The following is a 72,089-nucleotide window of genomic DNA, read 5'->3' on the forward strand; positions in this document are numbered from 1 at the left end:
AGCGCTCAGCTGGTCGCCGCAACATCCGGCTGCATAGCCGAAACTACAGTGCGCCTAGAGGCAGTTCCTAGTTGCATCATTTCCGCGCTAACGCTACGAGGGCGAGCTGGAAGACTTTAGTCTTGCAAAGAATGACTGTTTTTTGCAGCCCATAATCATCACATTAAATGACAACGAATAAGCGCGGATTTACAAAGCATCAAGCCCGCATCTCGTTGTCGTGCGCTAGCGTTCTCGCTTCCCACGCCCGGGTTCCCGGGTTCGATTCCCGGCGGGGTCAGGCATTTTCTCTGCCTCGTGATGGCTGGGTGTTGTGTGCTGTCCTTAGGTTAGTTAGGTTTAAGTAGTTCTAAGTTCTAGGGGACTGATGACCATAGATGTTTAGTCCCATAGTGCTCAGAGCCATTTGAATATTTTACAAAGCATCACTCGTGCGAAATTCAGCTTGCCCCTCCCTCACATGTTGTACTACGAACTGTGGATGAAGGGCAACAAGCTGATACCACATTACCACATTACCGGCAAGCACTGGATTCGGCGCCCCTTTGCGGGCTGTTAACGAAGGTACGAACATTTGGAGTAAGTTCACTGATATCTGAGTGTAGCGAAGACTTCTTAAGAAATAGAATCTAGTTTGTTGTTCTCTACGGCGAGTGTTCATCAGAGACAAGGGTATCGTCAGGAGCGCCCCAGAGAAGTGTGACAGGACCGCTGCTGTTTTCTATATACACTACAGGCCATTAAAATAGCTACACCACGAAGATGACGTGCTACAGACGCGAAATTTAACCGGCAGGAAGAAGATGTTGTGATATGCAAATGATTAGCTTTTCAGAGCACTCACACAAGGTTGCCACCGGTGGCGACACCTACAACGTGCTGACATGAGGAAAGTTTCCAACCGATTTCTCATACACAAACAGCACTTGACTGGCGTTGCCTGCTGAAACGTTGTTGACATGCCTCGCGTAAGGAGGAGAAATGCGGACCATCACGTTTCCGACTTTGGTTTTAGCCTATCGCGATTTCAGTTTATCGTATCGCGACATTGCTCCTCGCGTTGGTCGAGATCCAATGACTGTTAGCAGAATATGGAATCGGTGGGATCAGTAGCGTAATACGGAACGCCGTGCTGGATCCCAACGGCCTCGTATCACTAGCAGTCGAGATGACAGGCATCTTATCCGCATGGCTGTAACGGATCGTGCAGCCACGTCTCAATCCCTGAGTCAACAGATGGCGACGTTTGGAAGACAACAACCATCTGCACGAACAGTTCGACGACGTTTTCAGCAGCGTGGACTATCAGCTCGGAGACCATGGCTGCGGTTACCCTTGACGCTGCATCACAGACAGGAGCGCCTGCGATGGTGTACTCAACGACGAACCTGGGTGCACCAATGGCAAAACGTCATTTTTTCGGATGAATCCAGGTTCTGTTTACAGCATCATTGGAAGCGTGTATTCGTCATCGCCATACTGGCGTATCACCCGGCGTGATGGTATGGGGTGCCACTGGTTACACGTCTCGGTCACCTCTTGTTCGCATTGACGGCACTTTGAACAGTGGACGTTACATTTCAGATGTGTTACGACCCGCGGCTCTAACCTTCATTCGATCCCTGCGAAACCCTACATTTCACCAATATAATGCACGACCGCATGTTGTAGGTCTTGTGCGGGCCTTTCTGGATACAGAAAATGTTCCACTGCTGCCCTGGCCAGCACATTCTCCCGATCTCTCACCAATTGGAAACGTCTGGTCAATGGTGGCCGGGCAACTGGCTCGTCACAATACGCCAATCACTACTCTTGATGAACTGTGGTATCGTGTTCAGCTGCATGGGCAGCTGTACATGTATACGTCATCCAAGCTCTGTTTGACTCAATGCCCAGGTGTATCAAGGCCGTTATTACGGCAAGAGGTGGTTGTTCTGGGTACTGATTTCTTAGGATCTATGCACCCAAATAGCGTGAAAATGTAATCACATGTCAGTTCTAGTATAATATATTTGTCCCATGAATACCCATTTATCATCTGCAATTCTTCTTGTTGTAGCAATTTTAATGGTCATTAGTGTACTAGCGTTGCCCAAATAGTAATGCACAGCATTTCTTATCTCAGCCAGGAACAATGCTACGAATGCGAAACGTAGTGTATGCATTATTTGAAGTCTCCTGAGCGAACGCACCAAGTTTCCGCCATTTCCAATAGATTGCGTAGCTGTACGATAGTTTTAAAATGGTGTATGTAGGTGATGTATGTTAAAAGCAATGTGCTGTCATTGAATTTCTCAGTGCAGAGAAAAAACCTGTGGCGAATATTCACAAACGCTTGTGCAGAGTCTACGGAGCATCTGCTGTCGACAGAGGTAAAGTTAGTCGCTCGGCACGGAGGGTGAGGTCATTGGAAGGCGGTTCGGCATAGCTCTAAGGTTTTCAGACACCGGGAGACCATTCACTGCTGTCACACCTGACACCCCTGACCTAGGCCCCTCGGAATTCGACTTGTTTTGGCTATTAAAGGATGCCACTCGTGGAAGAAGGATGCCACTCGTGGAGGTGATTCACACAGTGAAGCACTGGCTCCGCCACCAGGACAAGGATTGGTACCGACAGGCATACACGCCATTTTTCGCGCTGGAGAAGGCCACAGAATGGGATGGAGATTACGTGGAAAAATAGGTTGTGTAGATAAAACACCATTTCTTTTGTGTGTAATGCCCATTATGTTCAATTAAGAATTGTTGAAGAAAAAAATGCGGTGCCTTACTTTCTGGGCAACCCTCGTACAGCCGGCCGCGGTGACGGAGCGCTTCTAGGCGCTTCAGTCCGGAACCACGCGGCTGCTACGGTCGCAGGTTCGAATCCTGCCTCGGGCATGGATGTGTGAGATGTAGTTAGGTTAGTTAGGTTTAAAGTAGTTCTAAGTTTAGGGACTGGTGACCTCAGATGTTAAGTCCCATAGTACTTAGAGACATTTGAACCCTCGTACATAAATGATTTGGTGGACAAGCTGGCCAGCAATCTGCGGTTGTTTGCTGATGATGCTGCGGTGTACGGTAAGGTGTCGAAGTTGATTGACTGTAGAAAGATACAAGACGACTTTGACAAAATTTCTAGTTGATATGATGATTCAAATGGTTCAAATGTCTCTGAGCACTATGCGACTTAACTTCTGAGGTCATCAGTCCCCTAGACGTAGAACTACTTAAACCTAACTAACATATGGACATCACACACATCCATGCCCGAGGCAGGATTCGAACCTGCGACCGTAGCGGTCGCTCGGCTCCAGACTGTAGCGCCTAGAACCGCAAGGCCACTCCGGCCGGCTGATATGATGAATGGCAGCTAGCTCTAAACGTGGAAAAATGTAAATTAATGCGTATGGTTTGGAAGAACAAACCTACTTGACACAGGCGCGTCGTTTAAATATCTGGGAGTAACGTTGCAAACCGGTATGAAATGGAACGAACGTGTGAGAACTGTGGTAGGGAAAGCGAATAGTCGTCTTGGGTTTATTCGGTTAATTTTAGGAAAGTGAACTTCACATGTAGTGGAGACCGCATATAGGACGCTGGTGAGAAAAATGGTTCAAATGGCTCTGAGCACTATGGGATTTAACACCTATGGTCATCAGTCCCCTAGAACTTAGAACTACTTAAACGTAACTAACCTAAGGACATCACACAACACCCAGTCATCACGAGGCAGAGAAAATCCCTGACCCCGCCGGGAATCGAAGCCGGGAACCCGGGCGCGGGAAGCGAGAACGCTACTGCAAGACCACGAGCTGCGGACGCGCTGGTGAGACCTATTCTTGAGTACTGCTGGAGTGTTTGGGACCTGTACCAGGTCGGATTGAAGCAAGACATCGAAGCAATTCAGAGAAGGGCTGCTTGCTTTGTTACCGGTAGGTCCAGGCAACATATAAGTGTTGCGGATATGTTTCGGTAACTCAAGTGGGAATCCCTCGAGGGAAACCGACGTTCTTTTCTAGGAACACCACTGAGAAAATTTTGAGAGCCATCATTTGAAGTTGAGTGCCGAGCGAGCCTACTGCCACCACACACATTGCGCATAACGACCCCGAAGGTAAGATAAGAGAAATTAGGGCTCCTACGGAGGCATGTAGGCAGTCGTTTTTCCCTCTCTCTATTTGCGAGTGGAATGGTAAAGGAAATGACTAGTAGTGGTACATGGTAACCTCCGCTACGCACCGTACGGTGGCTTGCTGAGTATCTATGTAGATGTAGATGTAATAATAGAGAAAATGAAACTTCATGTAGTGATACAGAAACAAAAGATGAAGCGGACAGGCACTAAGACAAGGCAACCTGCTACATAACGTAGCTAAAAAATTAAAAAAGCGTATAGTAACATTAACAATAAAAGTGCATGCATAGAAACTTAAGAATGGAGAAAATGCTGGTCAGAAATGCTTAGTTCGATGACGCCATTCAGATATCTGCCTTCCTGAGAGGTGCCGTAAAGAACTGGCAGTAAAGACTACCATAGTCCTTGCTTTTAAAATGTATTTCATAACAATCTGTTAACAGTTGCAGGCTACCGTTGCCCAAAGGTCATTTTAAGATTCCAGCTAATTACCAGAATCCACCACACGTTGTGTAACACCAATAGAAAGTGACTGACTTTCTTTGCCTAAGTTCACTTAAAAAGTGCAACTAAATTACGAAACAAGTAATATTAACAATCAACACATCTCTGTACTATGACAGTAAGTAATTACCTTTAATCTACAGCCAAATATAAAACTTGTATTGTCAAACAGAGAGTGTAATGCATATCCGATGCTTTGGCTTTCGATCTTTGACGATAGTAAGCAATCAACTTAGCCATCCTTCCACCGCTACGGTCGCAGGTTCGAATCCTGCCTCGGCATGGATGTTTGTGATGTCCTTAGGTTAGTTAGGTTTAAGTAGTGCTAAGTTTTAGGGGACTGATGACCCCGGATGTTAAGTCTCATAGTGCTCAGAGACATTTGAACCATATCCATCCTTCCCATCTTTCTTTCATTCTCATCTAAATTACTAACTCTTTTACTTAACACACTCTGTTTTTAAATAGTTTGTAGCTTATATTTCACTTATCTTTCTTCTTAATTCATTATTCTTTCTTTGACGTTTCTTAGCTAAAAACAATATTTGCGTGTAATGTTGAACAGTTTATATCATTATATGACAAAAACTGTAAAATATACGACTCGTTTTAAAATACCTGGTAATATCTCTTTAACTATGGAATACATGAAACGCAAAAGGTCCATAGAGCATTTATTTTTTTTACTAAGTTTCTGAAATTAGTATTCAACGTATTTTCAGATTCTGGACGGGCTGACAAATAGACACCTGCAACGGTCAATAAGATCTCATTGGTTACTGCTGTTGTACAGTGTAACTAGTGTCTCTCTGTGTGTGTGTGTGTGTGTGTGTGTCACACTCCAATTGTCATTCAGTGCAATAGCGCGGGATCAGTATACGAGGTAAAAAGGAAAATGTTTACCGTTTTCCGTAACTATATGCTTACAGTTGGGCACAAAATTATTATTTCAGTGAAAATCGGTTTCTCTACACCAAAAGCTACATTTTCAGATCCAGTAAGTACGAATTTGAGATACATTCTGATAAAATATGTTTATATCAATGAGAATAATATGTAATGCGGCTTCTTATATTCCAGAATCATACGAGCTGTCAAAATGCCATGTCAAATACATAACGTTAGCATTGACTTGGTACCGCCCTTAAATAATACTATGAACTTTCACTTATACGTTTTATTACATCTCTATAATAATTAATCGCAACCCAATGACTGTCATCGAGTCACATTCATATATGTATGTAACTTTAATCTTTTTTAGTACGCTAAAAATCCCCGAACGCACTTTAGCTGAATTGGCGTATGTGAGGCAAGGGCATACTAGTGCCATTGTAAATAATTTATTGTTTCAAGTAATAAACACGCTACCACGATAGCGGAAATCATTAAATGTTACGGTATTTCTTACTTAAAAATTCAACATTTCTGTCTGCACTAATCCTAAGAATTATTCTTTTCTTATAAGGAGCCGTTACGAAGTTTTATATGTATTGTTTCGTTTTTTAATTGATGAGCCGAACGATCGAGCAATTAGCCACTCTGTCGTCAGAGTTATCTTCTTATTGAAATTGAACCTGTTTCTTTTGGCAATGTTGTCTTTGAGTTTGTGGTTTTGACTTATTGTTCGAATATTTTTTTATCGTCCATGTCATCAGATATTTCAGTAAAGAAGATCAGTATGGGAATATTTTCCGGATCATTTAAAATTTTATTAGAAGATTTAGAGCCTCTTCAGGGACTGCCAATTGCCTGTTGCTGAGGAGGTTTGTGCGTCTCAGCGATCCACTGAGCTATCCTGGTAGACGATATGTTTCTGGTAGAGTCACCCAAGCCAGACTGATCAGTTGGTGAAATTCCAGATAAAGTGTAGTCCTCCATAGGCGACTCCCTTCTTAGGAGTATGCGGATGACAACCATATGGATCCTTAGCTGACATTACTTCTCCTTACTTGTGTCAAGTTTCTCCTGTATTTTCTCCTGTCGGCCTCCCGTGACTAACTCCAGGTTTTCTCGACCCCGATGGAATTAGGTTTCCAGGCCTGAGAGTGTCTTTCATTTTCTATTTTCTACTCTTATTAGGTTTTGCAAGGATGCCTAAATGTGGCAGTACCACCGCCTAGTTACCCTGATTGCAGGTCGGTTACCTGAAACAGAGGAAATAAATCGTTTACTCTTCACAGCTGAGCAAATAAAAGGTGGACTGATGCTTAGATGACGACTAGGACTACGAAAAGGATTAAGAGTATCCGAAGCAATAAATTGCTGAAGATAGCGGCATGGAACGCAAGAGACCTACAGAGAATAGAACAAGGACTAACTATAGAACTGATGAAGGCAAAAACTGATGTAACAGTAATAACTAAAACAATAAAGAAACCAAACTGAATGAACAGATTATGTTTTGATGTACAGCGAAGCGGCTATGAGTAAAAGAGCAAGAACTGGTCTTGATGTAAAGGTAAAGACGGATTTTAAAATAGCATTCATCCATACAAGTTGGTTAATGAAACAATTATACATCGAAAACTCAAATTAAAAGATAATATTAACATCACAGATATATGTGCACCGGAGAAAGGCGGAAAAGAAGACACACGCGAGTTTTATCGTCCGCTGCCGTCTGTGGTGAATAAGCTAGATCTAGTTACAAGCACATCACACTAGCTGAGGATTTTAACGCAAGGGTAGGAAATACGCCGTCAAAAGAGATACTTGGAACTAATCGAAAAGATATGAGAGTTGGAATGGCGAACAGTTAAGAGACTTCGAAACCATCGGAGGATAATAAATGGCAAATATCTATAAATTCACCTGGTGTGCAAGAGGAAGCAGGTCAGGCATTAATTATATCCTCACAAGTTACAAAACCACACCTTTAGTACAAGATACTAGAGTATAACGAGGGTACGATATACATTAGTACCACTTCCTGGTAGCATGTAAAATAAAAATGCCAAGGTAAAAGTGTTGACTTTAATACTTATATACCAAAAGAGGAAGTCCTAGAATACATCTTCTGCACGATTTCAGCGTGAAGCATCTATATTATCGGAGAATGGATGAAAAGTTAAGAGATTCAACAGTAAACAAAACATAAATGAATAATGGAAAGAACTTAGCGATATAGAAATAAAATCAACTGAAGATGCAATAGGAAAGAGGAAGACATATACGAACACAAGGAGGATCCATCTCTGGAATGAGGGCCTAACAAAGATGATTAGGAGATATTTAAAATATCTCAATACAAAAGATAAACGAGAAGAGTGAAAAGGCATAGTTAGAAGGCATTCCTTGGAGATTTAGAATACGATATCCATGGAAAACAAATAGGAGCTTATTGTGGTGTCACCGCCAGACACCACACTTGCTAGGTGGTAGCATTTAAATCGGCAGCGGTCCGTTAGTATACGTCGGACCCGCGTGTCGCCACTATCGGTGATTGCAGACCGAGCGCCGCCACACGCCAGGTCTAGTCTAGAGAGACTCCCTAGCACTCGCCCAGGTGTACAGCCAACTTTGCTAGCGATGGTTCACTGTCTATATACGCTCTCATTTGCAGAGAGGACAGTTTAGCATAGCCTTCAGCTACGTCATTTGCTACGACCTAGCAAGGCGCCATATTCAGTTACTATATTTACTATCTTCAAGAATGTATTATGAACAGATAATATTGTCAAGAGCGACGTTCATCATTAATGGATTAAAGTTAAGTATCAAACTAATTACGTCCGCTTTCTGAATTCTCAATCCTTGTCATGTTCCAGACCTCACGTCAGTATAGTTCTTCCCTCCTCACGCCAGCCTGCGTGAGCAAAAACGCGTGCTTTTCGGCCTCCGCTTGTAATACGGTGTTGGCTCTTCTGCTAACACAAAACTTATAAAATAATAAAAGTTATAAATAAAGAGGAAAAAGGTAACATACAATCGAATAAAATCTCCAATGGAACACGGCTAGCCTACTTCCAAAACCTAAGGAAAGGGAAAGCAGAAAATATTGTAGCAGCCCGACCATATATGAATGTAGATCCAGTCTCCTTGGAAGAACAGGAAGATGCAATAGGGTCCCTGAGAAATAGAAAGTGTCCAGCAGAAGACAAAATAAATTAGGAGCTTATGAGATAGGCTCATGAAAATCATAAGGATATGCTTCTGAGTTTTATAAATCTACAGTGGAAGAATGGCCATGTTCAGAAGGTTGGCAGAGTTCAATAAATTTATCAGTATTTCAAAACAGCTAAGTTTGTAAACTGTTTGCGTGCCGCCGTGGTTAAAGTATACCGTGAATGGCAAAATGGCGCTATCCAAAACCAGCGACGAGGCAACTGGGGTGCCCCACGGACGTTAGATTACAGGGGTGAAGTACAGGGTGATCAAAAAGTCAGTATAAATTTGAAAACTTAATAAACCATCGAATAATGTAGATAGAGAGGTAAAAATTGACACTCATGCTTGGAATGACATGGGATTTTATTAGAACCAAAAACAAAAAAAAAAACAGTTCACAAAATGTCCGACAGATGCCAAAGATCTCTTGCGCGCGTCGTTTGGTGATGATCGTGTGCTCAGCCGCCACTTTTGTCATGCTTGGCCTCCCAGGTCGCCAGACCTCAGTCCGTGCGATTATTGGCTTTGGGGTTACCTGAAGTCGCAAGTGTATCGTGATCGACCGACATCTCTAGGGATGCTGAAAGACAACATCCGACGCCAATGCCTCACCATAACTCCGGACATGCTTTACAGTGCTGTTCTCAACATTATTCCTCAGCTACAGCTATTGTTGAGGAATGATGGTGGACATATTGAGCATTTCCTGTGAAGAACATCACCTTTACTTTGTCTTACTTCGTTATGCTAATTATTGCTATTCTGATCAGATGAAGCGCCATCTGTCGGACATTTTTTTAACTTACGTATTTTATTGGTTCTAATAAAACCCCATGTCATTCCAAGCATGTGTGTCAATTTGTACGTCTCTATCTACATTATTCCGTGATTTATTCAGTTTTCAAATTTATACTGACTTTTTGATCACCCGGTACATCTGTAGAGGTATGTAGTGAAACTTCTTTATTTAAATGAGTATGGCTGTACGTAAATTGCTGAATGACTGAGACCCACAATATCCTAGCGCAACGCAATCTAACTACTCAAAAAAAGGATAACCTGACTTCAGATAATTAATTCAAAAGAATGGCCCTGACTGAAAAGAAATCTTAACAATAACCTGTACATTTCATTAAGCACTTACCTCAGAAGACTCTTCATTACGAGAAATACTGCAATACAGTGAGCGTCAATACTGCCAGCTAAATAAATATTCTTACTACTAAAGCCACTAACTACTAATTGGCATGTGGTTAGCAAAGGACAGATTTTGTTGCAAACCAAATAATACATTTTTTTTACCTTAATAATGTGACAACCAGCTCAGACACGAATATAAATCGTCATTAACATCTAGTACAAAGGTATACAGGACGAAAAGTATTTAAACCGACACACTCTGGGAGGTTGTAGGGAACATGAAAACAGATATTTTCCCCTAATGTCCTTTTTCCCTATGAGGATTATTGAAACCGGTGGAGGCCGTATTACGCTCTTCAGTTGTCAGATGCCGTATTACGTTCTTCTGTTGTTAGAAGGCGTATTAAGCTCTTCAGTTGCAGGCAACTGCTGTTCATTGCAGTGTAGTAGTGCATTGTGTCTGTTTACTAATGGAGCGATACACCTTGAGTGAGTACACAACCCCGCATCATACGACCTTTGCTGCTGTGTACCAACGTCTGCGTGAGACCGGGTCATTTAGCAGATTACCTGGACAGGGACGCCGTCGCACGGTAAGAACGCTGCAATTTGAGGAAGCTGTCTTGCAGCATGTGGAGCGGAATCTTTCAATCAGCACTCGTGCAATTGCACGTAACATGGGGACGAATCAGACAAATGTAAGAACAGTCCTTCGAGAGCAATTGTTACGTCCATTTCACTTACACCGTGTTCACAACCTGGAACCAGTTGATTATCCACCCAGAGCACAGTTTTCGCACTGGTTCCTGGAACAGTGAGAAATGCATCCTACATTTCCATCCTCTGTGTTGTTTACCGATGAAGCAACATTCGGGCGTGATGGAGTCTTCAACATACACAATTCACATGTTTGGAGTGAGGATAACCCACATGCCACAGTTACTACCGCTCATCAAGTGCGGTTCTTCGTTAATGTGTGGGTCGGTGTTTTTGGGGACTGTTTAACTGGGCCGTATCTGCTACCTAGGCCATTAAATGGCAGGCACTATTACAATTTTCTCGACAGAGCATTGCCAGAATTGCTGGAAGACGTCCCGCTCCCTACAAGACAACGCATGTGGGTCCAACATGACAGGGCGCCGGCACATTTCAGTCGTCCTGTGAGGCGTTTCCTGAACCGCCGGTTCCCAGAAACGTGGATTGGCAGAACTGGTCCTGTACCATGGCCCGCTCGATCCCCATATATGTCCCCTCTGGGCTTTTTTGTGTGGGGAGAGGTGCGCAACCTTGTTTACGCAACGCCTGTTGCATCAGAAGAGGATCTGGTTACGCGGATAGTTGCAGCAGCAGGAACAATTCAGGATACTCCTGGGGCTTTTGCCCGTGTCAGACAGAACATGATCCGACGGTGTAACCTTTGTTTACGCGTCAATGGAGGCATTTTTGAAAATCTACTGTAACCGAAATTGGGTTGTATTAATGTGTTGTCTCTTGGTCATAAAAAAATGGAAAAGTGTTGGTTGGTTTAATTAATTTGCCGCCAGAGAAATCTTCCTCTACCGGTTTAAATACTCCTCATAGGAAAAAATGACATTAGGGAAAAGTAATTCTTTTGATGTCCCCTACAACCTCCCAGAGTTTGTCGGTTTAAATACTTTTCACTCTGTATAATCACGAATGATGTTCATTCTCCAAATCGATCATGTACAGATCGTTAGCCTACGTTAACACTTCGGACCTCTACCCTCCATCAATGCTAACTTCTCACATCTAACATCCATCACTGTTGGCTGTTCACCACCAGCTGCCCAACAATACTTCCATCACTGCTGGCGACTCACTTCCAACTGCCCAACACTACTGGCGATTAACTTCCAACAACGAGTCCAACCAGCCACAGAGCCCCTTACAAAGAAAGCGCAGTCAGAGATCCAATGCAAAGCGCTACACAGCTCTGCCAACACAGAAACAGCCCACTTACAGCAGTGGCGAATAGACGTGCAGCTGTTGAGCAACTTAGAGCGCGGATGAACCAAGGGGCTACGCATGGGCTGTCGGCGCCTGGTTCATGCATCCACGCTGCCTGTTGTTCACCGGCGACGAAGGCTGGAATTTGCGCGCCAATACCGTAATTGGACAACCGCTGAGTGGCGACGGGTGACCATTCCAGATGAATCATGTTTTATGCTGCGTCGGGCAGATGGCCGTTGGCGTGTATGGCCCTGCAACAACCGTGGGAAGGGTCCAGGCATCTCCATCCCGTGCGTCGTTAACATAATTGTGTCTTCCCTGCTATTAAGGAAAGGCAAACTTACGTTTCTAGCATTTGTAGACTTAGAGAAAACATTTGATAATGTTGACTGGAATACTCTCTTTCAAATTCTTAAGGTGGCAGGGGTAAAATACAGGGAGCGAAAGGCTATTTCAATTTGTACAGAAACCAGATGGCAGTTATAAGAGTCGAGAGACATGAAAGGGAAGCAGTGGCTGGGAAGGGAGGGAGACAGGGTTGTAGCCTATCCCTGATGTTATTCAGTCTGTATACTGAGCAAGAAGTTAAGGAAACAAAAGAAAAATTTGGAGTAGGAATTAAAATCCAAGAAGAAGAAATAAAAACTTTGAGGTTCGCCGATGATATTGTAACTCTGTCAGAGACAGCAAAGGACCTGGAAGAGCAGTTGAACGGAATGGACAGTGTCTTGAAAGAAGGATATAAGATGAATATCAACAAAAGCAAAACGAGGATAATGGAACGTAGTCGAATTAAATCGGGTGATGCTGAGGTAATTAGATTAGGATATGAGACACTTAAAGAAGTAAATGAGTTTTGCTATTTAGGGAGAAAAATAACTGATAATGGTCGAAGTAGAGAGGATATAAAATGTAGACTGGCAATGGCAAGAAAATAGTTTCTGATGCAGAGAAGTTTGTTAACATCGAGTATAGATTTAAGTGTCAGGAAGTCGTTTCTGAAAGTATTTGTATGGAGTGTAGCCATGTATTGAAGTGAAACGTGGACGATAAATAGTTTAGACAAGAAGAGAATACAAGCTTTAGAAATGTGGTGCTACAGAAGAATGCTGAAGGTTAGATGGGTAGATCACATAACTAATGAGGAGGTACTTAATAGGATTGGGGAGAAGAGAAGTTTGTGGCACAACTTGACTAGAAGAAGGGATCGGTTGGTAGGACATGTTCTGAGGCATGAAGGGATCACCCATTTAGTATTGGAGGGCAGCGTGGAGGGTAAAAACCGTAGAGGGAGACCAAGAGATGAATACACTAAGCAGATTCAAAAGCATGTAGGTTGCAGTAGGTACCGGGAGATGAAGAAGCTTGAACAGGATAGAGTTGCATGGAGAGCTGCGTCAAACCAGTCTCTGGACTGAAGACCACAACAACAACAACAATGCATTCCACTAGAGGTTCGTGACGTTGCGGCTCAATCCTGTCCCCACTCTTTGACGGTGATCCTCCTAAGGTGTCTCACGGGGTGAGAAGGTTTCCTTCGACGACACAATACAAGTTACAATTCGTCCCTCCAAAGTTACACGTCGCTTATAAGCAACGTTTTGGTTATACATCGTTTACGAAGAACCATAGGCAACTCATTCTACGCAATGTGCACTACCTCTCATTTGCATATCCACGTTGCCTAAGAGAAGTGTATAAGCAACGACCTTATTCTATCAACGAATGGTCCGGTATTTTCAAGAATTGCGTTTTTGGCATTTTTGTTTTCTCTGTTTTATTGGCGCCACTCTAAACAGCCTCAGGTGCACGTACTTCTGAGCAGAAACGCCGCCGCGATGCTGGAGGACATCCCAGTGAACATATCGCAGTTGATGTGGTAACAGTATGATGGGTGTCTCCGATTTCCGCACAGATAATCACTTTTTCTATGGAACATTTGATGATCGGTGGATCTACGGGGTGATCAAAAAGTCAGTATAAATTTGAAAACTGAATAAATCACGGAATAATGTAGACAGAGAGGTACAAATTGACACACGTGCTTGGAATGACATGGGGTTTTATTAGAACCAAAAAATACAAAAGTTAAAAAAATGTCCGACAGATGGCGCTTCATCTGATCAGAGTAGCAATAATTAGCATAACGAAGTAAGACAAAGCAAAGATGATGTTCTTTACAGGAAATGCCCAATATGTCCATCATCATTCCTCAACAATAGCTGTAGTCGAGGAATAATGTTGTGAACAACACTGTAAAGCATGTCTGGTGTTATGGTGAGGCATTGGCGTCGAATGTTGTCGTTCAGCATCCCTAGAGATGTCGGTCGATTACGATACACTTGCAACTTCAGGTAACCCCAAAGCCAATAATCGCACGAACTGAGGTCTCGGGACCTGGGAGGCCAAGCATGACAAAAGTGGCAGCTGAGCACACCATCATCACCAAACGACTCGCGCAAGAGATCTTTCACGCGTCTAGCAATATGGTGTGGAGCGCCAACCTGCATAAACATCGTACGTTCCAGCAGGTGTTTATCAGCCAGGCTGGGGAAGATGCGATTCTGTAACATATCGGCGTACCTCTCACCCTTCACGGTAGCAGTTACAAAACCAGAATCACGCATTTCCTCGAAGAAAAAAAGGTCCGATAACGGTAGATCTGGTAAATCCAACCCATACCGTGACTTTCTCGTCGTGCAATTGAGTTCTAGGATTTCCGGTAGCCCAAATTCTGCAGTTGTGGTCGTTGACAGACCCTCGGAGCGTGAAATGAGTTTCGTCGGTCCACAACACGTTACTCAACCAATCGCCATCTTCCGCCATCTTTTGAAACGCCCACACCGCAAATGCCCTCCGCTTCACTAAATCTCCAGGTAACAGTTCATGATGCCGATGGGTTTTGTACGGATAGCATCGGAGGTATGCCTAAGCGCCAACCAAACAGTAGTGTATGGAATGCCGGTGCGACGTGCGACTGCACGAGCGTTGACTTCCCTGCGCATAGACGAACCCGCTACAGTCTCCATTTCTTCCTGAACTGTCTTAGCAGCATTACGCCTTGTGCTCGGTAGGCCAATACGGGGTCTATCGTCTAAACAACCCGTGGCTTCGAACTTCGAAATCATTCTCGCCACAGCTGCATTTTCCAACGGACCTTAACCCGTTCGAATCCCCTTCCTATGGCGATAGGATCGTTTAACGCTGTTCTAGAACATTCCCCATTCTGATAATACAGCTTCACTAAAAGCGCCTTTTCAGGTAAAGTCAACATGCTGCGACTGCTGGCACATCTGATTCTCTCTCTCATTACAGCTCCTTTTATACACGATTTTCATGCGCAGTCAATGAGGTTTTGCTGTCCAGCGCCATCTGTCGATCATTTTGTGAACTTTGTTTTTTTTTTCTAATAAAACCCCTTATCATTCCAAGCATGTGTGTCAATTTTTACCTCTCTATCTACATTATTCCGTGGCTTATTAGGTTTTCAAATTTATACTGACTTTTTGATCACCCGATATGTTATGGGAAACACGAAACGGCCTGCACCCTCTCTAGGCTTTACAGGTCTGCACTTAACTGTGGAGAAAACTAAAACAAGACGTTGTAATGATACAGTTATATAGGTTTCTTTGTTCCCTAGTGAAATATAAACGTCTAACATAAAGCTAGTAATAATATAAATTTAAAGCTGTTGCTGAGTGATGGGAGAAGGGGTACGAATGGGAGAAAACATTTATTAATAAGTTTGGAAAAAAATTGTTTCAAGTAATCGCCAGAGTAGCTATCACCAGCTTTGCGTTCGAGATCATGCAGAACGTGTGAAACATTTTAATCCGATGCAGGCGCGGAGCAGCAGTCTACAGCGCACAGCTTACGCAACCCGCCTTTGTCTCGGAAGAAAGGAGAAAATTTTTAAATTGTAACATATTGTGATTACATTGTATTCGTTCAAGATCGACGTGTTTGTAGTTGCGCCAGGCTAGGGCCGATGTGGTTATCCTTCATTATTTTTTAGTAAATTTTTATTACGAGGTGCAGAACCTACATCTACATACATACCGCGCAATCCACCATACGGTGCGTGGCGGAGGGTACCTGAACTCCCAAACAGAATGAGGGAAAAATGACTGCCTATATGCCTCTGTACGAGCCCTAATCTCTCTTATCTTATCTTTGTGGTCTTTCCGCGAAATATAAGTTGGCGGCAGTAAAATTGTACTGCAGTCAGTCTCAAATGCTGGTTCTCTAAATTTCCTCAGTAGCGAATCACGCGAAGAACGCCTCCTTTCCTCCCGAGACTCCCGCCCGAGTTCCTCAAGCATTTCCGTAACACTCGCGTGATGATCAAACCTACCAGTAACAAATCTAGCAGCCCGCCTGTGAATTGCTTCCATGTCCTCCCTCAATCCGACCTAACAGGGATCCCAAACGCTCGAGCAGTACTCAAGAATAGGTCGTATTAGTGTTTTATAAGCGGTCTCCTTTACAGATGAACCACATCTTCCCAAAATTCTACCAATGAACCGAAAACGACTATCCGCCTTCCCCACAACTACCATTATATGCTTGTCCCACTTCATATCGCTCTGCAGCGTTACGCCCAAATATTTAATCGACGTGACTGTGTCAAGCGCTACACTACTAATGGAGTATTCAAACATTACGAGATTCTTTTTCCTATTCATCTGCATTAATTTACATTTATCTATATTGAGAGTTAGCTGCCATTCTTTACACCAATCACAAATCCTGTCCAAGTCATCTTTTATCCTCCTACAGTCACTCAACGACGACACCTTCCCGTACGCCACAGCATCATCAGCAAACAGCCGCACATTGCTATCCACCCTATCCAAAGCATCATTTATGTAGATAGAAAACAACAGCGGAACTTTCACACTTCCCTGGGGCACTCCAGATGATACCCTCATCTCCGATGAACACTCACCATCGAGGACAACGTACTGGGTTCTATTACTTAAGAAGTCTTCGAGCCACTCGCGTATTTGGGAACCAATCCCATATGCTCGTACCTTAGTTAGGAGTCTGCAGTGGGACACCGAGTCAAACGCTTTCCGGAAGTCACGGAATATGGCATACGTCTGATACCCTTCATCCATGATTCGCAAGATATCATGTGAAAAAAGGGCGAGTTGCGTTTCGCAGGAGCGATGTTTCCTAAAGCCGTGGCGATCCATGGACAGTAACTTCTCTGTCTCAAGGAAATTCATTATATTCGAAGACATCAATCAAAGTTTTGCGTCACCCTGATATGTCATCGGGGTGTGTTGCTATTTCGAGTCTTCCTGCAGCGATCGAAAGGTCACACGCACAATTACCATGAGCACAAATTATTGGTAGATTGGTAGAGCGCTGCACTCAAATGAATTGCATCTGCTTCCGATATGACCAAAGCAGTAAAAGCCCCCCCCCCCCCGAGTATTTAATCCCAATTTGATTCATGTGACGTGCTATGCCCATGGAGCTCGATGGGATACGTGGATCGAAACTGTGTTATTTTACAACGAACATTTCCAGGCAATTAGAGGGGTAGTTAACGGCTTCGATAGTGCGTAGGCTTTGGCAGTTTGCCAGGGCAAGGAAGTTTTAAATGAAGACATTGCTGTGCTGAGCACTCATTTTTTCCATATACCTGCAAGTATTAAAAAGCTTGAAACTCAAGGTTCAGATGATTCAAAATGGTTCAAATGGCTCTGAGCATTATGGCACTTAACATCTGAGGTCATCAGTCCCCTAGAACTTAAAACTACTTAAACCTAACTAACCTATGGACATCACACACATCCATGCCCGAGGCAGGATTCGAACCTGCGACTGTAGTGGTCGTGCGGTTCCAGGCTGAAGCGCCTAGTACCGCTCGGCCACAACGGCCGGCTTGAACACTTCAAAATCGATTCTGGAAATCCGTTTCTAGTTGCCGGCTTGAAACTCAAGGTTTGGCGTTGAATTCATCTATTCAGTTAATGAATAAAATTATTCTAGTGAACTCCTCATTGCCGGAGGTATTCCCAAGAAAACATAAAGAAAAGTTGAAAACTTTTTTAAACAATAACCAGGCTCTAAAACCCTTGTGCGAAATTGATAGTTTTATTAATGGGGTGGTTAAACGTTTACCAGAAACAATAAGTGTCAACATAGCACCCAAATTCAGATACTGCCTAGTTACCTCAGTTGATGTAGAACGGCCCTTTTCTGCTTATAAAAATGTTTTGAGTGATCGAAGACACAATCTTACTACCGAACATTTGGAACAGTATTTGGTAGTTTATGTTTACAATAGTAGAAAAATGTAAAATAAATTGTAAATGATGCTTTGGAAACATAGTATTAATTAAAAGTTAATGCTGTTCAAAAAATTCTTTATTGTATATTGTTTTTAAATAAAATATTACGGAGTTTTTGAGCATGCCCCTCTGCTTGCGATATATCTCAATTGTTTAGCTGCGACTCACTCACATCGCATCCGCTTGTTACCGACAACAATAGCAAAGAAGGAACAATTCTTGAAACACGGTATGCGTCCCCATTTTGCAAATTTTTAGAAAATAATCCCAGAAAGGCTCCCTTCCTAATTGAGAAAATATCAGCGTTCTAAATGTACCGATTTTTCGCGTGTCCAGCGCTGTTCCTCATAACTGATATGTACAGGTTCGACTTTGAGATATAATGCACTCAGTGACTACCATGTTTCTTTCTTTTTGATCTTGCATATTCCAACACTTTTCATGCATTTTAAGCATTTTTATGCATATTTTAAGGTTTTTGTGAGGCATATATCTGGTCTCTAGTGAGTGCTACGGCAGACTGGCAGATTTGAGCCTGGTATAGGCAGACCACTGTCGCTAGGAGTACTCCCCCTCCCCCCACCCCCACCCCACCACCACCGCGTTCCACTCCAGAACCAGCTGCAGGCGGCGCCATTAGTGAAAACAGGCGGTGCGTCAAAGAGAACAGCCCCTAACGCGATTCCTTTGCCAGTCGCCGACGCTTGTTCAAGCCCAGTTTCCCCTTAACGCCGGCTTCTGCGACGGCTAACTTGAATTCTGCTCCGATAACAAACAATCTCTGCTGTTCCCGAGGTAGCAAATTCTCGAAATACCATCAGGAAACGGTTACACAGGTCATTAGTAGGAAATAAATCTCAGCCAAGCTTTCTTCCTGTTCCACTGACTCCTCCTAACTGAGAACTGTTCAGCGGGACGAACAGTAAAATCCATCCAGCAGATTTTCTACAAACTTGATGACGCTGTGTGAGACACAGTCAGTGTCAGACATCAGCATACACGAGGCGTGTTTTTTAAGTAAGTACCGTTTTGAAATTAAAAAAAGACGTGCTAAGATGTCTCAATAATTTTATTTTTACATGAAAGCCTGTACCTTAATCTACTTTTCTACATAATTTCCGTCAATACTGAGGCACTTGTCATAACGTTGTACCAGTTTTTAATACCCTCCTCACAGAAGTCTGCCGCCCGACTTGTTAACTACTGCATCACCATTGTTTTGACTTCATTATCGTCTTGAAAACGCTGACCGCCCATGTGTTTCTTCAAGTGCAAGAACAGATGGTAGTCACTGGGCGCAAGATCGGGGCTGTACGGAGAATCATCTAGAGTTTCCCATCGAAAAGATGCGATGAGATCTTTGGTCTGAATCGCCACATGCGGACGGGCATTGTCTTGCAGCAAAACGATGCCCTTGCTCAACTTCCATGGACTGTTGCTTTGATTCTGGTGTGACGTAGGCCATCCATGTTTCATCGTCCTTAACAATTTGGCTTAAGAAATCATCACCGTCGTTGTGGTACCGCTCAAGGAAAGTCAATGCACTGTCTAAACGTTTGGTTTTGTGCACATCCGTCAACATTTTCGGTACCCAGCGTGCGAACAATTTTCGGTAATTCAAGTGCTCGGTCACAATGCCATACAAAACACTACGAGAAATATTAGGAAAGTCGACCCGCGAGGAGGAAATCGGAAAGCGTCTGTTTTCTCTCACCTTATTGTTCACTTCCTGCACCAAACTTTCATTAACGACCGAAAAACGCCCACTCCGTTGTTCATCATGCACATTTGTGCGGCCATCTTTAAATGTTCTCACCCACTTTCTTACCATTCCATCACTCATAATGTTTTCTCCGTAAACTGCACAGATCTCACGATGAATATCGATCGCTTTTAGGCCTTTAGCACTAAGAAATCTTATAACAGCCCGGCGGGACTCACGATTATCGGAGGCATCTTAAACACTCAGTACACAACGTAAACAAGGAAGAATCAGACTGTAATAAGGTCAGTGCGCAGATTAAGGTACAGGCTTTCATGTAAAAATAAAATTATTGTGATATCTTAGCACGTCTTTTTTAAATTTCAGATCGGTACTTACTTAAAAAACACGCCTCGTATTAAACTGCCTTCAGACAACACCTCTTTTCCGAGGCGAGTCTGTGGAGATAGATCACCGGACACTATTGCGCAGATCAAGCGCATCTGAGTAGGAAGTTCCTGGTTCAGTATTGGAACTCTGCATGTCTTAAAGTTCCCTAATAAAGGGCCTAGCTACAGTTCGAGTGACGTCAGTCTTGGGGAATTATTTTTTGCAAAGTGTCAGTGGAACGGCAATTGGAGCCACCCACAGACCCCGAGGAGATGATCTCATTAATTTATCACCAGGTGTGGGAATTTGGAGGGGAGGAAACTGCAGACACTCTTTGTAAATTATTAACTTAATTTCTCAAGTACTGCTTACGAGTGTTTTTCTTATGCTACTTGCATGACCAGTTAAATTGTCATTATGTAATAATTATAAGAGTGAGATTGTTCTATTTCCTTTATGTATGTGTACACCCAAGGTATTGTGTTCCATTTATTCACATGTATTTGTGGTTTGCAATTGTCTAGTTGTTGGACTTTCCAAGATGGAAACGGAGGAGATAATGATAATGAACGTATGGCATTGGTGGCCGGGAGACACCTCGCGCCACTACGGCGACTTGCGAGTGAATGAGGATGAAATAATGATGAAAGACACACAACACCCAGTCATCTCGAGGCAGAGAAAATCCCTGACCCCGCCTGGAATCGAACCCGAGACCCCGTGCGCGGGAAGCGAGAACGCTACCGCAAGACCACGAGCCGCGGACAACGGAGGAGATAGCTTCCAAAACTGTCGAGGAGATATGGGAAAGTATTGGCTACATATCCCGACGCGTATCTAGTGGATGACGAAGGCGGCAGCAGCATTTGGGCTGTTCTCCTAGAGGCAAGAGACACCTGAGAGGTGACTGCCATGCACAACAGGCTGTTGCTGGCGCATTACTAAGCCTCCCCCACCCCCACATACACACAAAAACACAAATACTTGCCGGAGGGGTCCGAAGATCGATCCACCACACTGAAGTCCTCCAACAGAGAAGGTGTCCTGCAAAAGAGTAGGCTAGCTTCATCGGGTAACACTGTTAAGAAGCAGTATACACACACGCACACAAACACACACACACACGAATATTAACACTCTCTGAGGCCAACCACTTAGATTAAAACAATATTCATGATAGAATAAAGCTAACACAATCCAACATTGAAACTGTTAGTTCTTAATAACGTAAAAGGGCCCTGGAGGGAACACAACAATACTGTCGCTCTCGAATCCAAGTTCGTCCAGTGACTCTAGGAAATTGCGAGAAAGGGAACAGTTACTGGACAGGGAGACGACACTTGTGATCAGAAGGCGTTTGACCGGCAGCATTAGTTCGATGAAAATAATCGAAGATGAAGGAAAACAAAACAAGTTGACAAAAACAAAGAGAACAATGTAAAACACTCATTGGAAACTAAAAAAGGAAAGGAAAATATGTAGTTTGTAGTTGAACACTGGTATCGAGGGAAAATCGAGTGAGAGATGTATTTTTTGCATCAATGAAACTGTCAATCGTGATGTAACTGCAAGAGTGGAATTGAGGCATGCCACTGTGGGAAGAAAGGCGATTACAAGCAAACGTCGTTTTAAGGAAATTCAAGTCCTTTCTTTATGTGTACTGTTGTGTTTTATTTTTGTAACGTCAGTGTGTGAAGTATGTAAGTAAATGTGTGGCAGCCCGTGCTTTGTACTTTGAGCCCGAGAAGGGTCAACTCGCAGCTGAGCCGCCATAGTTCCTGTGTCGCCAGCACCTCCTTCAGAGACTGCTGAGCAAGGAAGTTTCCTGCGGTGAATAAGGCAGTTGACGAGGACCGACCAGTTTAAAGCTCTGTGAGAGCTCATTTTGTTTCTCTCATGAACAGCTGTTCTCCAGTTCGGAGCCCTTGGAGGGAGATGTTATAATTCGGGGACATTGTGAAGGCATATAATGTGCACAGCATAGCAACGACTGTCCATGCCTTCCTTACCGCAAAGAAAGAGGGCAAAATAAAATTAATTTCATAATTCCAACGGCTCTTGTCCCATCTTCGATGAGTATACATCGCGGATATTAGCGGTGCGACACTTACCGCCATTTTCGTATGCACGCTTTGCTTCCCACCAGCCTGAGAGCAGTCGTCGTTAAGACCATCTGGTTTGGTCAGCACGTTTCACATTAGGAAAAAAGCAGCAACTGTGGTGGTTGCTTTCATGCAATCACGTTGTTTTTCACCGAGAGAATACGGCATCACCCTCTACTGATTGCAATGTGGTAATCATATCCACCGAATCTCGATTTCTTTTCATTCATTTCCATTAACCATTCCATGTACTCTCTAGAAAATGTTCCTATACTCCTTTACATTTCTCGTTGTTTTTGATTAGATTTCTCATTGTTTCTGATTAGATTTCTCATTGTCTTTCATGAGTTTTTTTAGTTAATTCCTTGTCCCATTGCAAGGCTGCCACTGTAAAGTCTTCAAAATCGTATATGCTTCTTACCAGGTGGTTAGAATTAAATGATTAAAGTACGAAAGACCAGACAACACGCATTCATACGAGGGCTCTTCGGAAAGTAAGGAACGATAGGTCGCGAAATGGAAACCACAGTGAAAATCAAATCTGTTTTATTTGCAACAGTTAGCTACAACTTCCAGCTGCTTATCTCCATAGTCGCCGATCCGACTTAGACGTTTATCGTAGCGTTGTATCAACTTTCCAATACCCTCGTTATAGAAGGCAGCCGCCAGTGCCTTCCGCCAATTCTCTAAGCTGCCTGCAGCTCGTTGTCTTTGCTAAAATGTTGTCTTCATAACTAGAGGTTCATGTGAGCAGAGATGAAACTCAGAGAAAGGCAATTACGGGCTGTATTGTGGGTAATCAAACATTTACAACTGAAAACGATGCAGGACCATGTTCATTGGCCCTGCTGAATGCCGCTGAGAATTGTCTTGAAGAAGGACCAGCATGACAGTAATGTGGCTGCATAGCTTCAGGCGAAATTTCTCACCAGGCCCTCATACACAACTGGCCATTAAAACGGCTACACCACGAAGATGACGTGCAACAGACGTGAAATTTAACCGACAGGAAGAAGATGCTGTGATATGCAAATGATTAGCTTTTCAGAGCACTCAGACAAGGTTGGCGTCGGTGGCGACACCTACAACGTGCTGACACGAGGAAAGTTTCCAACCGATTTCTCATACACAAACAACAGTTGACCGGTGTTGCCTGGTGAAACGTTGTTGTGATGCCTCGTGTAAGGAGGAGAAATGCGTACCATCACGTTTCCGACTTCGATAATGGTCGGATTGTAGCCTATCGCGATTGCGGTTTATCGTATCGCGACATTGCTGCTCGCGTTGGTCGAGATCCAATGACTGTTAGCAGAATATGGAATCGGTGGCTTCAGGAGGGTAATACGGAACGCCATGCTGGATCACAGTGGCCTCGTATCACTATCAGTCAAGATGACAGGCATCTTATCCATATGGCTGTAACGGATCGTGCAGCCACGTCTCGATCCCTGAGTCAACAGATGGGGACGTTTGCAAGACAACAACCATCTGCACGAACCGTTCGACGAAGTTTGCAGCAGCATGGACTATCAGCTCGGAGACGATGGCTGCGGTTACCCTTGTCACTGCATCACGTATAGGAGCGTCTGCGATGGTGTACTCAACGACGAACCTGGGTACGAATGGCAAAACGTCATATTTTCGGATGAATCCAGGTTCTGTTTACAGCATAATGATTGTCGCGGTGAACGCACATTGGAAGCGTGTATTCGTCGTCGCCATACTGGCGTATCACACGGCGTGATGGTGTGAGGTCTCGGTCACCTCTTGTTCGCATTGACGGTACTCTGAACAGTGGACGTTACATTTCAGATGTGTTACGACCCGTGGCTCTACCCTTCATTCGATCCCTGTGAAACCCTACATTTCAACAGGATAATGCACAACCGCGTGTTGCAGGTTTTGTACGGGCCATTCTGGATACAGAAAATGCCATGGCCAGCACATTCTCCAGATCTCTCACCAATTGAAAATGTCTGGTTAATGGTGGTCGAGCAACTGGCTCACCACAGTACGCGAGTCACTACTCTTGATGAACTGTGGTATCGTGTTGAAGCTGCATGGGCAGCTATACCTGTACACGCCATCCAAGCGCTGTTTGACTCAATGACCAGGCGTATCATGGCCGTTATTGCGGCCAGAGGTGGTTGTCTGGGTACTCATTTCTCAGGATCTATGCACCCAAATTGCGTGAAAATGTAATCACATGTCGGTTCTAGTATTATATATTTGTCCAATGAACACCTGTTTATCATCTCGACTGCTAGTGATACGAGACCGTTGGGATCCAGCACGGCGTTCCGTATTACCCTCCTGAACCCACCGATTCCATATTCTGCTAACAGTCATTGGATCTCGAGCAACGCGATCAACAATGTCGCGATAGGATAAACCCCAATCGCGATAGGCTACAATCCGACCATTATCGAAGTCGGAAACGTGATGGTACGCATTTCTCTTCCTTACACGAGGCATCACAACAACGTTTCGCCAGGCAACGCTGGTTAACTGCTGTTTGTGTATGAGAAATCGGTTGGAAATTTTCCTCATGGAAGCACGTTGTAGGTGTCGCCACTGGCGCCACCCTTGTGTGAGAGCTCTGAAAAGCTAATCATTTGCATATCACATCATCTGCCTGTCGGTTAAATTTCGCGTCTGTAGCACGTCATCTTCATAGTGTAGCAATTTTAATGGCCAGTAGTGTACATAAATTAATATGTTATGATTCCCAATAGATCAGTTATACTGTGACAGGTTTTCCGCTGCCAGCAAGTTCTAAGCTTTAAAAGTCGACACCATTCGGAATGCTTCTTGCTAACTGGTCTCTTTTTTAGCCTCCCTCACCGACCCAAAAATTGCTGAACCATAATTGCCTGGCGAAGTGCTGTCACTGACATGTTGTTGTTGTGGTCTTCAGTCCAGAGACTGGTTTGATGCAGCTCTCCATGCTACTCTATTCTGTGCAAGCTTCTTCATCTCCCAGTACCTACTGCAACCTACATCCTTCTGAATCTGTTGTTACTGACAATATTAATAGTAAAATCAGGCTTTTTGCAGACGATGCAGTTGTTTATAATGAAGTACTATCTGAGAGAAGCTGCTTAAATATTCAGTCAAATCTTGACAAGATTTCAACGTGGTGCACAGATTGGCAACTTGCTCTAAATGTTCACACTTGTAAAATTTTGCACTAAAAAACCAAAAAAAATTTAGTATCCTATGACTAAATATCAGTGAGTCACTGCTGGAATCGGCCAACTCATACAAATACTCAGGTGTAACATTCTGTAGGGATATGAAATGGAATCGTCACATAGGTTCGGTCTTGGGTAAAGCAGGTGGTAGACTTCAGTTTATTGATAGAATACTGGGAAAGTGCAATCAGCCTACTAAAGAGATCACTTTCAAATCACTTGTGTGACCCATCCTAGAATATTGCTTAAGTCTGTGGGACCCGTTCCAGATAGGACTAACAGAAGATATTGAACGTATACAGAGAAGAGTAGCAGGAATGGTCACAGGTTTGTTTAATCCGTGGGAGATGTCATAGAAATACTGAAGGAACTGAATTGGCAGACTCTTGAATATAGCCGGCCGGGGTGGTTCTAGGCGCTACAGTCTGGAGCCGCGCGCCGTTACGGTCGCAGGTTCGAATCCTGCCTCGGGCATGGATGTGTGTGGTGTCCTTAGATTAGTTAGGTGTAAGTAGTTCTAAGTCTAGGGGACCTCAGATGTTAAGTCCCCTAGTGCTCAGAGCCATTTTTGAACTCTTGAAGATAGACCTAAACTATCCCGAGACATTCTATTAACGAAGTTTCAAGAACTGCCTTTAAATGATTACTCTAGGGATATAATACAACCGCACTATGTATTGCTCATTTAGGCATCGTGAGGATAAGATTAGAATAAATACTGCATGGACAGAGGCATTCAAACAATCATTCTTCCTGCGCTCCATACGTGAATGGAACAGGAAGAAACCATAGTAACTGGCACAATCGGACGTACCCCCGGCCACCATGCACCTCACGTTGCTTTGCAGAGTATATACGCAGATCAAGATGTACAGTAACACTATTTGTACTTCTATTTAAATACATTATGCAACATGATACACAAATGTTTACTAAACATTTTGAATGTAATTTTTCTTTTAGTCATTGCACTTTACTAAAACAGCCTTAATTTTATTTCATACTCCTTGCAATAAATATGTAGCGCATTTGAAGCTGATCGTCTTTATAATCCGCATTCACTAATTCATGTTACTTCCGTTTGAAATATATGCCACATCAGGTGACTGGTACGAGGCACAAACAAGCCCGTTTCAGCACCGAAAGACAAATAAGAAAACGTTCTTCCTGTCATATCCCCTCACCCTGCAGTGACAAATTTATCTGCTCCTGTACCAAGCTTCGCCCCTGAAGTGATACGTCAACTCATCGTGCGGGTGCAGCAGTTCCTCCACTACATTTTTATTCGACGACGGAGCCAGATATAGCCAACAGTTGTAAATGGTAAGTATTATTCTTCTCCGGATTCGGAAATAAATCAGTTATCCTTCTTCGGAAAACATTAAACATTAATACGTGTAACAAATGGAAATGTATTTTCGAAACCGGTAAAGAATGAATACTTACCATTCGCGAATCCTGACTGTGCCTGACTTCTTCGTCGAATGACATTATTGTGCAGTTGCCTTGTTTATGACATTAAAAGCTCACAGTACAGGTAATAAGAATTTTAAAATGCTGCGAGCGAGTTTGACAACAGTTAGACTTTGAGGGATATAATCATGGAAGTCTATAGTTGGCATGTGGCATTTTGACGCTTACATTTTCATTGAATATTCATGGGAGTCGTTGGCACCGAACTGCTGACTGTAATAATCGTTTTGGTAACATGACAATGACGGGATTTGCCATTGACAGAATTTCACAAAATGATTGCCACCATATTTTAGGGTGTAGAAAATAAAATAAAGTGCCGCTGATCAGTTTTCAATAAACTAAAATCTCTGTGAAAATAAAGTTAATCTGACTTGTGTAATCTTATAATGTTCATGTCGCTTAACAGGTGCATCTGAAAGCTGCAGAAAAGGAAGGGACACATTAGTAATTTTATCATTTTGAGTCACTATCAAAAAGGATTCTGTGATTAGTGTATTTGTTTCTGATGTTGATTGCATAGAACTTTCTTGCAATATCAGCCAGTTGTATCATTAAAAATTGTATTACGTTATTCAGATGGCCACATAAACTTTATTCTAGCGCTTTTAATCTCAAACATTGACAATGACAAAAGCCGAAAAGTCCCTTCGTTTCTGATAACCTCCACATGCCGAAAGCTATATCCGAAAGCTACAGGTTTGTTCTTAAATCTGGATTTTTATCCTTACTAATTCCAAAGCAAACTTGAGTAAAAAATAAAATTGTTAATTAATATGACTTGCAATGTAGGTTTTTGGCTGTCTCTATATTTGCGTCGTTTGGACTGAATGCTATTCTCATTGCATCTTCCAAATGACTGAACAACCGATTACGATATTTATTTTTCAAGCAGTTAATTTTTTAAAATGAAGCTTCACAAAGGTAAGTTGAAGGAAACAATGTTAAACTGTGCGCAGTCTTGTAAATTTTTATAATTGCTAGACACACATCACCAAAATTCAAAGAATTCCTGCGTATCATGATGTTCTATAAATAGAGCTTTAACCCTTAAATGCATGATTTTTTATTTCAAGCTGTAAAAATTACCATGTTTAGTTTATAGTGCCTACATTTCGAAAAAAAATATTTAAAATTTTTTTAAATTAAATTAACAAAGCACTATTGTTGAAAATCGCTTTGTAGCTGATCAGCTACATTTTGAGTTAACACCTTACGAGCCACAATAAATGTGCTTATTTTGCTCCCTCAATTTTGACCAAATCTCTCGTAATTTAATTGTTGATTATGATTAAATACTTTGTATAGGAAGGGAAAAATCCTAAAATAATAAATAGGACATTAATGTTGTAAATATTGAGCATTTATTGTATATTTTATACACTTTTAGATATGAACAATAAGGTATCTAGTTCCAACAGGTTTGTACCCAAGCATGTGATAATCACTTTACATGAAAAGTTTGAAAACAGTTCTTTTGTTTGTGCAAACACAATGCAACTGCACATTTATTACACTGAACCCAGGAAAATCCCTTGCATCCTGGCATTTTGCACCTCTGTCTCACTTGCAAGTACGAAGGCAGGTGACCTACTTGATCCAGCCTTACATCTTGTGGAGGTACATGTGCTGTGGGCCCCTTTGTCTTCTTAGCTTGTATTTGGTTTTCGAGTTCATTACTTGGCCTTCCACGTTTTGCTGAAGTTTGACCTGAGCGACACAAACAGTGAGCAATTTCCATTCGAAATTCGGAGAGTTTCATAGTTCTCCTAATCCCTTTGGTTTCTGCTACTCTCCTATACAACAGCCAGGAATTGACTACTCCCATGTCCAGGAGATGGTAAAACAATCTTATATACCATTTTCGACTTTTCACAAGAATTTTACGTCGACCCATTATGCTGTCAAGAAGGTCAACACCTCCCATATGTTTATTGTAGAGCTTAATTATTTGTGGACAAGGTATTGTTATTCTTGACTTTGTTTTTTTGTCATACCGCCCTGCTTCATGAATAGGCTGCTGTCCAGCAAGTGTGGAAAGCAACATCACACTCTTGTTATCTTTCCACACTACATTTGATATGTCGACACCATCCACTGTTGCGACGCGCTCTACTGATGCACCTCGTGCCATTTTCTTCAGCTCAGCTTCTGAAGGGAGCTTGCAGTCTGGCACTCTGTTTCTTCTGACTGTCCCAAGTGAGTAAATTCCTTGTTTATGTAACCATACAAGCAGTGGCAGACTTGTGTAATAATTGTCACAGTACAGTTTGTGGTTCATATTTCTTGGTAGTATCCTACTGAGTCGAACTACAACATTTGCACTTGCTCCCAAGTCTTCCTCCCCAGTCACTCTTTTTTCTGGTTCATTTTCATCTCCAGTGAAAATCTCAAAATCGTAGGCATAACCAGATATGCCACTAATAACAAATAATTTGTATCCATATTTATGAGGCTTGTTTGGCATGTATTGTTTCAAATAACTTCTAGCCTTTGTTGAACATATCTGTTCATCAACAGAAACACACTCCTCAACAGGTATTGTTTGAAACCGAGATCTCATCAATTCTATTATGGGTCTTATCTTGAAGAGTCTATCATGACCTTTTTCACCCCTGGGTATCATTGCACTGTTGTCATTGAAGTGAAGAAACTTACGTATTTGCTCATACTGATTCACTGTCATTGTTGTCTTGATCAGATGAGTACCAGTAACTTCTCCCCAGTAATCCCTCGTATTAGGTACATGAACTATTGACATCACGAGACAGATGCCTATAAATTTTTTTATGTCATCACAGGATAAATCTATTGGTCTATCAGGATTACACTGCACACTGTATCTATGAGACTCTTCGACAATTAGATCAAACAATTTAGATGGAAATATATGTTTGAAGAATTGGTATGGAATATTTAAGTTTATTACTTCTTCTGGTAACGAAGTATTGCCATGAAATTTTGACTGCAGTTCGGGAATAATCAATTGTTTATCTTTCCAAACCACACTTCTGCTGTTTTTGGTAACGTTTTTGCTGCTGCATGGCAGTTTCAGAGCATTATCAGACAACTGTGACGTCGATTCCTTCATTATAACATCAGATTGTCTTGTTCCAGAAACATCTTCAGTCCTAATTACTGGTACTTGACTTTCTTCGTCACTACTGTCACTATCACAATCAACAGATTCTGGAGCAACATATGTCTCATCTTGAATGGAATCGTCAGAGAAACACTCAAGATCGTCATCACTGCTTAGTGGAATCTCTAACCATTCCATAAGCATTTCTTCTTGACTCTTTCGAGACATTTTTACGTCAGCGCCTGAAATGCAGTAAATGAAAAATGTAGCTGATAAGCTACATACACAAAAACAGGCCTCATTTCAAATCTATCGCAAAGACACTCGAATTAACTGTTTACACCATATCTACTTACGTTTTCAAAATGAAAAAGTAATTTTCAAACCCAGAAATCAGTGCACAAACACCAAAAACACACCTCAACTTTCCGCCAAAACACACACTTGGCAGTATGTCCATACAGCTCACTGTCGAACTGCTTCAGCTCGTCCTGCCATCTATGATCGCTATGAAGAACTACTAGAAACTGCAGCGGAGTGTATACACTTAGCTACATAACGAATTTGATCGAAAATGTTTCTCCATATGGAATAAATCGAAGAAATGAGGTCTGTAGCTTATCAGCTACAGTATGCATTAAAGGGTTAAGCTACGTCGTGTTGCAGTTCGATAACTGCATATATCACATGAGTTTTATGAAACCCAAATTGGCGGAATAATTTGATATCATCATGTTCAACATGCCAAGGGTTCTGTGCGGTGATGAAATATATTCTTTCAAATAGTACGCGATGTCTTGATGAACACTTTCGGCGATGAGTAAGTCTGATCGGAGCTTAGCAACATTTGGAAAACTAGCCACATCTTTTTCTTCAAGTTCATTTACTCAGGGTGTTCCGAAATTCCCCTAACAAACTTTTGGTAGTTGTAGACAGGCGGGTGAGTACATAATATTTTGAATAGGAACCTAAGTCCGGAAACGTGCCGTTTCCGTTCTACGATGGTTTCAGTTCAGATGTGCAAAGCGTCCACTTCTTCTTCCACTCAAGCTTACTGATCCTGCATGCTTGATCTTCCTACAAAACGTAAGTTTCGCCACTGAATGTCCGTCAGGAAATGTGATTTCAGTCTGAAGGTGCACCATCTCACTTCCCACGTGAGGTTAGGAGACATCTCAACAGACGATATGGTAAAACATGGATAGATCGAGGTGGTCCAACCGCATGGCCGTATTTAACTCCTACTGACTACTTCTTGTAAGGTCTTACGCAAAGTTTCATTTACGAGACTCCTGTAGAGACAGAGGAAGATCTGCTGGCACGAGCTCTGGTCACTGCACTAGACACTGAAGGGACACTAGGTGGGATGGGGAGTGTGTACCAGAACATACTTCGTAGGCACAATATCTGTATCAACGTTGGTGGTCGCCACATTGAGCCGCTGTTGTAATGCATGAGTACTGTTCTGTACGTACAATATGCTGGGTTCTTTTTTGTTGTGGAATAATGTAAAAACATAATGTTTAAAGGTTAATACAAACAATGTGCTTAAGTGATAAATGGATGTTTCGTTATGTCTTCTTTCTAATTGTTACCTAACAACTGTACTGCGTCAGGCCTGATTCAGTTCCTCAAACGGAAGTGGATGAATTAAACATCTGAATTGAAAATGCCGTAGAACGGAAACGGTACGTTTCCGCACACAGGTTCCTCTACAAGTCCTAGAAGTATGTAACAGGAATTTCCGAACAACTCGTATGCAATTGCAGTTTGGGTTAAAATTCAAATATTTTGTTAGTCATTTGCCCAGTTACCTTGTTTGATCTCTGCAACCCAAATTAAGTTTGCTGGATTTTAGTGTAATATCAAACAGTATACTGTAAATGTCCACTATTCGTCATTATCAAGTTCAGCATAATTTTTACCACTTTGTTACAAGAACAAAATAATTTCTTATTTCAGATTGACAAACCGTTCCATCACTTTGTCTCTGCTTAGCCAGCTGTCAGCAATAGGTAGGATATCTCACCTTAACAGGTTTGCAGTTCCTCCAGTACTTCTGTAAATTTTCGGTGATTAATTTCACGTGCACGAATTAAATTTGTATCTATGACAGTTTTCATACCGTCCTTGCATGTGATGTTTGAAATTTGACATGTAAAACATTCTTGATACAATAAGCAATGAATGGACAGTAAATCTGGTCAGTTCCACTCCGTCTTAATCAACGCTATCGAATCGTTGTTCACGCCCGTCATTGATGAATAGCCGTCTGTACACACTGATGTTAAATTGTTCGTAGGTAAATCATTTTTCTACAAATCTTTAATTGCATTCGTAAAATCACAACCTTTTGCGTGACTTCTCATAGGTATGAGACTTCTTCTATTAAAAATAATAACAGCTGAGCCATCGAAGCTAAATCTGTACTGGAATCACAAGCAAGACTGAAAAATTTGTGTATTTTTTTCGTTATTATTTACTCTTTCAAACATATTTTTTTTTAATATCTCCTATGCGGTGGCAGCAGGGAGATAATAATAGCGTAAGCTTATTTATTTCAGGCAATATTTTTTTCTGTTTTAGAAACGTAGAAACAAACTTTCAGAAATAGTTACCATACGTAGCTTCACTGTTTCAGCCTCAATGGAGTTTTCGTATTTTTTGGAACAATATTTGATACTTCGTTTGATGCTTTCGTGACACCCTCATTTTGCCCAGCTGCAATTAACATGAATCTTTAATGACGATGTATTGTTGATTTTAGATGAGTAATCTTTTTCCTTTGTTTCATTCGGAACTAAAGGAAGAGCTATTGCAATATGAGCTATGCTTATTTGCGTAGTGGCGAAACAGATTTGTAAACTCTTGATTCCCACAGTCCTTTCCCGGCATATTAAGCAAACAGCAGTACCTTATTTGTGTCCACTTATGAAACAAAACTCTTCTTCACATATTTCAATGGAACTTCTGTTCTCGTCTCTCCCTTCTAATAATATCTTCCGCGTAGTAACTTTTTTGGTGGTATTTTTATTTCGGTATTGATAAGCTCACCAAGAACGTGTTGAAATACACTTACAACGCGACGATCTTTCAGGAACACCGAAAATTAGTGCACCACTGACTGAAACGACAACACTGTGGTGGCGGCGGGTAGGGCAGGCGAACTGTACGCCCCCGTCGTTGGAGTTTCGCTCGTGCTCTTCTCCCTAGATTCCCCTGCAATATTGCCGAGTTTTTGTAGTGGAAGTACGAACTCAGTTCTGGTCAGTGAGAGCACTCCTGTAACATTAAGATATCGCATATCGTACGAAACATTGGAAAAGTTACCTGTCAAGCTATTTAGTTTCGTTTCGTAACGAGTGAACGAATTTCATTTCACATAATAGCAGAAACAAATGAAGAAGAGAAGGTACAAGGAGAAGGGCTGAATTTAAATTTGGCTGTGCAGTAACGGTCAGTAATGGACGGAGTTCAGCAGAAAATACTGATGTGTCCTTGGTTCCCAAGATAGTATGACCCAAGCAGTTACGGGTGAAAATGAAAAAATTGACAAGGAGCACCTTCTCTTTCTGTTTCCTTCATATGTGAAAGGCTACGTAAAAACAATTACATGTTCGGCCTTGAATCTGGATCTTTATTTTCAAAAATTACGAAGTGAAATTAAGTACACTGAGGTGACAAGTAATGGGAAAGTGATATGCACATATACAGATGGCGGCAGAATCGCATACACAAGGTATAAAAGGGCAGTGCGTCGGCGCAGCTGTCATTTGTACTCAGGAGATTCGTGTGGGAAGGTTTCCGACGTGATTATGGCCGCATGACGGGAATTAACAGACTCTCAACTCGGAATGGAAGTTGGAGACATTTCATTTTAGAAATCGTTAAGGGATTCAATATTCCGAGATCCACAGCGTCAAGAGGGTGCCGAAAATGCCAAATTTCTGGCATTACCTCTCACCACAGACAACTCAGTGGTTGACGGCCTTTATTTAACAACCGAGAGCAGCGCTGTTTGCTTAGAGTTGTCAGTGCTAACAGACAGGCAGCACTGCATGAAATAACAGCAGAAATCAATGTGGGAAGAACGACGAACGTACCCGTTAGTATGGCGAAATTTGGCGTGAATGGGCTATGACAGCAGACGATCGACGCGAGTGCCTTTGTTAATACTACCACATCGCCTGCAGCGCCTCTCATGGGCTCGTGACCACATCAGCTGGAATCTAGACGACTGGGAAACAGTGGCCTGTTCAGGTGAATGTCTGGTTCACTTGGTAAGAGCTGGTGGTAGAGTTCGAACGTGGCGCTGACCGCAAGACGCCGTGGTCCCCAAATTGTCAACAATTTACTGTGTAGGCTGCTGGTGGCTCCGTAATGTCGTGGGCTGTGTTTACATGGAACAGTCGGGGTCCTCTGGCTGTTCCACTACTTGGAAACCATTTGCTGCCATTCAGGGACGTCATGTTCCCAAACAACGATGGAATTTTTAAGGATGGAAATGGAAATGGAAATGTCGTGTGGCTAGGGCCTCCCATCGGGTAGACCGTTCGCCGGGTGCAAGTCTTTCGATTTGACGCCACTTCGGCGACTTGCGCGTCGATGGGGATGAAATGATGATGATTAGGACAACACAAAATGCGCTATGTCACCAGGCCACAATTGTCCACTGTTGCTTTGAAGAACATTCTGAATAATTCGAATGAATAATTTGGCCACCCAGATTGCCTGACACAAATCTCATCTAACATTTATGGGATATTATCAGGAGGTCAGTTAGTGCACAAAATCCCGCACCGGCAACACTTTTGCAATTATGGAAGGCTATAGACAGCATGGCTCAATATTTCTGAAGAGGACTTCCATCAACTCATTGAGTCCATGCCACATCGAGTTATTGCAGCACTCCGGGGAAAATTAGAACCGACACAATATTAGGTGGTACCACATGACTCTTTTACTGCAGTCCATAAAGATATTTTAATTAGTGTGCCTTGTGATATACTGTTTTTCCTACCTCGTCCAATTTGCGCCTATCCAGTTGCATGCAATCCTCACTGTGTCTTCTAAATGTGGTATATATGAGTATCATGGGAGTCAATATTCTCATCATAGTGCAATGCTCGCAAAATAATGCAACAGACACACAATAAACGTGCACAAGCATCCTCCGCCACCCCCTGTCCAATAGACTGCACAGGAGGTTAACCGCAGCCCCTGCGAAGTGACGCAGCCTTCAGCTGTCAAACCACACACAGACGCCCTTTAAGATCCCGCACGCATGAGGCGGTGGCGCCCCTTTCATACTTGACACCTGAGAAATTCCTCGTGAAATACGTGATCACCTAGGCACTTTACATATCACAGTCATCTGTTTCAGATTGCTGCCAACCTTCGTAATCTAACAGTTGTAGCCCTATAACTGTGTGGTGACGTCTTGCTGTTTTTACTGTATGTGTGAATTATTAATAATAGTATTGTAATATTTTATGCATTACTGGTTATGAGATACTATCACAGGAGTTTGATAAATGTTTCAAATGCCAGTTTTATTCTGCTCACTGCATTGTTTTACAACTGCCTTAATTAATTTAAAGTCTCTTGCTACGAATACGTATCACATTCATAAAAGATTGTCTCTGTAATGCGCGTTCACGAAACCATGTTACTCGAGGTGGAGCTGCGCAGTGTAGCCGCTCGGTCAAGGGCGCCTTGTCACGGTCCGTGCAGCTCCCCCCCGTCAGAGTCCTCAAAATGGTTCAAATTACTCTAAGCACTATGGGACATAACATCTGTGGTCATCAGTCAGAGGTCTGAGTCCTCAAAATGGTTCAAATTGCTCTAAGCACTATGGGACTTAACATCTCTGGTCATCAGTCCCCTAGACTTAGAACTACTTACACCTAACTAACCTAAGGTCATCACACTCATCCACGCCTGAGGCAGGATGCGAACCTGCGACCGTAGCAGCAGCGCGGTTCCGGACAGAAGCACCTAGAACCGCTCGGCCACAGCAGCCGGCTTCGAGTCCTCCCTCGGGAATGTGTGTGTGTGTGTGTGTGTGTGTGTTGACAATAGCTTAAGTTAGTTTAAGTTGGATTAAGTAGTGTGTACGCTTATGGACCGATGACCTCAGCAGTTTTGTCCCATAGGACCTTCCCACAAATTTCCAAAAATTTTCGAGGCAGATGCCATGTGTGTCTACCTGCAATACAAATACTACAGTTTGATCGCACTTCCTGGATATTATTATTCTGTAGTTTTCCTACAGTCTCTTCGTCTTTAAATTAAACTAGCCTTTAGGCAGTGAAACACAACCCAAGTGAAGATGTCTTCACCGTCCATGGACTGCGGATTAGCAGTTGAGTGCTGCTGCCAGTCCTGTAGGGAAACGGTCATAGGCCGTGTTTTCCCAAGTTTTATTCAATCCATTCATCAACTACTGACCATCGCTACAGCGTACCCAACATACATAAAATTACATCGTGCGTGGCTCGAATAAATAATGTAAGATCTTGCTATCATATATGATTATGAAACAATGTATAAGAGGAAGGCAGAACACATAGCCATACCTTACTAAAGGAACAGTGAAACAACCTAGAATCGTTGCAATATACATGAGGCGATAAAAGACATGGAATATGCGCATATACAGATGGCGGTAGTATCGAATACACGCGGTATTAAAGGGCAGTGCATTGGCGGATCTGTGATTTTACTCAGGCATGCCATTTGCGCTCAGATGATTAACGTATAAAGGTTTCCGGCGTGTTTTTGCACGCGCGGCTTGAATTAACATTCTTTGAACTCGGAATAGTAGTTGGAGCTGGATGCATGTGACATTTTATTTCGGAAACCGTCAGGGAATTCAATATTCCGAGATCCACAGTGTAAAGAGTGTGTCAGACACACCAAATTTCAAGCATTATCTTTCACCACAGACAACTCAGCGGCCGACGCCCAAACTTAACGACAGAGAACAGCGGCGTTAGCGTAGAACTGTCAGTGCAAACGGAGAACAACACTGCGTGAAGTAACTGCAGAATTCAGTGTCGGATGTACGACGAACGTAGCCGTTAGGACAGCGCAGCGAAACTTGGCGTTAATGGGCTGTGGCAACGGACGACTGACGCGAGTGCCGAAAGTAATGTCACTTGATTTCGATCTCCGTTTTACTTGTTTGCCGATCCCGAATATGTTATGACACAACGGCAGAGCAGCAGTGCCAACCAGAGGTGCCGATTTATAAAAAAATATGGGGGGTGGGGGCATACTGGAGCTCTTGCCCCGGGAAATTTTCTAAATTTTTGATGAAAAATAGTGAGTTTTAAAGTTTTTTGAAGCATTTTAGAGTCATATGATCAACATTAGAACCTCGGAAACTGGACTCTCGATAACTCGACACTCCGGGAAACTCGACAAGCCTGACACTTTTTTGGCTTTGAAAAAAGAAACAAAACACAAACGCGCACGGTATTGTCGTAAAAAGTTAATTTAATTTACAGTAATAATCATGTCTACAAACTATTTAAGAGCAGTTAATACATAGCTCTGAAAAAACTGAAATTATATTTAAATAAATCCTAAACTATCATTTAAAGAATAAAACATAAAATATTCCTGTCTTACAGTAATATCACTTTGATTAATAACTGAAATAGCTAATTTAAGCTTTCTTTGAATAAGTCTCAGGATTCATTAAATAAAACAGTATCTCAAAGTTAATGCTTTAATGCTGTTAATAAAGTTAATACAGTATGCCTAACACTTTTAGTCAAAAATTATGTAAATAGCGGGTTTTAATTGTGTCTTACACCCTAAAAATATTTGAGTATTTGAAAATAACTAATACAGTACTATAGTAATACAGTACTAAATTAGTACTAACATTTCGGAACTGAAAATTTAACATTATGTATGTATTTAATTCTCTGTTTTATAAAGATTTTTAATATTCTCTAAATGCCATTATTAGGGCTAGAGTGCTTTTAGAAAGGTGTAAAAGTCGCCGTCTGACTGGATTACTGTCTATGAAGTCGTTGATGATTGGTCGGATATCCGGATATCCAATTCATCCAAAACATCTCGGTGAGCATGAAGAACAGCCAAGTTATTCAATCGCTTCTGTCCGATTGTTGATCCGAGATATGACTTCAGACGTCTAAGGGTGCTAAATGACCGTTCTACTGTTGCTGTCGTGATTGGAACTACTTGGAGTAGCTTAATGCACTTCACCACCTCACATAACTTTTCTCCAACTGCAGGCTCTTGTGCAATGTACTTTCTTACACCACGCATATTTTTTAAGACCAATTGTTTTTTACTAGCGATATCGACAAACATATTCAAGTTTAAGCGTAGTCTTTCAATGTCTAGATCATTTTTGAAAAATTCAGTTGATTTTTCCAAATTTGTTTCACCTCTGTTCACTAAAAGCAAGCACTCTTGTTCAACTGCAATGACCTATGTGAGTCCAGTTGAAGCAAACCGCTCAGTAATGCATGATTGCACCGTTTCACAAACTTGAATATAAATAGCTTTGTAGTATTCGTTTGGGGTTTTGAAAGTGTGCGGTGAGCTGGCTTCATTGTTTTCATACTTATTTGGCATACTTCGATTCCGAGGAAACAAAGGATCATCACGCCTTCCAATCAATATACAAATCAAGCCCTCATACATTTTTCCAGCTCAGCAACACTTAGATGAGGGCATTGAATTTTTTCATTGACATCCTCTACTGTGATCATTACATGGCAATAAAGACTTAAAAAGATACAAGTCTTGAATTGTAACATTGACTGAACGTAGCATGGACATCTGTAAACTGCCTTTGTTTTGTCCTCTGCAGAAAATGTATCAAAAAACTCTAGAAGTTCTTCAAAGTTTTTCAATATTCTCAAGATACTAGAAACTCGCACAGTCCATCGAGTCGGGCTAAGGGGTCGTACACCAATTTGGTCGTTGGCGCTCTTACAGCGTATGCTTCTGGATTGGATTCCCTTACGGTGTTTATTAAGTCCTTTGCTAAACCCATAATATCCGTCATAGACGTAAGATGGCGGAGACTGTCTACAATCGCCAAGTCTTAACTGTGAGCAGTGCAGTGCACATAATGTGCTTTTCGTTGTATATCCAAAACTAACTTTTTCAGTCCTTCGAACTTACCTCTCATATCCGAGGCACCATCATAGCACTGTCCTCTTAAGTTATCCATTGACAAAGCAAGAGGAGCAAAAACGTCTTTTAAAATACTAAACAGAGTTTGTAATTCAGTGTTGGGGGTCTCATATAAGCCAATAAAGTCCTCGTTGATGATTAAGGAATCATCAACAGTACGAACATAAAATGACACTTGTTCGTGAATTGAAGAATCACTTTTTTCGACAACAATAATATAAAAATGTTCAGTCTTCTTGATTGAAGCCAATACCTTTCTCAACACAGACTTTCCTAGTAGATCAACAATATCGTTTTGAATATCGTGGGACGTCCACTTATACCCAGAACGCCCTTATCAATCTTTAAACTCAGGTATGTCATTCTTTCGGAGTTACAACAATTGAAAAAAATTAGAGTTTACGTCTTTGTGCCCTCTAATTCCAGGCGCTTCTGCTCCAGCCTTTTGATGTCGCCGCAGCCGCAGCGCTGGTCAGCTGGCGCCAGAGTTTACCCGAAGGTTCGCGCACTGAGACAAATTCTAAATGTGCCCGCAGCACCGTAACACTATCATGATTCACACCAATCGTATTCAGGTAACCTGCTTACTACCGTAATAATTATTTCCTTTAACTCATTACTGAATGTATTTTAAAAGGTAATAAAAGGAAAATAAAAAATTCCAACATAATTTTGTGATTTTGCAATGCATAATATAACTAATAATTTTCTTAAATTATTGAGGGCGGGGGTTCCGCCCCTCCCCCCCCCCCCCCCAAACAAATTTTTGATGGGGCTCAGGCCCCCTCAGGCCACATGGAGTTGGCGCCTGTGGTGCCAACCACGAGGTAAGTTTCATCGAAATCTGCCCCCCCCCCCCCTACACACACACACACTTCATGTTGCCTAAATCTGGCTCTTGTGGCTCAGCATTCTCTCTTCTTTCTTTCTCTGTTATGTGTGTCTACCAATGGATCAGTACTTATTTTCTATGCCATTATTGGGATTGTGCAATTGTCAGTGAAGGCTGCCTTCAGTTGAGCTGTACTCTGTTCTGTTTTGACTTCAGAACACTTCTCTGTTCTTGCATTTATTAAAACATTTGTTGTTAGCATTGTGATCCCCTCCACCTTTCGTTAGTATCCCAATAAAGCAGAGGCCAGTGCAAATAGAAACGCAGTCAGTGTCTTCCACAGTCTGGATCTGAAATATCCCTAAATCGCGACGGCCTATTTATATTTATTCCACCCACGGACAGGGGGCAAGTTACACTACTGGCCATTAAAATTGCTGCACCACGAAGATGACGTGCTACAGACGCGAAATTTAACCGACAGGAAGAAGATGCTGTGATATGCAAATGATTAGCTTTTCAGAGCACTCACACAAGGTTGGCGCCGGTGGCGACACCTACAACGTGCTGACATGAGGAAAGATTTCTCATACACAAACAGCAGTTAACCAGCGTTGCCTGGCGAAACGTTGTTGTGATGCCTCGTGTAAGGAGAAGAAATGCGTACCATCACGTTTCGGACTTTGATAAAGGTCGGATTGTAGCCTATCGCGATTGCGGTTTATCCTAACGCGACATTGTTGATCGCTTTGGTCGAGATCCAAAGACTGTTAGCAGAATATGGAATCGGTGGGTTCAGGAGGGTAATACGGAACGCCGTGCTGGAACCCAACGGCCTCGTATCACTAGCAGTCGAGATGACAGGCATCTTATCCGCATGGCTGTAACGGATCGTGCAGCCACGTCTCGATCCCTGAGTCAACATATGGGGACGTTTGCAAGACAACAACCATCTGCACGAACAGTTCGACGACGTTTGCAGCAGCATAGGCTATTAGCTCGGAGACCATGGCTGCGGTTACCCTTGACGCTGCATCACAGACAGGAGCGCCTGCGATGATGTACTCAACGACGAACCTGGGTGCACGAATGGCAAAACGTCATTTTTTCGGATGAATCCAGGTTCTGTTTACAGCATCATGATGGTCGCCTCCGTGTTTGGCGACATCGAGGTGAACGCACATTGGAAGCGTGTATTCGTCATCGCCATACTGGCGTATCACCCGGCGTGATGGTATGGGGTGCCATTGGTTATACGTCTCGGTCACCTCTTGTTCGCATTGACGGCACTTTGAACAGTGGACGTTACATTTCAGATGTGTTATGACCCGTCGCTCTACCCTTCATTCGATCCCTGCGAAACCCTACATTTCAGCAGGATAATGGGCGACCGCATGTTGCTGTTCCTGTACGGGTCTTTCTGTGTACAGAAAATGTTCGACTGCTGTCCTGGCCAGCACATTCTCCAGATCTCTCACTAATTGAAAACGTCTGGTCAATGGTGGCCGAGCAGCTGTCTCGTCTCAATACGCCAGTCACTACTCTTGATGAACTGTGGTATCGTGTTGAAGTTGCATTGGCAGCTGTACCTGTACACGCCATCCAAGCTCTGTTTGACTCAATGCCCACGCGTATCAAGGCCGTTATTCCAGCCAGAGGTGGTTGTTTTGGGTACTGATTTCTCAGGATCTATGCATCCAAATTGCGTGAAAATGTAATCACATGTAAGCTCTAGTATAATATATTTGTCGAATGAATACCCGTTTATCATCTGCATTTGTTCTTGGTGTAGAAATTTTAATGGCCAGTAGTGCACATTTCATTTACGTCGCCTGGGATTATGAGGACTGTGCCACCAGACAGTTACGGTGTAACAGTGCAGTAAGGCACATGGTCATTCAAACAGCTTACAATCTGATTGTTGCTCAGAAGCGGCAGAGAGGAGGATAAAGAGAATTATAGGGAGAGACAACAAAACTGTATAATTATGGATTTTTTCAATTCTGTTCCCGTTCTTGCCGAAAATAGTAATGAATCTTGCAAGAACCCTTTTTTTCTTGTTTTGCTCAAATCCCAAACATGTTTCACTACAAATGAGCCATTTACGTTTATTCTTTCTCGAATATATGCACACAAATTTTATGAAGGTTAGGACTATTTGACATCAGACTTTGTTGTTGTTTAGATTACATACGTACTTTACTTTTTATACATTACCTACGCCCTGTGGCTGCCAAAAGCAATTAGCCACTTGTCTGCATTAATGTAGTATGCCATCTGTCGTCTATAAATAGCAAATCACAGCAAATATTTTCCCAGATCAGAACCTCACGATGTCTTACCGACGCCTACAGGTCGCTTTAAAAATAAAACAATAGCAACAATACATTTAACTGCCAGATAATAACCAATACAGAAAAGGGGAATGTGCCACTATTATACAAGAAAACAAAATTTAGAGGTTATGTTCTAAAAAAAAACTTCAGTTAAGGCTTCCCATAACATTCCTATGTCACAGATGCTGTATTAGCCTGGACTGTGGCTAAGTTCCTTGGCAGACACAGGGCACATACCATGTAAAAAAGGCAAAATACGTAACATGTGATCTAAACAACAACGACGTCTGATGTCAACGTATTCCTAACCTACACAAAATCTATAATTTTATATTTCAGAAAATATACAATAAAAATTACTCAATGAAGACGCTAGAACTGCACCAGTTATGGTAAATCATGATAGAAGATTTTTACAAAATTGTTCTTGCAAGGAGGCAGACCTTCTCCTGTTGATTAACATACAAAAGTGGAAATCGTCATTATGAGTTCAATCAAAATTAAATGGTGGTACGCGAAATTGGGGTGATAGATGGACCAGGAAGCTGTTGGTTGAATTCTAAGACGACGACCTAGTGGGTGGATAAGATTACCAAATATACAGGAGGAGCAACATCGAAGTGCTTAACTGAAAATCATAAGGCATGGATACACCTGGGGAAGCCTTTTATCCACCAGTTGATGTCAACTAGGTGATCATATCGGTTATGCTGATCTCACAAATCTTACCAAGCATGCTACTGCTAGAATAGTCGGTGCGCTCATGCAAAGCAATTGTGTCAGAGTGGCGTAGTGGTTAGCGCACCTGCCTCGCAAGCGTGCGATGGGCATTCGAATCCCAGTCTCGGTACAAATTTTCATTTCTGGCATCAGTGAGCATACATAAATCTTACAAAAGTTTCAGTTCTCCAGTAACATAGATTTATGTATTAACGAGTTTTTTATGCCATTGGACAGAAGCGTTCGCAGTACGAACTAGACTGAATCCGATTACGTACATTTAAGCCCTTTAGTTTCACAGTTTGGTGCTGATAAGGCAGTATCTGGGCGCTAATCACATATTGATTAACCTTCATTGCTGCATAGAAATTTATGACAGGGTGCATCACGACGTGGGTAGATAAAGCGGTATCTCCTTTCAGGGCAGAAGTTTACTCTGAATCCCATCGGAAACAGTTAGTCCTGTAACTTTCATCACGTACTTGTATTCTTTAACAAATGGTGATAATAAATCTCGGTAACTGCACTGTTTAACATGTTAGAGCAAAGACAAATACCAGTAAATTCTGCAACAGGGATTACTTCCACACTATTGTGCAAGTGTGAGGCAAGACTCCATTTAAGCAATAAGTGATCAGTCACCTCCAGGAGACATCACGCCAACACAGTCTGACACCGGTTCTAGACTTGAGAGTTGTCTCAGTTTAGCGAGGAAGTTGCTCATTGATTGTTACTGGGTGGCTCTAATAAAAGTGCAGGGACTCTAGAGGTGCAATGTGGCCTGTAAGTATCGGACTGCAGCAGAACTTGTTAGTTATTCTAGTGCGGAACTGATTTACGCTGTAAAAGAATTCGTTCCCATTTTGGCCACCAAGTGCAAATCTGGGGCTGTGAATGGAAAAAAGACGTACAAAAATGTTTCCACATGTAATGGATTAGGAACGGGATGTCGGCAGAAAAGGTCAAACAAGTGAGAAAGGCAAAGTGTTGATGTTAGTATTAACTGCCGCTTAACAATTTGTTCTTTATGAGTACCAGAGGCATCGACGAAATGCTGCACGCCAGATTTGTTCCTGATGGCTAAAATTGGAACTCATTTTTTTCAACATGAATCGATTCTGCATTAGCGCATTAGAATATCTACCAAATTTCGCAACCACACGATAATTACAGCCCACACTGGACCTCTGTGGATAGCTGCTCTTTAATTATAATCATGCGGAACATTCTGCAGGGCTACCAAATTCAATAAATGTTGGTTAAAATTCTTCTGGGTATTATGCTGCGTCATTGCCAAAAACTAACAACAATAATAAACTAAAACAGACGTTTCGGCGGAGCTGCAACGGCCTTCCTCAGGGCACGACTGGTTTTGCATGGGGATAAGTGCTTCTATTTATTACAGACATCCATGTCTGACGTCACTGTTGTAAAACTTTTAATTGGCCCTCTAATATGATTGGCTAGTCATGACGTAAGGGAAGATGGAAGGAAAAAGACTATTCGTGGATGTCCATGTCGTCAACGATTGGTAGCTGTCCGCCAATCAGCGTTCGGCTCCTGGTCGGCAAGTTCCTGGTGTGCGCGGAAGTGGACTGACAGTTGCTCTACAGCTGTTTGTGCAGAAACGCCCGTGTCCCGTGTAGCTTCTGCCCCGCGACCGCTCGCGGCCCGTTGGACTGGGATGGCAGGCAGCCAGGACGCCGGCAGTTTGTAGCCATCTTCTCTGTTGATGTTGTCACGCTGCTTAATAATTTCGATCGCCTCCCGTATTTTGCGTTCTCCCATCCACGATTCTTTCGCCAGTACTCGGGTTTCCTGGAACCTGACAGGTTGTCCACAGTCACGGTGGTGTTCCGCTATCGCCGATTTATTGTGTTGTTGTAATCGTACATAGCGTTCGTGTTCTGCTACTCGTAAGCTGACAGGTCTCCCTGTTTCTCCTATGTAGGTAGCTCCGCACTCACACCGTAGTTCGTGAACACCTGCAGTGTTAAGGTTGTTGAAAAACACCAGGAGGACAGCTACCAATCGTTGGTGACATGGACATCCACGAATACTCTTTTTCCTTCCATCTTCCCTTACGTCATGACTAGCCAATCATATTATAGGGCTAATTAAAAGTTTTACAACAGTTTAGGAGGTCTGATAACTTTGTCTAGCCACACTAACAGTTACTCTTTGGCATTCTGTAACTACTCCCCACACCATGTGACGTAGCATTTATATAAAACAGAAATGCAGCTTAAACGTTTGTGAGTCTAAAATTGACTTGAATAAATACAACTCCAGCGGACAACAGGACTTTTAAATCAATTTTAACGCCTACATTAAAAAACTGTTTACTGTATTATCAGTCAATCATGCATATTAGAAAAGAGGTGAAATGGCGACATGTTGGGCCACGCTATACACTTCCAGTCAGCTTCTATCCAGTTTCTTTGTTGTTTGGGCCACTGCAGCTTTTTCTGCCGATGTGAACAACGACATTTTGCCAGATGTCCAACTCAAATGTTCGTTGCATGAAATTCCCTCTGCAATAATTGCTCCTTGAATTGCGACGGAGCTACACTCACTGACAGCAGCAAATGCTATCCAGTTTGAAACCGATTATCACTGTCGAGATGTGACACTCGTCTCCGGTCCCAGCCAGCTTTACTTACTACATGTGTATGGGTGAGTGTTACACCATTCCTTGTAGGCACATGGGAAAATCGGCATTTATACACCAACGAGTTGCGCAGCTTCATTCACAATGTGGTCATCGTCACCCCCAAACACAGCGGCTTCTTTCTGCCTTCTGTCACATCTCCACGTAGACCCATCTTGCTCTCCAGATTGCTTACAAGCGGCTGACACTTACTCTCACCTCCACTGCCATCACTCACAGTGAAACAGTTTGTGTTTTCTAATAGCACAGGCCTTCACGTTACATCATCTTGAGTGTCTACTGCATAAATATTGTCATAAAAACACAAATGAGGTGCGAGACCGCCAATCATATAACAGAAAGTATGAAACTTTCACTTAGGCGTCATCGCAGTTCCATATTTCCTCAGACTAAATATGTTTGGCATAACAGATTTTGCCAAACTCGTTTCGCTGTATTCTAGTGCATAATTTTGACAGGTTTTATGAGTGATAATCTGTATTTGCTCTTGAAAAGGCATAACATGAGATATAATTTTTTGAGATAACATTCTGGGAAGCGAGGCACTGAATTAACATTTACGAGTGTGCCACTCACACTTTTATTACTCACAGTTAAATTTTCCATTGTTTGTCACACAGAGCAGGATGCAAAGTGACTGATGCACGCAGATCAAAAAATCACCATAATAGACTGGAGGATATAGCACAATGGTCAAGTATGGCAGTTTCTCATCAAACATTCACAAGTTAGCTGGATACATCTCATAGTAAGTATACTTGATAGAACTGGAATTTCAAGGTAACTGAAATGCAGAGATGTATGTAGCTTTGAAGTATAGAATCCAGACTAAAATTTAAAACAATTCATACAGTGTAATGCCTTTGTGATACCTGTATCATGGCAGATCTGCCTCTACGCCACTTATAGTTCTTGCTAAAGAAGTTTGTTTGAGGTACAGGTACATGGAGTTGCCTCAAGTACTCACAGCAAGCAGATGTATTACCATTTTATTATAAACTTCACCAGGAAATCAGAGATGAAGTTACGTTGCTGTTGAAATGCAATTTTTATCACAGTATCTGAACGCAAAAAACAAAAGTATCGAAGTACCATTCTTGATTTGCCTGAGAATTATTTATCATACACAAGTATCAAGATGCCTATAGTGTAATAACCAAACACAGCACATTCACAAAAATAAACACACAAATATATACATACACAAATCAGATAATTATTCTCAAACACATGAATGAATAAATAACATACTAAAAAAAAATTAAACTCACTGAATGGTGAGCAAAAACGTGTCTTTTGTCTGCGGCAAATTTGACAAAAATGTTCTTGTAAGGTAGCTACATGGACACTTTAGTGGACTAAACAAAATACCATCAAATATAAATTCAGTACACTCTGTCCAGAGAAGAACAAAATCAATTGAAATTTTACTGTTTCATTTCTGAATAGATCTGCTGTACCTATGCTAAGTTGTAGTTAAGAAATATCATTTTTCATACTTTTTCGCTTGAAAGACGGGATCGTCTGTCTATTATTGTTTGCCCCTGCCTTGAAAATATGCGCTCACATGGAACAGAGGTGCCGGCCGGGGTGGCTGAGCGGTTCTAGGCGCATCAGTCTGGAACCGCGTGACCGCTACGGTCGCAGGTTCGAATCCTGCCTCGGGCATGGGTGTGTGTGATGTCCTTAGGTTAGTTAAGTTTAAGTAGTTCTAAGTTCTAGGGGACTGATGACCTCAGAAGTTAAGTCCCATAGTGCTCAGAGCCATTTGCACCATTTTTTTGGAACAGAGGTGGCCATAACACAAAGACGTCGTTTCATTATTTCAAACACATGATTTTCTTTCCACCAGAGCAATGGATCTTGTGATCTGTGTATCAGTGGCATCTTCATATATTTATCAAGCTCGACTATACTTGCAGCACGCGGATTGTCTACACTTTGGATCAAACCACCTACAGCTTGGTCAAAATCTTGTCAAATGTTGCCATTGCTAGAGGTGAATGTGCTCACCACAACTGGTTTTGCTATTGGTGGATTTTCTGTAGAATACCGAGTGGGTTTCTGTCGTATTGCACAGCACTTGTTAATTATGGCATCTTTTGTTCCTTTTAATCGATGCCCAGTTTTTGGAAAACCATGCGCCCTGAAGCGATGGTCCAATAATGTTGCTTCACAAGCAATTGCTTTATCTGCAAACTTTTGAACGAGGAGGGTACAGATTCCGTCCTCAAGTTTAGCTGTTACTGTATTAGTGTCTTCATTCTGTGATCTGAGTTTTTCAGTCTCAGACAATGACTTTGTAAACCTTTGCTTAATAAGACAACTTTTGACAAGGTTACATTTCTTTCACTGTCAATTTCTGTTGTGACTTGTTCAAAAGGAGATAGTATTTCACAAGATTTTTCAATAACTGACCAGTCTTCATTGGACAGTTTTGTTTGTGAGTCCACACTGAGGATGGCGAGAGTGCTTTGCAAAGGCTCTTTGATTTTCAAAAGCCTGTCAGACATTTCATATGTGGAATTCCATCTCGTAAGGCAATCTTGTTTTGGTGTTAAAATAGGGGAGCTTGCTTCTGAATATTGTGTAATTTCTCAAGTGCTTGAGGACTTCTTTTGAAACATTCCACTATTGACTTCACTTTTGCCCTTGTGTCTGTAATTGGTCCAAGGATTGCTTGCACAATTAAATTCAGTGTATGTGCAGAATAAGGTACATGCCACCATTTACACATCATCACTGCCTTCAGCATATTAGGTGCATTATCTGTAGTGCAAGCTACAATTTTATTGGTAATACCCCAAGTTGAAGTCACATTTCGTAATTCACTGGAAACGTTTTCTGCTGTATGCTTGTCATGGAATTTAAAACTAGATAACAAACAGATTTCAAGAAGAATAAAATAATTCCAATCCCAAAGAAAGCAGGTGTCGACAGATGTGAAAATTACCGAACTATCAGTTTAATAAGTCACAGCTGCAAAATACTAACGCGAATTCTTTACAGACGAATGGAAAAACTGGTAGAAGCCGACTTCAGGGAAGATCAGTTTGGATTCCGTAAAAATGTTGGAACACGTGAGGCAATACTGACCCTACGATTTATCTTAGAAAATAGATTAATAAAAGGCAAACCTACGTTTCTAGCATTTGTAGATTTAGAGAAAACATTTGATAATGTTGACTGGAACACTCTCTTTCAAATTCTTAAGGTGGCAGGGGTAAAATACAGGGAGCGAAAGGCTATTTACAATTTGTACAGAAACCAGATGGCAGTTATAAGAGTCGAGGGACATGAAAGGGAAGCAGTGGTTGGGAAGGGAGTGAGACAGGGTTGTAGCCTATCCCTGATGTTATTCAGTCTGTATACAGAGCAAGAAGTTAAGGAAACAAAATAAAAATTTGGAGTGGGTATTAAAATCCATGTAGAAGAAATAAAAACTTTGAGGTTCGCCGATGACATTGTAATTCTGTCAGAGACAGCAAAGGACTTGGAAGACCAGTTGAACGGAATGGACAGTGTCTTGAAAGGAGGATATAAGATGAACATCAACAAAAGCAAAACGAGGATAATGGAATTAGTCGAATTAAGTCAGGCGATGCTGAGGGAATTAAATTAGGAAATGAGACACTTAAAGTAGTAAAGGACTTTTGCTATTTGGGGAGCAAAATAACTGATGATGGTCGAAGTAGAGAAGATATAAAATGTAGACTGGCAATGGCAAGGAAAGCGTTTCTGAAGAAGAGAAATTTGTTAACATCGAGTATAGATTTAAGTGTCAGGAAGTCGTTTCTGAAAGTATGTGTATGGAGTGTAGCCATGTATGGAAGTGAAACAAGGACGATAAATAGTTTAGACAAGAAGAGAATAAGAGCTTTCGAAATGTGGTGCTACAGAAGAATGCTAAAGATTAGATAGGTAGATCACATAACTAACGAGGAGGTATTGAATAGAATTAGGGAGAAGAGGAGTTTGTGGCACAACTTGACAAGAAGATGGGACCGGTTTTTAGGACATGTTCTGAGGCATCAAGGGATCACAAATTTAGCATTGGAGGGCAGCGTGGAGGGTAAAAATCATATAGGAAGACCAAGAGATGAATACACCAAGCAGATTCAGAAGGATGTAGGTTGCAGTAAGTACTGGGAGATGAAAAAGCTTGCACAGGATAGAGTAGCATGGAGAACTGCATCAAACCAGTCTCAGGACTGAAGACCACAACAACAACAACAAATATGACTTGAGATTGCAGTTTTCATCAATGAAGTGAACAGTCACTGCAATATAATTCTCATTTTTCACAGATGTCAATCCATCAATTGTAATGCAGTTGTAGAATGCAGCTTGCACTGCAGATATTACTCGCACTAGTGTTCTGTCGAACACTTGAGAGAGTAAACTGTGGGAGAGTGTTTTTCTGCTGGGAGGTACATAGTTTTCATTTAATAAATAAGTCATTTTTCTAAACTCTACACTCTCAACTACATTAAATGGAAGGTATTCTTTAACAACAAGTCATAAAATATGTTCGTCTATTTTGGCTCGTTTGGTTGATGGCACTGGTCTTGATGCAAATCCAGTAATCTTTGTTTGTCTACCACACCTACCCAGAACTGAACTGGTGGAAGTGCTGCGTATTTCTTGCACAGATTGTTCATCTTGACGCACAGGCGCTGAAATGGCAGATTCCTGAACAGTTTCTGTGGAAACTGAACTGGCTTCGTCACTGCCCAGATTCATAAAAAGTGATTTCAAACGAGTTTCACTTAAATTACCTGTTGGATGCTTATGTCGCAAGTGTCTGTTTAAGCAAGAAGTTGAACTACTTTTAAACGACAACGCTGCCGAGCACAAGTTACATTTAATTTTCTAAAGATTTATCTTCATAAAATAATCCCACACCGGGCTTCGTAATGCCATAGCTGAAGACAGAAATTCCAACACGAACGGTACTGGAGGCTGGAATAAACTGCAGAAACAACGGATACGCTGCCGGGATTCCCACATTTCGTTAGTATGGATAATATATACCCGGCCTGCTAATATCCATGCACACACACACACACACACACACACACAAAAAATTCGTTCTGGACAATAGGCACTCACAAATAAAGCCACATAATGCGAATAAATAACAAAATATAAGAGAAAACAATTTTTGTCCCTCAAGGTGTTTCGAATCATTACTATAAATCCACCATGCTTCCCAGCCCTTCCCGTTCACCATTACATCATCAATGATCCGTAAATCACATTGCTTGAAAGTACATCCCATTTTCGTATATGTCTAAAAACTGCCACTCTACACCTTTTTTAATTCAAAATGTTGTAGGTTTAGTTGCGGTTTTTTAATATGATTACTGTACATAAACAGAGAAGCATATGTTATAGGAGATGTGTAATTTAACTGAAGGTTTTTCACACTTTTATTATTTTGAATGCGAATAGTGTGCTTTATTTTAGTGTCTGTTAGTGTTTATAGAGCATATATTATGCCATTGCGGAATAGAGCAGTCAATTAGAAACGAAGCTTTATTTTCGGAAATCTTAAGCTTCATGCTGTTGTGTGTCAAAAAGATTACGACACTCTTGAAAAAGTTTGATGAAGTAGTATATTAAACGTATTTCCGTATCTGTGTCGTGCCTGAATCTCGTCCGAGACAAAGCGAAATAAAACATCACTGTTTCGATACAATTAGTCCATTCCAAGCACAAGTGGACTGAAACAGCGTTATTCTGAAACAACGATACAGTTTCTGTGGCTGGCTCGGGATCGAATCTGGTCCCGTTGTCCGACACAAAGCGGAATGAAACACCACTGTTTCGAAACAGTGAAACATAGCCGTTTCAAAACACTGAAACAGTTGTACGTATCGATACACTGTACCGTAACTTAGAAACAGTGGGCAAGTCTAGTAGGAAGTCAGTAGTAAGCGAGATGTGAAGCGAGTTGGTAGCAGGTCTGAAGCGAGAGGTTGAGAGTAGTAGTGTGCCCGCCAGCCACCAGCTATGATTTACAAGAGATTATAAACGGATGTACAGAGACATCAACTAACTATTATCATAAGAGGAACTAATATTTCTGAATTATTTTCTTTGCCAAACTCAAGACAACTGAAGGTATGTTTGCGCAATGCTAGTTGTAAGATTATTGTAAAAAGTAAGTCCCGTTTGACGTTTGTAAAATCATTTCATTACCAACAGTAAATATTTGAAGCGTTTTCAGAATATAATTAATTTTGCCAACAATGTTGCATTACTGATTATAATCCATCCCAAAAACCATCAACATAAAACTTTGCAAAATTTTATTGTTGTCAAGAAAAAGTTTAACTATAAATTACGTAACTTCAGTCAAATTAATTAAAGAATAACGACAGCTTTGCTATTAAAGAATAACGTCAGCTTTGGTAATAAATACAGCCACTTATTATGAAAGCCCACCAGCAGCTAATAGAGTATAGTAAAACAGAGTAAGTATATTCATGTCGCAGTTCGATGTAGCAGTCAGATGGCGACCCAGCAACAGTAAAAAAGGTAAGGAACAGTTTTGGGTTATTGCAGATAACGACTGAGGGCCACGACGACGACACATTCTATGTTTCGTCGAAATAATCAGAAAATCACTTTTAATAAGCAGCAATTAAATTTGTATGGGAAGATTGAGAAAGAGAATAAATTTCAAAGGGAATATTTCATTTGTTATTGTTAAGCAAGGGATAGATATCCTAAGGGAAGGTTACATAGGTTATTGTAAAAGGGATGGTTATCATTAACAAAAGAGGTATAGGGGAGACGGGAAGGTTTCACACTCTTTATAAATTAAAAAACACGAAGAAGACAGCAGATCTCAATACACAGAACTGCAGCATTATTCAGAAGTTCAGAAGATTAATTTCTATGTATTAAGATCAATTGTCCGTTTGGAGTTTTTTTAAGTTGTGTGGAGAGAGAGGAGCATTGTCATCAATGTATCCACAAAGACTCTTTAGCTGAAAAACATCTTGTGCCTGATGATATTAGTAAGCATAGAAACTCGCAGCAATAATAAAGGTTTCCAAAGCAGCAGATGGTGGTAAAACATGATTTTTGGCAAAAAATCTGCAAGCTGTGGGGTAACAATTACTGAAAATTCTCTAGGCCTATATTCTGTACCCATTAGCTGGCCACAAACCGGTAGATTTTAGCGAATGTCCCCGAATATTTCTGACGTACTCTGAAAACCCACAGGCCCCCGTCTGTTCGTTAAGGTGCGCATTCACAGCCCTACTGGTCCGTCGACCGGCTGGTCGACCCGTCCGACTGTGTGTGGACATAGGCGACTGCGGACCCCATCTGTCTGCACTGACGGAGTATGGGTTGACAGGTAGCGATCCGAGCAGGTAGTTAGAGATTAGCCACTTGAACTGACGGACGCGGAATGTGGACACGACCTCGAGCTCGTCGTCCACGCACATACAGTTAGGTCGCGACAGACCTGCCCAGCAGACAGATCGTGAGGCTCGTCCACTGGTGATTAGGGGCCTTTATGGAGACATGATCTTCAGGCCATTACCTGCGCTTCTCAGAACCTGTGGTCGCACGCCTACAGCTCACCAACCATGAGTGGATTTCTATGATGGGCCACTTTCAGAATGTCCATGAGATTTGCTGTGGTTTTCAGATGGCAGCACGTTTCATTGCTAAAAGATTGCTTTGCATGGGTATGTGACAAGCAGTTATAGTAAAGTTGTGTTTTAGTAGTAATGAGTGGTTATATCGTGGGACTGTGTATGCGCTGCTTGGACAGCGCTATCTGGCAGCCGGTTGTGAACCGCTGGAATCACAGCAGGTAAGCCTGCGCGGAATAGGGCAGTGATGATGCCGACCGGTGTTAGGCGAGCAGTGGTTGTTTCATCTGATGACTTCAGTTTTATATTTTATGGAAAGAACGACCATGAGAGCAGTTTTTATTATGTTTATTGGTTGTGACAATGATTTTATCAGATGGTCTGCCTCATATGCCGTGATGTCCATATGGTTTTATAAATGTTAATCCACGTTTCAGGTATGTGGTTCTATAATAATTGTAATGTATATAGTTAACTCATGTAAGCCCTCCCTCAAACGTATTATGTTATAGCTTCACAGATCTGATGATGGCACCTTCAGAGTGCTGAAACCGGTCATCTAATAAACGATTGAAGCGATCGTGGCTTTTCAATTATTCTAAAAGTATAGTGAAGGAGTGGACCAATGACCGCATGGAAAAACTTATTTACTTATACCTCAAAAGACTTTGTTTGTGGTAACTGAGCTATGAAGATTACATGAACAAGAATGTAAAAATAGAGCGAATAAAGAGATGGTCGAAACAATTCTATTCAGTATTCCAACTATGGACCAGAGTATAACAAAAACTAAGGTACAAAATTTGGAATAGAGTCTCATAAAAGAGAACACAGAGGTGCAGGATTCTGAAAGAAGCAGAAAAGAGGGTGGAGGTGAGCGCCAGTAAAAAGTTGCTTGTATTATATTCTTTTACCCATCACAATCATACGTACATTATTTTACAGGTATTTCGAGATCCTGTACTTTATAAGTATCGAGACTGCACTCTTTGTATCATATTGAAGCTTCACTATTTTTATAGAAGTTTCGACGATTCGGAATCAGACACGTATTGCTGGAACTTTGTCTCTTGGTAGCCCATTGTGTGATTTTTCATTCGATAAATTTATGGGTATGTAACGTACAATCCACCGGCGGCTATCACAGTGTTATTCCTTCTATCATAAATATTAACTTCCTCTCGACTATGTAAACGAGTTTCAAAATATAAAAATATACTACAATAAAAAGATTCCTGAAAACGCTGCACTTTCAGGGAGATGAAATCGAAACTACTGAAATCCGCCGCCCGTGGCTTCTGGCTGTCGAATGTATACCACAGTCCTGGGTCCAAGGATAAAGCACGAACATCCACTGATTTACCTACACACGAATGGACCTGGGCACTTGATACGCCTAGGAATATGGATTCTACGGGTACGACCAGCATTAGTGGAAACGGTAGGTCCGAGATTGGAAGACCGCATGTATCAAAAATATCCTTGGAGCTCATCCATCGCATTTGCTCATCAGTGGTAAACAACCCCTGACCTGGCCAGGAATCAGACATGGGGCCCATTATCAAGAGTCATTAACGCTAACCACAAGATCATGAGATGCTGAAGTAGCCAGCTATTATCATAATGCACACAGGTCAATATTTCCATAGTTTTCCACAAGATTTTTTTTAATCAGCATGTATTGATGACCCAAAACATTATGACCACTGCCCACTGCCCACCGCCTGCTGATGCTAAGGGCACATGAAACCGTAAGAAAAGTATATCAGCGGAGCAGAGATGAATGAGGAAGCGACGATAAGTGTCGCAAATGCGGAAATCCGCCGATTTAAGAGACTCTGACAAAAGCCGGATTGTTGTGACCCAGTGCCAGGTAGCGAGCATTTCGGAAACAGCGCAGCTGGTCGACTGTTCACGAGCTGCTGTCATGAGCATCTATGGAAAGTGGTGGAGTAGGCGACAAGAGGGTTGGTTTGGGTTGTTTGGGGGAAGCGATGAAACTGCGAGGTCATAGGTCTCATCGGGTTAGGGAAGGATGGGGAAGGAAGTCGGCCATGCCCTTTCAAAGGAACCATCCCGGCATTTGCCTGGAGTGATTTAGGGAAATCACAGAAAACCTAAATCAGGATGGCCGGACGCAGTATTGGACCGTCGTCCTCCTGAATGCGAGTCCAGTGTAGGCGACAAGAAACTGGACGTCCATACTTCATCACAGAACATAGGGATAGGAGGCTTGCCGGTCCTCTAAAGTGGGATAGGTGGTGATTCGTGGCAGATTTGACAACATGGCACAGTGCTGGAGCAGGAATAAGAGTTTTGGAGCACATCATACAGGGCACAGTGTTGAACATGATGGTCTGCAGCAGAGGACCCCAACTGTAAGATGGCGTGATCTCCTGACCTTCATTTATTACATATTCCGACCTCACCATCCTATTCTGCATATCAAGACGTTTCATTCGAGCCCATACTCGATAGGGTAGACTCAAATTTACATATTTCCATTTAACCAATATGCAAATAGAATAAATAAATCGCTAGTGCGCACCGAGATTAAAAAGTCGAGGCTGGTGTACACAAACATTCAAGACATTACGGCCAAAGGAGTTTTTGTTCAGCAGATGCAACCAACCCGCTGGATAGTCCGTAGGAGGGTGAGTTAGCATGCAGTGGCACTGGCCGGCTGACCACCCAGGGATCAAAACAGTTTTTGCCAGAAAAAAGGGATAATGGCCTGCGTGTTCTCATTAAAAGCAAAACTCGCTGTATTGTTTGAGAGAGCCCCAGAATACGCATTTTTTGATGAACCTAGTGCACAGCTTCAGAGTTCTCGCAGGTGGACAGCAAACGCCTAATGCAGATGCTATATATTTCTGGATTGGTTGGCTTGAACAGAGCGCCATTCTCCCATTTGTAAGATTAATGCTGATTGACGGACTATTTCTGACGTAATGAGCCGAGGAGTGAGGGAAAGACAGCAGATGATATACCCTTTCGCTTTTTGCGTGGGGAGGGGTCGTTCCAGTGACGCTCTTGAAGCGGGAACACGTAGCGGGATCGACTGCGCTCATGCGTGTACATAGAGAGCTAGGAACAAAGTCTCTACTCAGTACTGCACTGAGAGAGCACCCCTGTCGCTAGAAAATCGGAGTGATACTCTATATTGAGTCGCTCGTGATTAAGCGTTTGTTCACTGCGTGGCCGCGACACTTAATGTGCGGTGTGAACACAAACAGAGTATTAGTTAGCGCCTGCGAGCGAACATTGAGAGGCATCGCGGTGGACTGGTTATCTGACTGGTGTACCACGCCAATAGTTATACTAGGTGCAGATAGGAGTCCTTGAATTCATCAAGGCGTAGTGAGAGTTCGATTAGCGAATGTCAATCCAGATAGAAAGAGATAATGTTGTTATTTTTCAGCAGCGAAGGATGCAGGCAGCAGTCGTCGCAGCTCACGGTATTGTGCGCTACAGTGTAGGCCTCGACCGTACTTAGAAAAATTCAGTCGATTAATTATTCAAGTTGAGTAGTGAAACGCGTATGTATTCAGTTCAGCGATGGCGAGCCATGAGAGAATCTCTGACCAGAGAGTTATTTATCGTTGCTAGTCTGCGCTTGACTGCGCGAGAGTTCAGATCAGTTGCAAGAGAGCAGTTGCGAATGAGAGTGAGTCGCGAGTGGGACGCAGTTGCGAGTTAGCTGTTGTGTGTGAGGAGTCGGCGGGCGTCGACATGGCTCTGGTCGGGATTCAGAACGAGGTATATATTTATTAAATAAGGTAATGAAGCAGCATTGCACTCATCTGATAATGTAATGGATCTTAAGTGTAATTAATTTGTTCAAGAATCGCCCCAATAATAATTTTGTTTTCAAACCAAGCATTTTAACAAAACAAACATTTTATTGAAAGAAAATTTCCCTTGCATTTCCGTAAAGAAAAAAAAATTTACTTAAGTTCAAAGAATTTTTGCGATGCATTTCCTCCAAGCTATGGCGAAAAAATAAAAGCAGATGCAATTTTACTGAGGTAAGAACAGGGCCTAAGATCGACATTTCGGTCTATTTGCGTTTTCATTGTCATTGAGATTTCATTCTTTTTATTGAATTGACTTTCTTTTTTGTGGGAGGTTGCACATGGGTCAGATTGCTAGTTCTCATTTAATTGTCATTGTCAATAAATTATTTTATTTGCTGGTAGGCTACAATAGGTTCTATTCTCGTTAACATTTAAATATTGTCTTTCAAAATTCTCCGGGGAGGTTACACTTGGCTCCATTTATATTAAATAATTGTCATTTAAATTTTGTGGGGAGGTTACACTTGGCGACATCCGGTCCAGGATCGTATTTCGTTGAGAATCTTCTGAAAAGTAGTCAGAAATCTGCTCTTATTTGTTTTAATATAATTAGCATTTGGCGCAACGCTTTTACTAATTTTGTGACTTTCTTTCCACAGATCATCGGCAATTCGTTGCTCTCTGTTGTATTTTTGTTTGTTGCTTTTCGCATTGTGCTTATTTCATTTGTGAATAATTCTGACTATTGTAAAAATGCCGCGAAAGACTGTGAATAGTGTATCGCGAGGTATAATGAATGAAACTACCGAATTAAACAGCTTGACCGATAGTAATTGCGATACGCAATATAATGATGACAATTCACCGTTTACTGACAATCATCCTAATGATGAACAAACGAACTCAATTGTCTCCTCTGTTAATTTGACGACAATTGATGACGCGGGGCGCACTATTGTAATGAGCGCTGCCCAGCTTAACACACCCGGTTTGGAAAATTCAAGTAACGTACAGAGAAATTTTTCTAATGAAAATGGACAGTGTACTGAAAGTACGATGGATTCATTTAATTCCGAAATAGCGACTAACAATGTGCATCCGACTGTCAAACCTTTTTGTAAATTACAGAATGACCAAATGGACACACAAAACGCGACAATTGCAGGTACGCAATCAAACAGCACAGAGAATAGAGTAGGTAATGTTATTGAGGATCAAATTATAGCAATATTGCAACATATAATTAAAAAACAAGACGACTTACTCAAAAACTTGATGAACAGCACGAACAATTTAGAGAATGGAACAAAGAATTTTCTGAAAGTCTTAAACAGCCGAACGAAAAACACGACAACCTTAATGAACAGAACAAACAAGTTAGTGAACAGATTACAGCTGTTACCGTGCAGTGCCAGAACATTAAAAGACAATTACGTGAGGATACTAATTCTTGTGCTAATAACAGTAATGAAGAAGTTGGCACTGTTGCACAAGAATTAAGTAGTACACGTGTAGGCATAACAGAATCACATAAAGACGAAATTAATGCAGTCACTGAACAATGTCCTAAAAACGCAGTACAGATTCGCGACCAGTTTAATTTAAAGTCACCAGAACTGTCACACACGCTGGATACGGAAAACGATAAGAAATTTGAACAACAGACCAAGCAGAATGACGAAAGTAATAAAGTAACGGAAATGAAAAATGTTTCACGGAATAACACAGCACAGCGTACGGCACATTCCGATCGTTTCTCACACTCGTACAGCCAGTGTAACTTAGGCAATTTACAGAGACTACGCGAGTTAAAATCTGAAAAGGTACGCACGCGACTTAAAATCTGAAAAGCTACGCAACTTGAAATCCGAAATGACACAGACAAACAGATTCTCACACAAACCTGAACGTGTTCTCAAATTCAGTGACGAGAACGCAGATTACGAGCAAATTTTATCCGTAAGAAAATCTAAGGAATTTAATAATGACAGAGCACAGGTACACGCTTTGAACTGGATACGTCGATTTATTTTTGTACTTTCACCGCTATTACCTGTAATGCAGAAACTAGCTTTGGACTTGATACAACAATTTAAATTTGAATTTTTACCGCCATTGCCTGTAGTGCAAAAGCTAAAATTTATTTGCAGCGCGTAATTAACCTCAGGGGATTCATTACGCTTTAATGAATATGTGCCGTAGCGTGCATAGGGCCCCGAGCTGTAGTAGTGCTGTTTCATCTTTAGTTTTCTGCACTGCTGCCTTCTCTTCTACTATCCTTTATATCTATCAAAACAGCTCTTCAACTATTGCTCTACCTAGAATTAAGAAAAATGACTAATGAAAACCCGATGTGACAAGTTATACCGATAGTGACAGTTCTCTTTAGACACTCCCGTAATGACAACTATCGCCGTAACTTTAATAACAGATAAAATTTTAATCATCAGTATGTGTGTAAAATTATCAGCAAACCCATTTTTGTAACAACAGAAGTTTTTTCTCCGCAACAGCATGAAAGTCAGCCGGTTAGCATACGTAACCAACAATGCAATCTACAAGGTCAACCAAGCTTTAATGTTTCGCCGCGTGCACGTATAGTCTCAGTCGCAACAAATAGTAACGCACAGTAAGGAAATAACTACGTACAGAAGACACACTATTTCAATTCCTATCGTAATGTACCGTATACAAATGACTATCATGACAGACGTAAAATTAATAAGCACAATTTTCAGCGTACATTCAATAACAGTCGATCTTTTCAGCAGCAAGAACATCAACAACAACATATTATCATGAATGAACCAGTCAATAGGTGTCATCCAGAACGTAATACGTCTGGAAGGACTAACAGAACAGTACAAATAGTAGAAATGCCACAGCATCCTCCCGTAAATAACAGCAAGTACGATAGAATTTAATCAGATACAGCACAGATTGCATATTCCAGTAACGTAAGCACGGACCAAGGGATTCGTGTCACCTGATCGGCTGCTCGAAACATGTAGTGTGCCATGGACGAAGGCCGGTGGGAGCAGTATTATGTTATAGGGTACATATACCCAGGCTTCCAGGGGACCAGCGGTAGTAATCGAAGGCATCATGACAACTGTGGACTAGGGACCACCAGTAACTCCTTATGTTTGACGTCTTCTCGACAGCAATGCCTTCTTCCAAGAAAATAATTGTTCGTCTCACAAAGCCAGAACCGTGCTGCAATGGTTTGAGGAGCATGAAAGAGAACTCACGCTGATGCCTTGGCCTTGAAATTCGGTTTATCAGATTCCGACGAAACCCATCTGGGACGCTATCGGACGCCAGCTCCGCGCCCACAAACCAACCGCAAACTACGGGAAGTGTGGACCTGTACGCAGGCATCTGGTGTCACAAACCTCGGGAAACTTGTCAAGTACTTGTCGAACTCATGCTGCGCAGAATCACTGCTGAATTGCGTTCCAGAAATGGACCGACACGCTTTTAAGTAGGTGGTCATAAATTTTGGCTCATCAGTGTACGTGTTTATTTACAATGGAACGGAAATGACGTACAATGACACGCTGACAATGTACAATCGGGCCCTTTACCGAACTCAGTTAGGCGCACGTCTCTATTCCTACTTTGTGGTTCCAAACAACGTATGAATGCATTGCAACCAGGCTTGTTAATCTTAGGCGATTAATTTTTTAGCTACGCGTTTAGAGCCATTAGTGCTGATATCAGGCATCAAAGCATGCAAATCACTTAAATATTGTAATTCTTCATGCTTTCCCGGCGATCTGTTGACATCTTGGATATTCGGGAATCCAGCCGGGCCTGCCGGTGTGGCCGAGTGGTTCTAGGCGCTAAAGTCTGGAACCGCGCGACCGCTACGATCGCAGGTTCGAATCCTGCCTCGGGCATGGATGTGTGTGATGTCCTTAGGTTAGTTAGGTTTAAGTAGTTTTAAGTTCTAGGGGACTGATGACCTCAGAAGTTAAGTCCCATAGTGCTCAGAACCATTTGAACCATTTTTGAATCCAGCCAGATGTTCGCGTCGTTCTCGCACAATATTTCAACAGCGTGCCTCGCTGTCTTCTTCCGGTGCTACATGAGACTGGTCCTTGGGTCAATCGAGTCCATTATTTATGCCTGGAAGGAGCTGGGCGTTCCCTAATCGGTCCGAAGTAGTGGAAATCATAGTAACAGTCATGAGACAGAGTACCCAACATCTTAGATCGGGTCTGACACACCTCAGATGACGACCACAACCGGTGAGGACGGCCAAAATGGGCGCGGACGGCAGTCGGAACATCCGCGACTGGAGGGGTCCATTGAAGCCGAGTCTGGAGGGCGCGGACCACAGAGGGAACACTCGACTCGGCGCGGACCGATCAGGGAACGCCCAGCTCCTTCCAGGCATAAATACTGGACTCGATCGACCTAAGGACCAGTCTCAGGTAGCACCTGAAGAAGACAGCGAGGCACGCTGTTGAAATATCGTGCGAGAACATCCGGCTGGATTCTCGAATATCCAAGATGTCACTTAAATATTATTTACGCCGGTAATATTAATTAGTACTGTAGAGAAAAACAGAGATTGAGATGCATTTAACAAATAATTGAGGACGTCGGTTGCAAGTGCTACTCTGAGATGAATAGGCTGAGACAGGAGAGGAATTCATGGCGTGCCGCTTCAAACAAGGCAGAAGACTACCCTATATAAGGCGTGAACGAGAACTCCACCGATAAACTTTCAGAAGTAGTTCAGGGATACCTCCCGAGTATTTCAGTATAAGGGACCCATGGCCTGTGAGGCTCATTATTGAATAATAATATAATTATGATTTATTCGGTTTGTTACCGCAATCGGTCCTGTGTATGTGAAAATACCTTCGCTGCAGTGAAGAAGCTTGGAATATGCAATAACCAAAACGTACAGTACTCAACATTGCATTAGCAACAACCCTGAGACAAATCACGCGCACATTTATCATACTGTGTTCAATCTCTTCTGTCAGTGTGCAGGGAAGGACAAAGCAAATGCAGAGCTGTTTCCTTACATGTATTGTTCAAAATGTCGGCCACCATGATCACAGCACAGTGTGCAGCGGCACATAGCTGCAGGAAGCCACTTTCAAACGCGACTCGAAATGGGATACCCACTGACTGCAATGATTATACCGTCTGCGGATGATACGGGTGCACGTTTTGTTCTTGTACGGTCCTGAAAACAGCTGAGCTCGTGCAACGCGTCGACTACTAGAGGCAAAATTGACGGAAATCGTGTGTAGCACATTCTGTTCTATATTGGGTGTTCTAGGATACAACACTTTACTCCAACACGGGAAGACTGAGTTTCTAGTAGGCACTTATGTAGGGACGCAGAAGTACTGTGATTCGGTTGCAGTCGTTGCTGGAACAGCTCAACATAGCGTTGTTACGCCACTCATCCATTGCATTCAGTGAGCCCGTACACGATGTGCATACCGCCTGCCTACGGTACTGTTGTGTATCACTGTTATTGCACAACTAACGCTGCAGGGAAACAGAACCCTAGACAGAACCGAGCAGAACTGAATGCAAACTTGAAGACAACGAGGAAAGGAGGGCGTTACTGTTGTCAACAACAGCTACCTTGAGCGAAAGGAAGTAAGACGCACAGCGATTACCGTCGACGTTCTCGCTTCTGTGCGGTATTTTTAGTGCGGTACAGATATAAAAGTAATTGGGGCTAGAAACCACACGAAATGCAAAACCATGTATCGTGCTACCGGAGACGGTGAGCCCATTCTACCAAAGGATTCAGAAAGTATCCCAGAAGAACCTATGAAAGTTTCTCGGTAGAGTTCTGGACCACCCTGTGGAAAAGGAAAAAAATGTATGGTGTACTTCTTCACAAATGACGAGCTGTCATGTTAACGTTTTTTTCGATACTACGCTGGCGACTAACCAGTATATACACTATGTGATCAAAAGTATCCGGACACCCCAAAAACATACGTTTTTCATATTAGGTGCATTTTGCTGCCACCTACTTCCAGACGCTCCATACCAGCGACCTCAGTAGTCATTAGACATCGTGCGAGAACAGAAAGGGTCCCTCCGCGGAACTCACGGACTTCGAACGTGGTCAGGTGGTCGGGTGTCACTTGTGTCATACGTCTTTACGCGAAATTTTCACGCTCCTAAACATCCCTAGGTCCACTATTTCCGATGTGATAGTGAAGTGAAAACGTGAAGGGCCACGTACAGCGCAAAAGCGTACAGACCGACCTCGTTTGTTGACTGACAGAGACCACCGACGGTTGAAGAGGGTCGTAATGTGGAATAGGCAGACATCTATCGAGACCATCACACAGGAATTCCACTGCAAGTACCAAGACAGTTCTGTGGAAGGTGAGAAAACTTGGGATTTCATGGTCGAGCGGCTGCTCGTGAGCCACACACCACGCCGGTAAATGCCAAATGACGCCTCTCTTGGTGTAAGGAGCGTAAACATTGGACTACTGAATAGTGGAAAAACGTAGTGTGGAATGACGAATCCCGGTGTACAATGTGGCGATCCGATGGCAGGGTGTGGGTATTGCGAATGCCCGGTGAACGTCATCTGCCAGCGTGTGTAGTGCCAACAGTAAAATTCTTAGGCGGTGGTGTTATGGTGTGATCGTGTGTTTGAGGGAGGGGGCTTGCATCCCTTGTTGTTTTGCTTGGCACTAACACAGCACAGGCCTACACTGATGTTTTAAGCACCTTCTCTTCCCAATGTTCAAGAGCAATTCGAGAATGGCGACTGCATCTTTACGTCTACGTCCATACTCCGCAAGCCACCTGACGGTGTGTGGCGGAGGGTACCTTCAGTACCTCTGTCGGTTCTCCCTTCTATTCCAGTCTCGTATTGTTCGTGGAAAGAAGGATTGTCGGTATGCCTCTGTGTGGGCTCTAATCTCTCTGATTTTTTCCTCATGGTCTCTTCGCGAGATATACGTAGGAGGGAGCAATATACTGCTTGACTCTTCGGTGAAGGTATGTTCTCGAAACTTCAATAAAAGCCCGTACCGAGCTACTGAGCGTCTCTCCTGCAGAGTCTTCCACTGGAGTTTATCTATCATCTCCGTAACGCTTTCGCGATTACTAAATGATCCTGTAACGAAGCGCGCTGCTCTCCGTTGGATCTTCTCTATCTCTTCTATCAACCCTATCTGGTACGGATCCCACACTGCTGAGCAGTATTCAAGCAGTGGGCGAACAAGCGTACTGTAACCTACTTCCTTTGTTTTCGGATTGCATTTCCTTAGGATTCTTCCAATGAATCTCAGTCTGGCATCTGCTTTACCGACGATCAACATTATGTGATCATTCCATTTTAAATCACTCCTAATGCGTACTCCCAGATAATTTATGGTATTAACTGCTTCCAGTTGCTGACCTGCTATTTTGTAGCTAAATGATAAAGGATCTATCTTTCTGTATATTCGCAGCACATTACACTTGTCTACATTGAGATTCAATTGCCATTCCCTGCACCATGCGTCAATTCGCTGCAGATCCTCCTGCATTTCAATACAATTTTTCATTGTTACAACCTCTCGGTACACCACAGCATCATCTGCAAAAAGCCTCAGTGAACTTCCGATGTCATCCACAAGGTCATTTATGTATATTGTGAATAGCAACGGTCCTATGACACTCCCCTGCGGCACACCTGAAATCACTCTTACTTCGGAAGACTTCTCTCCATTGAGAATAACATGCTGCGTCCTGTTATCTAGGAACTCCTCAATCCAATCACACAATTGGTCTGATAGTCCATATGCTCTTACTTTGTTCATTAAACGACTGTGGGGAACTGTATCGAACGCCTTGCGGAAGTCAAGAAACACGGCATCTACCTGTGAACCCGTGTCTATGGCCCTCTGAGCCTCGTGGACGAATAGCGCGAGCTGGGTTTCACATGACCGTCTTTTTCGAAACCCATGCTGATTCCTACAGAGTAGATTTCTAGTCTCCAGAAAAGTCATTACACTCGAACACAATACGTGTTCCAAAATTCTGCAACTGATCGACGTTAGAGATATAGGTCTATAGTTCTGCACATCTGTTCGACGTCCCTTCTTGAAAACGGGGATGACCTGTGCCCTTTTCCAATCCTTTGGAACGCTACGCTCTTCTAGAGACCTACGGTACACCGCTGCAAGAAGGGGGGCAAGTTCCTTCGCGTACTCTGTGTAAAATTGAACTGGTATCCCATCAGGTCCAGAGGCCTTTCCTCTTTTGAGCGATTTTAATTGTTTCTCTATCCCTCTGTCGTCTATTTCGATATCTACCATTTTGTCATCTGTGCGACAATCTAGAGAAGGAACTACAGTGCAATCTTCCTCTGTGAAACAACTTTGGAAAAAGACATTTAGTATTTCGGCCTTTAGTCTGTCATCCTCTGTTTCAGTACCATTTTGGTCACAGAGTGTCTGGACATTTTGTTTTGATCCACCTACCGCTTTGACATAAGACCAAAATTTCTTAGGATTTTCTGCCAAGTCAGTACATAGAACTTTACTTTCGAATTCATTGAACGCCTCTCGCATAGCCCTCCTCACACTACATTTCGCTTCGCGTAATTTTTGTTTGTCTGCAAGGCTTTGGCTATGTTTATGTTTGCTGTGAAGTTCTCTTTGCTTCCGCAGCAGTTTTCTAACTCGGTTGTTGTACCACGGTGGCTCTTTTCCATCTCTTACGATCTTGCTTGGTACATACTCATCTAACGCATAATGTACGACGGTTTTGAACCTTGTCCACTGATCCTCAACACTATCTGTACTTGAGACAAAACTTTTGTGTTGAGCCAACAGGTACTCTGAAATCTGTTTTTTGTCACTTTTTCTAAACAGAAAAATCTTCCTACCCTTTTTAATATTCCTATTTACGGCTGAAATCATCGATGCCGTAACCGCTTTGTGATCGCTGATTCCCTGTTCTGCGTTAACTGTTTCAAATAGTTCGGGTCTGTTTGTCACCAGAAGGTCTAATACGTTATCCCCACGAGTCGGTTCTCTGTTTAACTGCTCAAGGTAGTTTTCAGATAAAGCACTTAAAAAAATTTCACAGGATTCTTTGTCCCTGCCACCCGTTATGAACGTTTGAGTCTCCCAGTCTATATCTGGCAAATTAAAATCTCCACCCAGAACTATAACATGGTGGGGAAATCTACTCGAAATATTTTCCAAATTATCCTTCAGGTGCTCAGCCACAACAGCTGTTGAGCCAGGGGGCCTATAGAGACATCCAATTACCATGTCTGAGCCTGCTTTAACCGTGACCTTCACCCAAATCATTTCACATTTCGGATCTCCGTCAATTTCCTTCGATACTATTGCACTTCTTATCGCTATAAACACGCCTCCCCCTTCACTGTTCAGCCTGTCTCTACGGTATACATTCCAATCCGAGTTTAGGATTTCATTACTGTTGATGTCTGGTTTCAGCCAACTTTCTGTCCCTAGTACTATATGGGCATTGTGACCGTTTATTAATGAGAGCAGTTCTGGGATCGACCACCTGTTCATAATGCACGGCCTGTGGCGGATTGGTTACACGACAATAAAATCCCTGTAATGGACCGGCCTGCACCGAGTCCTGACCTGAATCCTACAGAATACCTTTGGGATGTTTTGGATCGCCGACTTCGTGCCAGGCCTCACCGACCGAAATCGATACCTCTCCTCAGTGCAGCACTCCGTGAAGAATGGGCTGGCATTCCCCAAGAAACCTTCCAGCACCTGATTGAACGTATGCCTGCGAGAGTGGAAGCGTGTCATCGAGCCTAAGGATGGGCCAACACCATATTGAATTCCAGAATTACAGATGGAGGGCGCCACAAACTTGTAAGTTCTTTGCAGCCAGGTGTCCGGATACTTTCGATCACATAGTGTACGTTCACTAGCTGCAGCGGTAGCCGAAAATCTGTCCTTGTTTCTGTAGCACTTTTTGTACTGTTTCCAGTCACGTTTCACTTTCCACAACGTTATCAAAGTGATGCTACCACAGCACAGCGTAGCAGTACATAATAATTCCATGTATATGTTTTGCTTGTGGAAGATTATTACACTATATTTGAACAGACTAACACAATACAAACACAGGATGGCCGCCAGACAAACACTAGTTGCACTGAAAATATTTTGGCACTCAAATATCTTACTGACTGGCATAGGTGCTTCACTTAATTTCCACTTACGTAACGTGCTCTATATAGTAAGGAATAATGATATAGCGTAAAATACTAAAAGTTATACTCGCACTCCGGTGCAGCATAACATTCTTTCCAAGAAATAAGTAAGATATGGGCAATTGTGCACAGCGGGTAATCGTACGCATTCAGTATTTGAAGTTTGCGATAAACACGATAATTTTCAACTACTGCCACCGCCTCTACTGATTACTGAAAGTAACAACCACGAACAAGAAAGCAGGCGCCGTTTGAGCTTAGGAATAAGTGAGCGTGAGGCAAATAAAACGGACCAATTTCTTGATACTTTCAGCAGACAGAAATTAAGAAATTGAGCATTCAGTTTGCTTCCTTAGGCCCATCAGCCTTCTACCAGTCGCACAACGTGAGGAAGTGCCTTTAAGGGTGAAGTACACGTGAGCCCCGAGGACGCTAAGGCCGCTGTGAAAGCCTAAAGGAACCGCGAAACGTGACGGATAATGGGGCTCTGATGAAGACCTCGACGACAGTAACAACGGAAATTTTCTTCACAACAATAAAGCTGACGCAGAGGCACATTAAGCGCAGCCTTGCGGAAAAGAGGGATTTTCAAAGGCTGCGGTAGAAAGAGGAGGCTAGGGGAGAAAATCAGCCAGCTTGAAGGCATAGAGGTGGTAACCACACCACAAGGGCTTACTCGGCGCAACGTTCGTAACACTGCCGGGGGATATATTATTTACCGTAATGCTTACAACAAAGCTTTGGATTACAGGAACGCTACTAACAAGAATGAACGGGAAGGGAAAAAGTAGAAGAGCTTTGTAAAAAAAGTGTCATAAAATTATAACACGGAATGGAAAGAATTTCTCGATATATAAAAGGCAATGTCCTGAGTGGTTGCCCGAACAGCTAAGGATAGGAACTTGAAACTTGGAATAGGTGTGGATCTTATATAGTAGGTGTCGATGAAGAACGGAGTTTTCGAAATTCCAGCCCTAAGGGGTGAAGTAGGGGATGGAGCATTTTTTTTTAAAAATGTCGCTGTTAAGGCAATTTTGAACCTAGACCTACAAAAATTGGCATTTAGTTTCTCGGTCAGAAATAAAGAAATACTTGTTTCAGCATTTCTGTAAATTTAACGCGATGAAGGTGAAATAGGGAGTGAAAGCTTATTCTGAAGATATTTTATTATCGAAGAACTACAACAGTATTTTTAAAGTTACATCTATGAACATTGGTGTTTGAATTCTCGGTTACAAGTAAAAAAATATGCGTATCATTGTTTCTGAAAATTGATCCCCGTCGGGGGTGAAATAGGGGATGAGAATTTTTATGAAAATATTTTGCTTTGAAAGCACTTTTTAAGCTAAACGTACGAAAATTTGAATTTAGCTTCTCAGTTAGAAGTAAAAAAATACATGTTTCACTGTATTTGGAAATTCAACCCCTATGGGGGTGAAACAGGGGTTGAAATTTTTTATGGAAATATTTCATTGTGCAAACATTTTTGAAGCTACACCAATAGAAATTTGTATCTGGCTCCTCTGTTAGAAACAAAACATACGCATGTCACTGTTTTTGGAAATTCAACATCTACGGGGGCGAAATAGGAGGTGAAACGTTTTATGTAAATATTTCATTGCGAAAACATTTTTAACGCAAAACTTTGAAAATTGGTGCTTGCCTTCTCGGCTAGAGATGAAAAAATACATGTTCACTGTTTTTTGGAAATTCGGCACCTAATGGGGGTGGAACAGAGTCAGGCTGATTCAATGACTCATCATCGCTCAGCCCAAAGCGCTAGGGATGTAAACTTGAAGTTTGGAGAGGGCTTGGACCTTATACTGTAGGCATCGTTTAAGAAGGAATTGTCCGAAATTGCACTCCTAAGGGAGTGAAATAGGGGATGAAAGGCTTTTTGAAAGTATGCCGCTATTAAGGAAATTTTTAATCTAGAACTATGGAAACTGGTATTTGGATTCGCACTAAGAAAAAAAAAGATACGTGTTTCAGAATTTTTGAAATATTTAACCACTAACGGAGTAAACATGTAGGTGAAAGTTTTTTTTATTATAAATAATTACTAAAGAACTACTAAAGGATTTTAAGGCTATATCTATGACAATTGGTATTTGACTTCTCAGTTAGAAAGAAAAAAACATGTGTTTCAGTGTTTCTGGAAATTCAGTTTTCGGAAATTTGTGGTAAGATCTTATGGGATCAAACTGTTGAGGTCATCGGTCCCTAAGCCTACACACTACTTAATCTAAGTTAAACTAACTTACGCTATGGACAACACACACGCTCACGCCTGAGGGAGAACTCGAACCTCCAACTGGGGGAGCCGCACGGACCGTGACAAGACGCCCTACACCGCGCGGCTACCCCGCGCGGCTGGAAATTCAATCCCTAAGGTAGTGCAATAGGGGATGAAAATTCTTGAGAAAATATTTCGTTACATTAAAAAGATATAAAAGCTAAATTCATAGATATTAGTATTTCACTTCCCGGCTAGTTATAAAGAAAATATTTCGTAGGGGGTTAATGTTGCTATGGAAATACCTCCACAAGAACGCAAAAGGCATGATTAATAAAAACTTTGACTCCAGCTTTTTGGTCAGAAGTACTTCCAGTAAAGACGATGCTTATATGGAGTTAATTGGCGTGTAAAGCTTAGGATGTGTTACAATTTGTGAAAAACACAAAAATTCGATTGAATAAAAACAAAAAAAAACAAAAAATCTGTAGGCCATACCGTCTACGCGAGCAAAACAGCAGGAGCTAAGTTAATAAAGAATAAGACGGACGATCTGCTACCAGAACTGAAAGAAATAAAGATAGATATTGCTTTCATAACAAAGAAAAAAAAAAGAAACTGGAATAGTCTAAAGACCTAAGAGAATATTTCGTCATGTACAGTGGCGTCCAGAAAGATATTAGAAACTCAACAAGAGTAGCAACCTTAATAAACGAAAAATGGTAAAGTAAGATACACTCGAACACAGGGATGGATGAAAGGATGGCGTCCACAAGATTTAAGTTAGAAAGAGGATATCTACCTACTCTCAACAAAAAGAGAGGAAGTTTTCTAGAAACATTAAACGGTATAAACAAAAACGACTACATGACGTGGAACAGTAGGAAATATCGCAATCGAAAAGTACCAATCGATGTTACAAATAACAATGGGAAACTCCTGAGAGATTTCGCATGCTTCCGTAACTTCCGTTGCTTAAAGAAATACACTAAACAACCTGTACAGAGAGAGGACGGCAATAGATAATAGCCTACTTTCTGGTTGATCAGAAAACATCATTGCCAGTTACAGGTGTAAGGTTATGCAGGGAAGCAGAACTAAACGCTAACTTCAACACTAAACGCTAAAGACAGCTGGGTGTAAACCAAGTTTGGTAAAAGTAGTTTAAAAAAGCAGTGGAAACCTACCTGGTCAAAGAAATCTCCATTATAAAATTATGTGAGGGTCAGCTGAAAAAACATAACGACAAAATTATGCAACGAGAATGGGAGAACATCAAAACTATAACAGGAAAATCTGCCTGAGAAACTATTGGATATAGGAGACAAAGGAAGAAAACGAATTAATCAAAAAACTGGAATGGTGATATAGAACAGCAGTTCTCAGCCTTTCTGAGACCACTGCCCCTGAATGAGATCGTGTAAAAACTGTAGACGTCAGTACGTGACCTCTGCAACGGTCAGTGAATCAGGCTGCTGCCTAGTCCAGATGGAGTGCCGCATCCCCTGCCTAGAATGGGTGCAGGGGTGGTGGTGTGCTGGAGTTCAGTGGCGAACTTACCTAAAACATCCCTGTTAAGACAATTACAGAGACAGATTCGTAGCTGGAGAGGAGGTCAGTGCCCTCTGTGACGTCATTGGCCATGGTGGTTGGAAATGGTTCAAATGGCTCTGAGCACTATGGGACTCAACTACTGTGGTCATAAGTCCCCTAGAACTTAGAACTACTTAAACCTAACTAACCTAAGGACATCACACACATCCATGCCCGAGGCAGGATTCTAACCTGCGACCGTAGCGGTCGGGCGGTTCCAGACTGTAGCGCCTTTAACCGCTCGGCCACTCCGGCCGGCCATGGTGGTTGGAGAGTGCCGGCATCAGCGTTAGTCTACATCTACAGAGACACTCCGCAAGCCCCTGTATGGCGCGTGGTGGAGGGTATCTTTTACCATTACTTGTCATTTCTTTCCTGTTATACTCACAAACAGAGCGAGGGACCAACGGCTGTCTATAGGCCTCCGTATAAGCCCTCCCCCGTGGTGTACGAGTAGCATCTTTGATTAACAAGTAAAACGTGCCCGGTCTCGGATTCGAAACCCGCATCACTTAAATTCTAAGTAAAAATCGTTGTCAATGGCCAACGGCCTTGTTAAAGAGGGCACTCTTCTGCCCTTGAGGTGGGAAACTGCCCTTATAGACGGAGGAATCAGCAATAATCAACGTCATGAGGATGCAGAAGGCAACGGAAACCACAGCATTTCAGATACATATTGCGCGTATCCAGAGCACATGTGGCCTGTAATTGAAAAGGTGTCATGATGATCTCTCCATTGGCTAAAGATTGCGGAATAGCCCCCCATTCGAATCTCCGGGAGGGGACTGCGAAGGGGGAGACAACCA

At 42.2% G+C, this 72,089-nt stretch overlaps 1 protein-coding gene across 1 annotated transcript; it reads right to left on the reverse strand.

Moving 5' to 3' along the window:
- Window positions 1-21,081: 21,081 nt before the first annotated feature.
- On the reverse strand, window positions 21,082-30,323 carry LOC126152298 (piggyBac transposable element-derived protein 2-like). Its single transcript, XM_049915998.1, has 2 exons — window positions 28,608-30,323; window positions 21,082-21,123 (listed from the first exon to the last, which is right to left on the reverse strand). The coding sequence occupies exons 1-2, from the start codon at window positions 30,321-30,323 to the stop codon at window positions 21,082-21,084; spliced, it is 1,758 nt and encodes a 585-aa protein (XP_049771955.1).
- Between the last annotated feature and the right edge of the window lie 41,766 nt (window positions 30,324-72,089).

Source organism: Schistocerca cancellata, chromosome 2, assembly GCF_023864275.1.
Source record: "Schistocerca cancellata isolate TAMUIC-IGC-003103 chromosome 2, iqSchCanc2.1, whole genome shotgun sequence".
Lineage (NCBI taxonomy): Eukaryota > Metazoa > Arthropoda > Insecta > Orthoptera > Acrididae > Schistocerca > Schistocerca cancellata.

What these genes read in the sequence shown, in the direction of transcription:
- LOC126152298 (XM_049915998.1), bottom strand. Translation starts at nt 30,323, where the DNA reads ATGTCTCGAAAGAGTCAAGAAGAAATGCTTATGGAATGGTTAGAGATT. An exon ending in AAGATGTAAGGCTGGATCAA is followed by an intron (nt 21,124 to 28,607) that starts GTAGGTCACCTG and finishes TCTTGCCTCTAG; the next exon opens with GAGAACAGCCCAAATGCTGC.